The sequence below is a fragment of the Triticum urartu genome, chromosome 1, assembly GCF_003073215.2.
Source record: "Triticum urartu cultivar G1812 chromosome 1, Tu2.1, whole genome shotgun sequence".
In the NCBI taxonomy this organism is placed as follows: Eukaryota; Viridiplantae; Streptophyta; class Magnoliopsida; order Poales; family Poaceae; genus Triticum; species Triticum urartu.
In genome coordinates this window covers 263,352,249-263,424,077 of record NC_053022.1, presented here as the reverse complement: position 1 = coordinate 263,424,077, position 71,829 = coordinate 263,352,249, and the positions used below count along the sequence as shown (strand labels likewise).

At 46.8% G+C, this 71,829-nt stretch overlaps 3 protein-coding genes across 3 annotated transcripts; 1 reads left to right on the top strand and 2 right to left on the bottom strand.

Moving 5' to 3' along the window:
- Window positions 1-38,441: 38,441 nt before the first annotated feature.
- LOC125506919 (CDT1-like protein a, chloroplastic) lies at window positions 38,442-42,998 on the bottom strand. Its single transcript, XM_048671628.1, has 8 exons — window positions 42,824-42,998; window positions 41,389-41,741; window positions 41,178-41,297; window positions 40,868-41,096; window positions 39,813-40,478; window positions 39,114-39,291; window positions 38,923-39,010; window positions 38,442-38,813 (listed from the first exon to the last, which is right to left on the bottom strand). The coding sequence occupies exons 2-8, from the start codon at window positions 41,724-41,726 to the stop codon at window positions 38,756-38,758; spliced, it is 1,677 nt and encodes a 558-aa protein (XP_048527585.1). The 5' UTR covers window positions 41,727-41,741; window positions 42,824-42,998; the 3' UTR covers window positions 38,442-38,755.
- On the top strand, window positions 42,980-46,167 carry LOC125506930 (UPF0415 protein C7orf25 homolog). Its single transcript, XM_048671637.1, has 3 exons — window positions 42,980-44,107; window positions 44,429-44,595; window positions 45,719-46,167. The coding sequence occupies exons 1-3, from the start codon at window positions 42,980-42,982 to the stop codon at window positions 45,924-45,926; spliced, it is 1,503 nt and encodes a 500-aa protein (XP_048527594.1). The 3' UTR covers window positions 45,927-46,167.
- Window positions 46,168-47,104: 937 nt separating this feature from the next.
- On the bottom strand, window positions 47,105-49,185 carry LOC125506911 (reactive oxygen species modulator 1). Its single transcript, XM_048671617.1, has 3 exons — window positions 48,972-49,185; window positions 48,015-48,052; window positions 47,105-47,495 (listed from the first exon to the last, which is right to left on the bottom strand). The coding sequence occupies exons 1-3, from the start codon at window positions 49,045-49,047 to the stop codon at window positions 47,382-47,384; spliced, it is 228 nt and encodes a 75-aa protein (XP_048527574.1). The 5' UTR covers window positions 49,048-49,185; the 3' UTR covers window positions 47,105-47,381.
- Window positions 49,186-71,829: the final 22,644 nt, after the last annotated feature.

Below are 71,829 nucleotides of genomic sequence, written 5' to 3'. Positions count from 1 at the left end.
GATGGTAACATGGACTTTGTGGCTAATACCAACGCACAGGACAATGGCCAGCGACGCAAGGGTAGGCCGAAAAATCGTAATGGAGCGCCCAACCCTAACCCAAACCGCCTAAACTATCTGCTAAGCCAGCCCTGTCCAAGACATGGGACGAAGGAGGCGCCGGCAAACCACCTTTGGAAAGATTGCTTTATTATGCAGGAGTTCAAGAATTCTAATAATTTTCGGTATGATCATGAATCTGGCGGTGGCTCGGGATCCGGGCCGGGTTACGGAGGAGGAAGTTCCGGTGCAGGATTCAATGGTAATCCGGGCGGACATAATGGTCAAAATAGTCAGAACAACCAGGGTGGTTACAACCAACAGCAGCAACAGTCAGGTTACCAGAGCACCCCAAAGCAGTTGAGTAATGGGCAGTACCATGTCTTCACCACTAGCTTGGACAAGCGAGACCGGAAAGTTCAGAGGCGGGCGGTCAACTCTGTTGAACCGGCCATACCCCGTTATCTACGTTGGTCTGAACAGCCAATAATATGGAGCAGAGAAGATCACCCTCCCCAGGTCGATAATCCGGGTCAGTTGGCTCTGGTGGTGGCGCCTCAGGTGGGAGGTTACAAGTTCACCAAGGTGCTCATGGATGGAGGGAGCAGCATTAACATCCTGTACTATGAGACCTTCCGTCGTATGGGACTAACAGATAAGAATCTCAAACCGTCTAATACAGTATTCCATGGTGTAGTGCCTGGCAGATCAGCATATCCCGTTGGTAAGATAGCTCTGGAAGTGGCCTTTGGGGATGATCATGATTCCAGGTCGGAGATATTGACGTTTGAAGTGGTGAAAATCCAAAGTCCATATCATGCCCTGTTTGGGCGACCGGCCTACGCCAAGTTTATGGCTCGGCCCTGTTATGTGTATCTGCAGCTCAAGATGCCGGGTCACAAGGGGACAATAATGGTTCACGGAAGCCGCAAAATCGCTTTGGAATGCGAGGAAGGAGATGCGGCTTATGTAGAGTCGGTTTGTGCCACCGAGGAGTTGAAGTACTATAAAGACAATGTTGATCCGGCGGACATGACTCCGTTGAAGAAGCCAACTACGGAGCATGATCCGGCCCTGAAGTTCAAATCGGCAGCAGAAACTAAGCTTGTTGACTTCGTGCCTGGTGATTCATCCAAGCAGTTTAGCATCAGTGCCAACTTGGATACGAAGTAGGAAAGCGCGCTCATCGAGTTCATCCGTGAGAATCGGGACATTTTTGCATGGAAGCCCTCTGACATGCCAGGTGTACCGAGGCAACTCGCTGAGCACATACTTAATGTGGATCCCAAATATAAACCGGGGAAACAATTACTCCGCCGGTTTAACGAAGAAAGACGCAAGGCAATTGGAGAAGAGGTAGCCAGGCTCTTAGCAGCTGGCTTTATTGTTGAAGTTTTTCACCCTGAGTGGCTTGCCAATCCGGTGCTAGTCCTCAAGAAAAACGGCACCTGGCGCATGTGTGTGGATTACACAGATCTTAATAAGGCTTGTCCAGCAGATCCTTTTGCTCTCCCCCGTATTGATCAAATTATTGATGCTACGGTGGGCTGTGAGCGTTTAAGTTTTTTGGATGCGTATTCTGGCTATCATCAGATCAAAATGGCAGTTAAGGACCAGGAGAAGACGGCATTTATAACTCCCTTTGGAGCCTTCTGCTATGTGTCTATGCCCTTCGGGCTCAAGAGTGCCCAAGCGACTTACCAACGGTGTGTACAAAATTGTCTTCACAAGCACATTGGCCGTAATGTACATGCTTACGTGGATGATATCGTGGTTAAGTCCAGGGAGAAGGAGACTCTGATTGATGATTTGAAGGAAACCTTTGATAACCTGAGGACATACAAGATGATGCTTAATCCGGACAAGTGTGTCTTTGGTGTACCGGCGGGCAAGTTATTAGGCTTCTTGGTGTCCAATAGGGGAATTGAGGCTAATCCGGAGAAGATCACAGCCATCACCTCCCTTGCTAAACCGAAGTGTATCAATGATGTTCAGCGCCTGGCAGGCCGGATTGCTGCGTTAAGCCGGTTTATCAGCCGCCTCGGTGAGAAGGCAGTCCCTTTGTATTAGATGTTGAAAAAGACGGATCAGTTTGTCTGGAGTTCTGCTGCTGATGAAGCATTTGAGGACTTAAAACGGCAATTGGCCAATCCGCCTGTGCTCGCTGCTCCCATTGACAAGGAGCCGTTGCTGCTATATGTTGCTGCTAATGCTCGGGCGGTCAGCGTGGCTATTGTGGTAGAGCGAAAGGAGGCAGGTAAGGAGCATCCGGTTCAACGTCTGGTCTATTATATCAGTGAGGTGCTCATTGAGTCCAAGCAAAGGTATCCGCATTGGCAGAAGCTGGTGTATGGAGTTTTTATGGCAAGCCGGAAGCTTAAACAATACTTCCAAGGGCATCCAATTACAGTGGTCAGTTCTGCTCCTTTGGGAGATATCATCCAGAACCGGGAAGCAACTTCCCGGATTGCAAAGTGGGCTATAGAGCTGGGGCCGTACGGTTTGAAGTATGTGCCTCGGACAGCGGTTAAGTCTCAAGCACTTGTTGATTTCATCAATGATTGGACGGAAATGCAAGCACCTGAAGAAAAGCCGGATCATACGTATTGGACCATCCATTTTGACGGATCCAAGCAATTGGAAGGCTCAGGGGCTGGAGTTGTATTAACCTCCCCACGAGGTGATAAGTTTTGTTATGTTCTCCGCTTAATGTTCCCTTGTACTAACAATTCAGCTGAGTATGAAGCCTTGCTCCATGGTCTCCGGATCGCTAAGGAGATGAATCTAAGTCGAGTTAAGTGCTTCGATGACTCGGACCTTGTGGCTCAGCAGGTGTCTGGCACTTGGGACTCCAAGGACCCACTCATGGCAGCATATCATCGTGAGGTGGATTTTGTTGTAGGTTATTTCAGAGGCTATCAGGTGGACCACGTGGACCGGCGGAAAAATGAAGCGGCGGACGCTTTAAGCCGGCTGGGCTCTCAGCGCAAACCGGTCCCACCCAATGTTTTTCTGGATGTGCTGCACAACCCGTCGGTGAAGATCCCTGGTGAAGAGGATTTGGCTATTCCTGATCCGGAGGCTCAATTGGTAGCAGCTCTTCATGTTATTCCAGGTTGGACGCTTCCTTACCTGGCGTACAAGAACCGGGGCGAGTTTCCAGAGGATGAGATTCTGGCCCGGTAGATAATCCGGCGATCCAAGTCCATGGCTATCATCAACGGCGAGTTGCATCATTGCAGCGTATCAGGAGCTTTTCAACGTTGCGTGTCTCCTGAAGAAGGCCGTGAAATTTTGTGTGAGATCCACGAAGGAGATTGTGGTCACCACGCCGGTTCAAAGTCTCTGGTGGCTAAAGCGTTTCGCCATGGCTTCTATTGGTTAACTGCTCATGCTGATGCAGAGGATCTGGTCAGACGATGTGATGGTTGCCAAAGGTTTTCAAGACGTGCTCATGTACCGGCTCAAGAATTGAGAATGATTCCAATTACTTGGCCGTTTGTGACTTGGGGGCTGGATATGGTTGGGCCTTTCAAAAGGTCCAAAGATAAGAAGACCCACCTCCTGGTGGCGTTTGACAAGTTTACAAAGTGGGTGGAGGCAGAACCTGTTAGCAAGTGTGATGCGGCCACGGCGGTTCAGTTCATCAAAAAGGTGATTTTCCGGTTTGGCTTTCCGCACAGTATTATCACAGATAATGGTACCAATTTGTCCAAAGGTGCTATGAAGGAGTTCTGTGAACGGGAGCACATACGGCTCGACATTTCATCAGTGGCACATCCACAGTCCAATGGTCAAGCAGAAAGAGCTAATCAAGAGATCCTGAGAGGCATCAAGCCCCGGCTCATGGTTCCTTTGCAGAGAACGCCGGGTTGTTGGGTAGAAGAATTACCATCTGTGCTATGGAGCATCAATACAACGCCCAACAGATCAACAGGATACACACCGTTCTTCATGGTTTATGGAGCGGAGGCGGTTCTCCCCAGTGATATCCGTCATGATTCACCTCGTGTAACGGCTTATATTGAAGCGGACAACAAGACAGGATGGCAAGATGCTTTGGACCGGTTGGATGAAGAGCGTGACATTGCAGCCGCCCGATCGGCGATTTACCAGCAGGATCTTCGTCGTTATCACAGTCGCCGGGTCAGAACCAGAACCTTTCAGGAGGGAGATTTGGTGCTTCGGCTCATCCAAGATCAGACTGGTATGCATAAGTTATCCCCACCTTGGGAGGGGCCTTTCATGGTCAGCAAGAATCTGCACAACGGGTCATACTATCTGATTGATATTCGAGAACATAAGGACTCACGTACATCAGAGGAGGAGACCAACAGGCCGTGGAACATAGCTCATCTTCGGCCTTATTATACCTGAGCCATTGGTTCTACTTATGTACATATTACAGCGATGTATATATTAACTATAATAAACCGGAACCTCAGCTAAAGCGGGGTATCTGTTCTTTTACATCATGTGTGGTTACACGGAGTTGTTTTAAAGCGGCTTCCGGTTTACCCCTTGAGTTCTCTTTGCTAAAAGCATCGTGTTATATCACTTGGAGGATTGGTCGTGTCCGAACCAATACCATGCCTCTTGATAGGCGAGAGCCACCAGATCACTTGGGGACTTGGTCATGTCTGAACCAGTCATGCCTCTTGATCGGCCTAAGGCCACAGAATCACTTGGGGGCTTGGTCGAACCCGAACCATGACCATGCCATTTGGTCGGCATAAATGCCAGGTTTCATTTGGGGACCTGGCTGACTATAACCATAGTTACACCTAACGGGAGCTTGGTCATGTTTGGCCATGGTAACGCCATTTGATCAGCTTAAATAAACCTTTTTTGGCAAACGGTTTTGTCATTGCTTTTGCTTCACACTTTTCTTTGAAGGGGGGTTTTTTGCTTTTTATTGCGTTTTTTAAACTGACAAAGTTTTTTAACCAATCAATTGACGGAACACAGTTCACGTCAATCCGGAGACTATTTGCCCGGTTTGATCCTTGTTGTTAACATCCTCTTATGGAGTAACACGGTGTTTATTATAACCCGGCACGGTTTACATGGTAAACCAGCGTCATATATATATACAGGAGCTGTTATCTCCTCCAACAGTGTGGGTTTGCAAAACTCCGCTTCAAGATTGGCCAAGCCAACTTCACACTCAACGATGGCAGGTATTATGTATCTCAAAATTTTGATCATATACTTAAAATTTTGTTTTGGATGTTTTGATTTCATATATACAGACATCATATTCCGCCTGACGGTACAACCGCGGTGGCACTTGACGAATTTCTCATTTTAGAAAGTGTTTTGGAAAGTTCATTACCACGGGAAGAACAAGTTATGCACGAAGGCATATCAACATCAAAGGTATCAGCTAGCCTATTACAAGGCAACATGGTGCCCATAATAATATAATTGTTTTTCACAAAGGAGAGGCAGTTTTAAAACCGGCTTCCGGTTCAAGCTTGGTCACCAGCCTGGCCTGATGGTTGTGGGTCATCCTGCGCCGCTTCAGCCTCCGTTTCTCTACCCAGTGGCTGGAAATCCACAGTTGTCCAGTCGATTCCCATTAATGCTTGAAAAACAGCTTCATCATGGATCAGCAATGACGGGTCAATATCGGGAGCGTAAGTATGCTTACGGATTGGAGGGATCAGATTTTCCGATTCATGGATTGGTGCAGCTATTCGCTTGTTCTGACTGTCATATTGCGCTTGATAATGAGACAAGTCTGCTTCCTCAGCCAACTGACAAGCTAGTGGACGTACCTCCCGGTTTATTGCTCGCAGATCCGCTTCACCAAATTCTGACCTGTCTTCCTTCAAGCTGGGATAGCCCTGAGCCACTTCAATAGGATCAAAATCCGGCACCCAGGCTTTTGCCCGGATTAAGGCATTGATTGCACCGGTTCAAGCAGCAGATTTCTTCAGCTCTTCAACCCGGGCAGGAAGCACTGACAGTTTCATCAGAGTATCTTGAATCAAAGTGGGCGTCGGTTTGTTATGAGACGCGGTACAGATGATCCGCTGGGCACCAGTATACAATTGTTCAACCAATGTATAGGCGGCTTTCAATTTCTTCCGCACATCTGACCCCAAGTGGCCAATGCGTGTCCCTGAAATACCATAAAGGGTTAATAAACCGGCGACTCTGTAAGAAGGCAGAGCCAATTCAGAAGGCAAGCTGGCTTACCAAAGATAGCAGTGGTCATGGCATGAACGTGCCGCTTTATGCTGGTCAGTTCATCCGTCACTGGTTTTAGTGCAGCCTCGGCATCCTCTGCTCGTTTGATCAAAGTGGACTTTTCAGTGGCCCAATCCGCCCGTTTCTTCTTGAAGTTCTCCTTAAGTTGTTCCATGGCGCTTAAAGCGCTGGCCAATTCCTCTTTTGCTTTGGAGGTTTCAGCCTGTTGGGTTTTCAGGTTTTCTTGAAGATCGATGACTTGGTTTTCTTTCGTCTTCAGCTCCGCCTACATGCATACAGATATATGCTTCAACAAATCGGTAGAAGGATTCAAGTACCAACCACATAACAAGTTATGCGCTTAGCACTTGGGGGCTAATGCATATTCGATCTTCATCTTTCAATTGTTTACAAAGTCCCAAGATCAATACAAGTATTCAACTTGGCACTTGGGGGCTAATGGCTATTTGATCATATATATTCTGATGCGGCAGTTTCAATTACTTAAAGTACCGGTTTAACTACGCTAAGTTGAACCGGCCCTTGGGGGCTACATCAGCGAATTTCAAAGCATCAAGATTTATATTATTAAGTCCCGGTTTGAAAGAATATTTCAAACCGGCCCTTGGGGGCTAGGAGAGTCAGCAAGAATGGAAGCATACAAGCAGGAAGGAGCATATGGAAGTTACCTCATATTTATCTTTCATCATATTAACTAGACCGGCTTCGTAGTCACGACTGGTATACAGCCGGTTCAGATAGCCGGAATGGATATCTTGGGCGTTCAGAGCAGCGTAAGTCGTCAGATCAGCGTTCCACTTGCCTTTGCCAAAGGCAGCAAATTCTTCCTTGGCAGAATATTTGGATAAAGTGACAGGATTGCTTGGCTCAGTATGGCCAGTGCCAGTAATGACAACCTCATCATCCTTGGTACTGCCGGTTTGCACTGGAGCTGTTGGCTTGTCAGTAGGTTTTGCTGGACCGGTGGAGCTTTCAATCCGGATGGAACCTGTGGGCTGATGGATAGGACCTGAGGTATCAGCAGGTCTCTCTTCAGCAATAAGATCATCATCTTGCTACAGTGGATCATTGGGAATATCCTCAGGAATAGCCGCTTCAGCATTGGGTGTCTTGTCTGCTTCAAGAACGACATCTTCTTCGGCCGCTTTGTCCAGGCGGGCCTTCTTGCTTGGCCTAGGTTTGGCCCTGAGAAGAATAATAAAATCAAATACAGCATATGTTCTAAGGCGATGTACTGCAAACATCACAATAAGTATAGCTTACCCAAGCACCGTTTTAAGCGGTGGGAGCTGAGTAGCCGATGACTCGCCAGAAGATGAGTGGGAAGTAACCTGGTAATCGGAGTCAGACGGATTAAGAGGTTGACGAAAGCAGCCCGCTTTAGGACAAGCACTGACAAGCAAATTAGAGACCTCTCAATGGCGTTTCCAAACCGGACTATTCGGTAAACCGGCGGAGGTAACTACCTGGCCGTTGTGCCGGGTTGTGCGACGAGCTTCGTGTTGTTGGGTCTTCATAAGAAATTTAGGATCCAAATAAGCAAGAGGATGAGAAATTTTAACTTTCCGGTTTGCCTGGCGGATTTTTTGTGAAGGCAAACTTTCTGAATCGGAAGAGAGAATAATTACCTCTGCAACATCCGCGTGGCTGGCTTCGGCATCATCCTGACAAATATCATCATCAATAAGACGCCTGAAAAATAAACCAAGTGAGTCAAGCTCTACCTCAAAGTCCGGATTATCCACATCATCATCAGGGGCCGGATTAGAAGATGCAGTGGTTCTTTTCCTGTGGGCAGTCTTCTTCACAGCTTTAGTCTTTTGCCAGGTTGCTCTTTCCGGTTTGTCTGGTTTTTCTGGTTTCTCCTGCGGCAGTTTTTTGCTCCAAAACGGATCATTGCCCTGATTATGCAGACACTGATATTAAAAAATGACCAGACATATCAATAACAGATTCAGCAAAGAGAAAAATCAAAGTCTTACAGCTGGCGGTTTGTTGGTGGCACAGAAGGGAAGCAGGCCGGTTCTAGCGCAGACGTGTTCCGGTTCATTCATCATCTTATTCATAGCCTCTGTGATTTCTTCATCGGAGAGCTGGATTTTTGAGTGTCGCAGTGGGTCATCAACACTGTCAGTATACTCGCACATCAAACCGGAGCGCTGACTAAGGGGTAGTATGCTCCATGATATCCAACAGCGAGCGAGATCAACCCCTGTTAAACCGTTGGCCATAAAGGCTCTGAGCTTTGACAGTTGGGGAGCATATTTGCTTCTCTCCTGGGCAGTCAATCTTTGAGGAAAAGGGTGTGTATTGCTGAGCCGCTCCGGACGAAAGCCAGGCAAGGGATTCTCACCAGCAGGGGAGGTGTCTTTGCAGTAGAACCATGTCTGATTCCACTCCTTGGGGTGACTGTGCAGCTTGGCGTGAGGGTATGTGACCTCTTTCCTTTTCTGAATCGCCACGCCACCCAACTCTGTATTAGAGCCATCAGTAAACTCAGTACGGCGCTTTAGATGGAAAAGGTCTCTGAACAATTCCACTATGGGCTCCTCTTGAAAGAACACCTCACAGAGCACTTGGAAGTGACACATATTTGTAACAGAGTTGGGGCCAATGTCTTGCGGATGGAGTTGGAAATCGGCTAAAACATCCTGGTAAAATTTAGAACCGGGCGGCTTAAAGCCCCGGGCTAAGTGATCTACGAAAACAACAACCTCTCCTTCTCGAGGTGTGGGAGGGAATTCTTTGCCAGGAGCCCTCCAATGGATGGTATCTTTGCTGCCTAAAGCGCCAATCAGGACTAAATCGTCTAGTTGATCCTCTGTGACGCGAGAAGGAACCCAATTGCACTCATATACTTGCTTGGCCATGATGGAATCTGCAAGGTAGAAGATCCCGGTTCAAAAATGCATTTGATCAAGGTACGTTGGTATGAAGCAACCAACATCTGGCGGTTCAACAAGGGGACTAATGGCATATACCAGTTTGGAAAATTTTCTATAAGGTTAAACCGCCTGATCTAAGAATTGAAAAGCTGAGATTGCGGATGGATCAGTACGCAGAAACAGGTTTCACAAGATTTCTTTACAGCATTGGATCAAAAGCAAGTTCAGAAAAGAGATAAATGCTTAGAGGTTCAAAGGAGCAGTACCGAACCAATGAGCAAAACGTTCATATAGATCTATGGTTTGAGATGCATAAGTGAAGGCGAAGGTCAAACAACTATCGTTGCACAGAGTAAAGATTTGCGGATTCATCTAAAGATCTATCGTATGAGCAAGATGCAGACGATGAACACTGAAGAACTGTGAAACCCTAGGCCAGATCTGCGGGGGAAAGGATAGAAGATTTACCGGAGCTGAGGAAGATGCGGAAGGTTGCCGCGATGTTCTGGTGCGCTCAGGTTGATGCAGCGGCCAAGGATGAGGCAGAGGTCGATGGCGGTGGTGGAGCTCCGAGGCTGGCGACGCGAGGAAGACGAAGAAGGCACGAAAGGAGAAAAGAAATGACCCTTCGGTCCTATTTATAAGGCGAAAGAACATGAGTCAGGCGCAACAATCAAGGGGCCACAAAACGGAGCTGTCGCCTCGATTTCCGCTGATCTATTAAACAAAGAAGCATAATGGATAGCTTCGTTATGACAGGTGACGTCACTCCGGTTTACAGCAATCAGAGAAGATGACATCATGGCGGTTTACCAATTTATAAAAAGATGTTGAAGATGAAGCTTTTATTAAAGGATTGACATGAACCCGTTCAAATCAATCTGGGGCCTAATGTTGGGGATATTACTACTGGGCGTAAACCGGCCTATCTGGGCCGGGTTAACTTCGTGAGTAGTTAAGTATGTTAAAGCCCAAGAAGACAGAGGAGAGCTCAAGGCCCATGGTCGGTTCAAGGCCTGTAGCCATAAACCAGCGTTAGTAGTTAACCTGTATTGTAAGTTAGGAATAAGTAGAGACCAAACCGGACACATCTATGAGCCGGTATTGGGACTCCGTAAGCCGACGGGAGTCACCCGTGTATATAAGGGGACGACCCAGCGGCGGTTCAGGGAGAACAGACAACAACTCGAGACATAGGCGAAGCTTGTTTGCTCCCTAGTCATCGAAACCCCATCAATTCCATAACAACTAGACATAGGCTTTTACCTTCATCGAAGGGGCCGAACTAGTATAAACTCTCTTGCGTCCTTGTGTCCGCTTTAACCCCTTCAAGCTAACCCGTCGCGATGGCTCCACGACTAAGTCCTTTCTCTAAGACATCTACCGTGACAAAACCACGACAGCCGGCCCTCTATGGCACGCCCAACGGAATCCTACTCCCACCGGGAGTAGGATTCCCCCCCCCCTTCCCTAGTTGGATTAGGAGAGGAAAGAAGGGGGAAGGAAAGGGGGGCCGGCCACCCACCCAATTTGGATTGGGCTTGGGGGGCACGCCCCCTCCTAGGCTCCCTTCTCCTCTCTCCCACTATGGCCCAATAAGGCCCATATACTTCCCGGGGGGGTTTCGGTAACCTCCCGATACTCCAGTATATGCTCAAACTCACCCGGAACCATTCCGATGTCCAAACATAGTCATCCAATATATCGATCTTTATGTCTCAACCATTTCGAGACTCCTCGGCATATCTGTGATTATATATGGGACTCCGAACAACCTTCGGTACATCAAAACACATAAACTCATAATACCGATCGTCACTGAACGTTAAGCGTGCGGACCCTACGAGTTCGAGAACTATGTAGACATGACCGAGACTCATCACCGGTCAATAACCAATAGCGGAACCTGGATGCTCATATTGGTTCCTACATATTCTACGAAGATCTTTATCGGTCAAACCGCATAACAACATATGTTGTTCCCTTTGTCATCGGTATGTTACTTGCCCAAGATTCTATCGTCGGTATCATCATACCTAGTTCAATCTCGTTGCCGGCAAGTCTCTTTACTCGTTCCGTAATGCTACATCCCGTAACTAACTCATTAGTCACATTGCTTGCAAGGCTTTATAGTGATGTGCATTACCGAGAGGGCCCAGAGATACCTCTCCGATACGCGGAGTGACAAATCCTAATCTTGATCTATGCCAACTCAACAAACACAATCGGTGACACCTGTAGAGCATCTTTATAGTCACCTAGTTATGTTGTGAAGTTTGATAGCACACTAAGTGTTCCTCCGGTATTAGGGAGTTGCATAATCTCATAGTCATAGGAACATGTATAAGTTATGGAGAAAGCAATAGCAATAAACTAAATGATCATAGTGCTAAGCTAACGGATGGGTCAAGTCAATCACATCATTCTCTAATGATGTGATCCCGTTTATCAAATGACAACTCTTTGTCCATGGCTAGGAAACTTAACCATCTTTGATCAACGAGCTAATCAAGTAGAGGCATACTAGTGACACTCTGTTTGTCTATGTATTCACACATGTACTAAGTTTCTGGTTAATACAATTCTAGCATGAATAATAAACATTTATCATGATATAAGGAAATATAAATAACAACTTTGTTATTGCCTCTAGGGCATATTTCCTTCACTCCAGTCTATTTTCCTACAACTGAGAACATGAGGGTGCTTCAGTTACAGGGCAAGTAGTAGGAATGTAGAACATTAACTGTTGTGACTGCTGAAATCCTTCACAAATAATTTGCCACATAGGAGATTGCAAAAACATCTTTGTCCAATCAAACTTCTCTGGAGTCAATAAAGCAATACACATGAAATCCACCCAGTCAAATGGTACCTTAACTGCTATGGTGTCCTTTATGCTAAGAGAAAAATGCCGCTCCCAGGAAGAGTGGCTTGCAAAACCCCACCCTACCGAATCTGCATTAGGGTCAGTATGTGCAGGATTAGAAAAATATTTTCCTTTGAAATTAAAACCTGGTGGTGTTGAGATATCTGAAGATGAGTTACATGTAACATTAATAATTTTTGAGCCAGAAGAGGGCTTGGAGGTAGCATCTGAAGTGTAGTCCAGTGTCTCTAATTCCTAATCCACAGTGGTTCTATGAGCATCCTCTCTGTTAATAGCATTCAAATACTCATAAGGTAATGCTAACTGAATAACAGGGTCCACTCCCTCAGCAAGATTTAAGTCAAAGAGAGATCCATCTTCCTCAACATTTTCCTCTTCTAAAATCAGATCATTTGCCAGCAAGGGAGAGTGTTGTTGAGCTTGGTTGCTAAGAAAAATACTTGGAGGTGGTGATTCGGGAAAATCCTGATTGAGATCAATTCTTGTCAGATTTACTTGCTGAGCTGGTGGCATGAGGTTGAAGAAGTCAATTGGAGCAACATAAGTAGGTGGAGCAGGCACATGGATGATCTCCTGTTGATGGGCTTGCATGGGCCCCAAAGCTAAGTTGAGGGCAGGAATGGCATCTTGGGCCTAGCCCAAGTGGTTTAAAAGAACATTTCTCTCCTTAATCTGATGTGCATCTTCCACTTGCATTGCAACTTCAACTCCATTTGATCCCACAGAGAGTGTGAGATCACTGTGTGGGTCCATCTCAAGAAGATTTGCTGGCATATGTTGCTCATCTAGGGGTTGTAACAGATCTGCCAGTTCCATGAATTCCCCATCTTCCAGTTCCTGGTCAATGAATTCATCATCCTCTGCTGGCATTGCCCAGTGTTCCCATCCTGGAAGATCATCCTCTTCCTCTTGCTCTGCTTCTTTCTTAGCTTGCTGGTGAAAGTTCTGTTGCTCCCCTGCCATGATATCTTGAGCTTGATGCTGTTGAATAGGCACAATGAAGTGATTTAGCTGATTGCGGTGGTGAAAGTAATTTGCTGGCTACGGATGAGGATTTTCATCCACTGGCACTGGGTCTTCATCTGGTGGCCCCCCTCCTAGAGTTTCTTGTTGAACGATTACTACTGGCACGGTCCATGATTCAGCATTAGGATCATCAGAATTCCCAACCAAAATGTTGATAGGTACATCTCTCATATCTTCTACTCTAATTTTGACCATAAGGGCTGCCTGTATGCTCCTTGCTCTGTCCCAAAGCAGCATCTTACCAAAGCTTCTGGCAGCATTTGCCAACTCCTGAATTTCTCTCTTATCAAAGGGAAACCCTATCAACAGAGCCCAAATATCTCCACTAAGAGCTAGATTTCTCCAATTTAAACCTTGATTGTGATATGGAAGATGATATGAACATCACCATATGTATGAGGGCTTTGGAGCACAAGAGCATCTCTATCAAAAGGTGATCTTAATCTGACGTAAGCTTGACCGAACGGGCAGTGCCAAATCTCTTGAAACCCTGGATGCTTGACTTGTGTGAGAAACTCACCAATGATCTGCCTCACATTAGGAAAATGAACCTGCTGATTCGGCACGGGGACAATGGTGGCGATTGCCCAGTCCTCATGCCACGGCGTGGAAGGATCAGCGATGGCCCGCACCCTTGCCGGCCTCCCTTCTACCTAGATTGCTTGATGATGAGGTAGGAGAAACGGCGTCGGATCGAAAGGAAAGTTAGCCATTGCTCGCAGAACAAGCTCTCCCCTCAACTCCGAAGATTGCAGGAGCCTACTGGCTGTCAATGGAGGTGGAGGTGGAAGAGAGGTCAAACGAGCAGAATGGGGCGTTGCGGCTTCAGGATTGTTAGGTAGGGGAGTAATACGGGGCACTTTATTGCTGGAGGACTCGATAGCATTCCTCGATTGAGGCATCACAATCGCACCATTATCGGGGGCTGCTGCTGCAGGAGCAGATACCGAGGCAGTCAATTGATTTGACAAGGTGGGAGAGAGGAAGCCCGAGCGGCAGCCACTGGCAATGTGCCCCCACTCCTTGCAATTACGACAACGGATTTTATTTTTGCAAGTCGGTGTCTCATGGCCCGTTAACAGACAGCGAACGCAGAAGGCTTTGGACTGGGGCGAGATGGGCCTTGGGTCAGAAAAGGGACCTGGCATTACTCCTGGGCCATTTTGAATTTGCTAATTTGCCGCTTCATTATTGCCCTCTACCGGATATTGAAGTTTGTCAAAAACCATAGTAACTGACACCGTGGATTGAGCTTGGCGAGATCTTTGATTCTGGGAGAATTTTGAAGCTTGATTGTAAAATCTCGAGGCATGCACAACATCTACATAAGAATTTGCATTTCTCGAACGAGTAACCACTGTCCATCCATCTTCCTGATTAGGGTCCGTAAGAGATCGAAATTTTAGCCCATTTCCTCCATTGTAAATAGCAAAACCAACATTGATAGAAGAAACCGAGGACTTGAAAAGAGAATCACGCAGTTTATGAACTTTGAACAAAGAAGCTCGACATCTAAAGCAGGAGAGATGGACTATACCTATTGGTTCCTCCGTAAGTCGGATCTTTGATCTTGTAAAGTCAGCCACCAAAAAGAATTCTCTTTGCCCCGGCTCCGCCGTGAAATAGATCGGCAGATACGGGGAGTGCCAGATGTGATCTTCAAATGCATGGCCTCTCTCAAAGCGGAGATCTCCTAAACACATGCCTCGGACAGGAGTGGCCGCCGTGGCCGGAGTGGCGAACGACGTGAGCTGCGGTGGCCATCATGGCCGGAGCGGCCAGCGACGGGTGGGGACTAGGCGGTGGCCACCATGGCTGGAGTGGCCAGCGGCGGGGCTAGGCTAGGAGCAGAGCGGAGCGCTAGGAGCGGAGCGGTCCTTGGGTGGCAGAATGTTGCTATCAAAGTCGACCCTGCAGCTCTCTAACCATGCAATCAGTCAAGAGGCAAACAAACTAGTGTAGCGGCAAGAGCTATAGTTCAAGAGTTTTCAATAGCTAAGAGTGAGGGAGTCCTGGACTAAGGGGTCCTCGGGTGTCCGGCCTGTTATCTATGGGCCGGACTGATGGGTTGTGAAGATATGAAGACCGAAGACTGTACCCGTGTCCGGATAAGACTCTCCTTGGCGTGGAAAGCAAGCTTGGCGAACAACAATGAATATTCCATCTTATGTAACCGACTCTATGTAAACCTAGATCCCCCGGTATCTACATAAACCGGAGGGTGAGGTCCGAAAAGGATATACTCAATACCTTAGTCATACAGGCTAGACTTCTAGGGTTTAGCCATTACGATCTCGTGGTAGATCAACTGTTGTAATACTCATATTCATCAATATCAATCAAGCAGGACATAGGATATTACCTCCATCAAGAGGGCCCGAACCTGGGTAAAACATCGTGTGCCCTGTCTCCTATTACCATCAACCTTAGACGCACAGTTCGGGACCCCCTACCCGAGATCCACCGGTTTTGACACCGACATTAGTGCTTTAATTGAGAGTTCCTCTGTGATGTCGCTGAAAGGTTTGATGGCCCCTTTAACCATCAATGATGATGCTGTCTGCCGAGAAACTTTCCTCCCCGGGTAGATCTTCGTATTCGGCAGCTTCGCACTATGGGCCAACTCGTTTGGCCATCTGGAGCAGATCAAAAGCTACGCCCCTGGCCATCAAGTCAGATTCGGGAGCTCGAACTACGTCACGGACATCCGTGGAGACTTGATCTTCGCCGGATTCGATACCGCGGTGGCCTCTCCCGGTCACCCCGATGATCGTGACCTAAACCTGTCATTGGGCCGCATCCAGGAGATCACTCTTGTAACCGCACTGGCCCTAGAGCCAGAGCAGATCGCGCCATCCAAAAACGGGAGGATGAACCCCACCTCGGAGGCCGCAGATTCCACGGCATTGGAGCCGCACATGGACCTGGTCTCACACGATGCCTATGTCGCCGGAATGCCTGACTTGTCTCCGGCCATAGGTTCCAAACCGCGCGAGCCCGCGGACGCCGAGCTTGATCGTTTATCGATCTTCAAATTCAGCACCGCAGACATCTTCCAGCACTCGCCTTTGGGCGATGTGCTAAACTCATTAAAAAACCTATCCTTGGCGGAGGACTCTCAGCCGAACTATATCCGGCTCGAACTAGGGGCTGGCGGTGGAGAATTGTGCTCCCCACCCACCACCCACTTCATAGCCACAATCGAGGATTCAACCGATACACTGGATTATGACTCCGAAAATATAGATGGCATGGACAATGATGCCGATGACAACGAAGACCCCGTGGATACAACTAATGAACAAGATGCACGGGAAGATAGGCAAGTTAGCCCTGCTAAACAGGACACACACGAAGATTCGGAGGACGACAATTACCTTCCGCTCTCTGAGGATGAGGTGGGCCTCGGCACTGAGGATTTCATCGTGCGTGAGGAACCTTGTGAGCAGGAGCGCTTCAAGCGCCAACTAATAGCCACGGCAAGGAGCCTGAAAAAGAAGCAGCAGAAGCTTCAAGCTGACCAAGATCTGCTCAATGATAAATGGACCGAAGTCCTAGCCGCCGAAGAATACGGCCTTAGTGGACCAGCCGAAAGCTACCCGAAGCATAGATTGCTATCCCAGGGCGACGATGAGGCGCTGGAGCCCGTTCCATCATCGCACAATACGGCAGGTCGACCACAACTGGGCCCAGGTAAAGCGGCAACTCAAGCCGAACACCAAACCACCCCACCTTGCAGTAAAAGCAGGAACAAAACAGCTCGGGGTTATACATACGACCGTCAACAAGACTTGAATAGCAAAGATGGACACTCAAGAGCGGTCTACTGATCACAAGGACATACCTCAACACATGACGATGGCCACCTATTCGGACGTGACAAACCTAGCCACACTCGGGCTGAAAACCGCAAATGGACTCTATCAGAGACACGCCGCAGTGTGGCCCAACATAGAGGCGCCGCACACCCTCTTTGCTTCACAAATGAAGTAATGGAGCATGAATTCCCAGACGGGTTCAAACCCATGAATATCGAATCATGCGATGGAATAACGAATCCCGTGGTATGGATCGAGGACTTCCTCCTCCATATCCACATGGCCCGCGGAGACGACCTTCATGCCATCAAATACCTATCACTAAAACTCAAAGGACCAGCTCGGTACTAGTTAAACAGTCTACCAGAAAATTCTATCGGCAGCTGGGAGGATTTGGAGGACGCCTTTCGCAACAACTTCCAAGGAACATATGTCCGGCCACCAGACACCGATGACTTAAGTAACATTGTCCAGCAGCCCAAAGAGTCAGCCAGGAAGCTCTGGACCAGGTTCCTAGTTAAAAAGAACCAAATCGTCGACTGTCCAGACGCGGAGGCCCTTGCAGCCTTTAAATATAGCGTCCGGGATGAATGGCTTGCACGCCACCTCGGTCAAGAAGGACCTAGATCCATGACAGCCCTTACCGCTCTAATGACCCACTTTTGCACGGGAGAAGACAGCTAGCTCGCTCATAGAAGCAATAGCGCCAGCGACTCGGGCACTTCCGAAATACGAGACGGCGATGGCAAGCCACGACGAAGCATACACAACAGTCGCAGTGACAATGAAAGATCACGCGACACAACGGTCAACGCCGGATTTAGCAATCCCAAGCCCGGCCAACAGAAAAAGGCATTCAAAGCAAACAGAGATGGACCATCCAAACTAGACAGGATATTGGACCGGCCCTGCCAGATTCATGGCCACCCTAATAAACCAGCTAATCACACCAACAGAAGCTGTTGGGTCCTCAAGCAAGCCGGCAGGCTCAACGGCGGATACAATGGAAATGGGCCACCAGGCAATAGGGACAACGGAGCGGCTCACCAACTAAATGACGAAGGGCAGAAGCAATTTCCCCCTAAAGATCGATCAAATCCAGAACAAAAATAGCAGTTCGGCTTCCGCTGGCCGTCTCGTATACCTGTTAAAACTATACCGCGCATACGTAATTATGCACTCAAGATACCATGGGCATTGACGGAAGCACAATACGGACAAGTCTGCAGGCACTCCGGTAACATTCTTTAACCGCTCTTGTCGGTGTCAAATGTCGGTGTCAAAACCGGCGGATCTCGGGTAGGGGGTCCCGAACTGTGCGTCTAGGCCGGATGGTAATAGGAGGCAGGGAACACGATGTTTTACCCAGGTTCGGGCCCTCTTGATGGAGGTAAAACCCTACGTCCTGCTTGATTAATATTGATCATATGGGTAGTACAAGAGTAGATCTACCACGAGATCAGAGAGGCTAAACCCTAGAAGCTAGCCTATGGTATGATTGTATGTTATTGTTCTCTCCTACGGACTAAAACCCTCCGGTTTATATAGACACCGGAGAGGGTTAGGGTTACACAAGGTCGGTTACAAAGGAGGAGATATCCATATCCGTACTGCCTAGCTTGCCTTCCACGCCAAGTAGAGTCCCATCCGGACACGAGACGAAGTCTTTAATCTTGTATCTTCATAGTCTAACAGTCCAACCAAAGGATATAGTCCGGCTGTCCGGAGACCCCCTAATCCAGGACTCCCTCAGTAGCCCCTGAACCAGGCTTCAATGACGATGAGTCCGGCGCGCAGTATTGTCTTCGGCATTGCAAGGCGGGTTCCTTCTCCGAATACATCACAGAAGATTTGAACGGGATAGTGTCCGACCCTGCAAAATAAGTTCCACATTCACCGTAGAGAGAATAATATTTTTCGATCTAATTTGCTGCTTGTTTTGGCAGCATGACGTTATGTCATGGCCCGGTGATTATTCGAACGTTTCTTTAACCAGCCCCGCACATAACGCGAGGCAGTTTTTCGACACGTCTTGTCAAAGCAGAGATCGTGTCCCCTTATTACGGGATTCTCATCAATACGGGCGTGGGTAACCCAACCGCGCCATCAATTGCGGCGCTTGGGGGATAAGCGAGTTTTACCAGGCAAGTGGGGACGCTTAGTTTCGTCCGCCCATATAAAGGGATAAGGATTCACCTTTCTATCCACGCCTTCTTCCTCCCTTACCATCCGTTTTCGCACACTCGAGCTCTAGCGCCCAAGTCCGCACTTCCCACCTCGACCTTCTCCAATCATGTCCGGAGCGGGAGGCAGGTGGATGGTCTCCTCCGTCACGGAGGGAGACATCAAGAAACTGAGGAGAGCCGGATACCTGCCCGACGACATCGCGCACCGGCTCCCAGATGAGGGGAGCTCATCCCCACCCCCGAGCCCCATGAGAGGGTGGTATTCCTCACCCATTTCCTCCGCGGACTAGGATTCCCTCTCCACATTCCCTCTCCATCCCTTCGTCCGGGGGCTCATGTTTTATTACGGCCTGGATTTCCATGATCTGGCCCCAAACTTCATCCTCAACATCTCGGCATTTATCATCGTGTGTGAGGCCTTCCTCCGCATCAAGCCCCACTTCGGCTTATGGCTGAAGACCTTCAACGTCAAGTCGAAGGTGGTGGGCGGCCGCCAGGCGGAGTGCGGAGGCGCCATGGTGAGCAAGATGCCCAACGTAACATGGCTCGAGGGCTCCTTTGTGGAAACCATAAAGGGGTGGCAATCGGGGTGGTTCTATATCACCGAGCCGCGCGACCCTGCATGGGCAGCGGCCCCCGAGTTCCGATCTGGCATCCCCACGCGGCTCACCTCCTGGAAAGAGAAGGGCCTGTCCTGGGGTAGTTCGAAAGAGCTGACCGGACTCCAAACATGTATTCAAAACATGGTGGACAAGAAGCTCAAGCTTGTCAACATAGTCCAAGTTATGCTCATCCGCCGGATACTCCCATGCCAACAACGGGAGTTCAACTTGTGGGAGTTCAATCTGGCGCAGCACCGAACTCTGAACAGGCTCTTCGACACGACTCATGAAGACGCCTGGAGGGTGTTGTTCAAAAGTGCCGAGGTCCCCCCCCCCCTATTACTAAGGATCACGGATTCAGCGCGAAGCGCCAAGCCAGTGCGGTAAGCTGCTTTACCTTTCACAGGATACTTATTATTTTTATATAGATTGACTCTATGTGGGATCTAAACTCCCGTACCTTTGACAAGACTAGCAGAAGATGGACGGACAGATCGACTGTCCGGCTCCTTTGCCTAAAGGCCCCGCAGACGCTCTTCTGGCGAAGATGTTGACTCCCGCCCCTTATACAGTGCCGGAAAAGACCAAGAAGGCCAAGGGAACCCGAAAGAGTTCCCGACGCCAGGCGTCGTCAGACTCACCGTCCGATGACTCTGCGGTGCACTCTTCCCCCGAAGACGAGGAAGAAGAAGAAGATGCTCCCCCACCGACTGGGGGAAACAAGAAAAGGAAGGCCGGACCAACCGGGGAGGCCGGAGGGTCCAAGAAGGGAAGGACTCTCCTTCCGGACGGTTCCACCGCCGCCGACGAAGGCGAAGACGAGTGGTTTCCCAGGGTCAAGCCCCCGGGGAGATCGTAAGTATTCGGATACCAGAGTAACTCATAGGATTCCTTTGTCACACTGCTTTCCCTAACGCCGAACGCAATTATGCAGGCCAACACGAGCCAGTATCGATGTATCATCGGACGGCTCCTTGGGCTTCTCGGACATGGATAGCGATCCAGTCCCGACCGCCACCTCCCCTTATCATGCCGACGACACCGAGGTGTTGTCTCAAGAGGCACCGGATCGAGGGGAGACAGTCCCGGAGGCGCCTCAAGGCGACCTTCCAGACTCCGGGAGCCGAGGGGACGGGGCCCCTGAGATCTCCGAGTTCGGCCCTCAGCCGAACACTGCGCCAGAATCTCCAGCGGTTCCAGGCTCGGGCAGGCGGCCTCCTTCTAAGAGGGGCAAGACGCCTGTGCCGGTGACCTCTGTCCATCCAGAGGTGCCGGACAATCTGCTGGAAGCGCTTCGCAGCGCTTCCATCGACGAGGAGCACCGCACTATCATGAGTGCGGTGATCCAGAAGGTTCAGTCCGCCAAGAGCAGATTGACTGAAGCCTGTGCCAGCCTTCTAACAGGCTTCGAGGTAAGTGTTTTAAAATGTAGTAGAAATATTACCGCATAGACAGTAGCCCCTGATGCTTTGTTCGGTGTTCACAAAGAAAAGCCGAACAGAGGATCAAATAATATCGCAGGAGTCTAATATAAGTATGTCAATATGCATATGCAGGCTTCGCTGCTGGCGTCCACCGCACTAACTACGGAGGTCGCCGTACTGAAGCAGGACCTCGAGGGGTCCAGGAAAGAGCTCGGCCTTGCCAAGAGGCAGCTCGAGGAGTACAAGGGTAAGTAATACCCCGTCTATAGATATGTATATATAAAAAAGGACGTGATTGCAAAATGACAGGATCGTTGTATGTTTGCCAGGGGCCACGACCGAGGTGGCGACCCTGAAGCAAGAGCTAACCAAGGCCGAGGATAGAGCGGCCAAGGAGCGCATCGAGCGAGAGAAGCACGAGGCTCGGGTGGGCGAGGTGCAGCAAGAGCTCCAGGCTCTTGTGGCGAAGCACGAGGTGTTGGAGCTTGACTCCAAGACACGGGAATCTCAGCTTGCCGCGGCTCTCGAGAGTGTAAAAAGTGCCAAGGCCGAAGCCCAAAAGGTCCTCTAAGAGATCGACGCGATGAAGAAGATAGCGGCGGGTAAGGCTTTCTATATGCAAAGCAAGCATGTAAAAGTAAATTACCGATTACTTACCCGGATCCGGAGCTCTTCAGGAGCATTCACAGATTTGCCCTGTAGTGTGTCCGATGCCGCACAATTTTACCAGGCCGAGGACGGAATCTCGACGGAGAAGCTGTTCTGGTCTCAGTATGCTGAGGCCGAACATCCGGTGCCAATGAGTGACCAGCTGAAGCAGATGGTCGAGCTACATAAGGCGGCCGATCAGGCCATGAAGAGCTTTATAGTCCAGCTGTGGCCTGGCGCCGCCCTTCCGAACAACTTCTTCGGCCTGGTGAGGCGGCTTGTGGATGCCTGCCCGCGGCTGGAGGTCGTCAAGCGATCTGTCTGCATTGAAGGTGCACGACGGGCTTTCGTCCATGTGAAATTGCAGTGGGTCAAGCTAGACGCCGTGAAGCTGATCAAGGAGGGGCCGCCAGAGGGCAAGGAGCACCGCCACCCCAAGATGTACTACGAGGGTGTTCTGCCGGGTGCCCGTCTCATCGCGGACGAGTGTTCAAAAGATGTAATATATGAATGAGACTTGCTCATTTTATCCTGTATGTATGAAAACTTGTTTCATATGCGCTATGCAACGCTTGTTGGAATTTAAAATATTACCTTCTGTTTGGCTGTTTATCCAATCTGAGAGATGGCTAGTCCTCGGCTTCTGCCCCCATGCCACGAGTGCTGGGGTGTTCGGGATAAACCTGAGCACTCTTGTTCCCATGTTTGGGTCCTTCGAGGGAGGTGCTCAGCACAACGAACAAGGCAACCGGACTAATGATGCTTTATCACTCTCACTTAGCCATAGAATTCTATAATTTTAAATTTCAGCGAAGCCCCTGGTATTCGGAAGGCCGAATTCGGGGCGCGATACACGCCTTTAAGCCAGACAGGGCTGGCCCCTCGCTCTAAGCGGCATAAGTCTTTAGGAACTTGAAAACCTCGCCGAACAGCGACCAGTCTCTCGCCTTATCATGACAGTCAGTTTTAGCTTTCTCTACTGAGGTGTTGAACCCAGCAGAACCGGGGCACAATCGTAGTAGTTCTCCTAGTGCTACCTTAGCCGATAGAGCGGAACGTAAGGTACCAAAACATAGGAGCTGGGCAAACCCAACATTTGACCAAAGACATGATTCGGAGCTGATGCATATAATGCTATAAGTTCGGGGTGCCGCACTTGTGAAAGTGTTCAGACTTTTCACACCGCATTGTGGGGTACGTAAGCCCCTGGTGTATTGGTCGTACCATAGTGTACGGTTGCAAGGCGTCATTAATGAACACATAGATATATATATATATATATATAACAAGAATGCAATAATAGTCGTAATGTCATGCATTATTTATTAAAAATTTGCGTTAAAGCAGAGTGATACAGATAGTGCGATAAGCAAAGAGTAGGACTATGTCCCTTCCAAGGGCAAGCTGAGGAATAATATTAAATTGAATATTTCACTCGTTACTGTAATCAACCTGGGAATTCCGTGATATAACGTAGTTGTCTGCCTCCTTGGTTGCTGCATCATGTGTTCGGCAATAGTGCTGCCGGACAGTGTTTCCAGAGATTAAGGTCCTGAAAGAAAAAGAAAAATAACCGAACGGGAAGCCCCTAGTGCGGTTTAGGCCGCGTCTTGGGGCGTGCCGTAGTTGTGCCCCCCTCCCCACCTGTGCCCGTGATATTTTTAATGCGTAATTATGTACGCGCGGCACGAGTTTCGCCGTTGGGCTGGGATTGGGGTGGCCGCCGTATTGCTACGCGAGCTCAGATCACGCCAGGCGGTCTATTTGTCGATTTCCCCGAGCGCGCTTGAAGGTGTCCGGGCTGTGAAGCGCCGAACTGGTTGATTGCCTTGAGAGGCTGCTTTGTGTTTCTGCTGCGAGGGCTGCGGTGTGCTCCTCTGTTCAGAGAGAGCGCTCTATGTTTCCATTGACTGTGATAACTCCGCGAGGTCCTGGCATCTTGAGCTTGAGGTATGCATAATGCGGTACCGCATTGAATCTAGCAAATGCGGTTCGCCCGAGCAGCGAGTGATAACCACTACGAAACGGGACTATATCGAAGATTAACTCTTCGCTTCGGAAGTTATCCGGGGATCCGAAGACCACTTCCGGTGTAATTGAGCCTGTGCAATGGGCCTCTACACCTGGAATGACGCCCTTAAAGGTCGTTTTTGTGGGTTTGATCCTTGAGGGGTCTATACCCATTTTGCGCACTGTGTCCTGATAAAGCAGGTTCAGGCTGCTGCCGCCGTCCATAAGGACTCGAGTGAGGTGAAATCCGTCGATGATTGGGTCTAGGAACAGTGTGGCGAATCCACCATGACGGATACTAGTGGGGTGGTCCCTGCGATCGAAAGTGATCGGACAGGAGGACCGAGGGTTGAACTTTGGGGCGATTGGCTCCAACGCATATACGTCCCTGAGCGCATGCTTCCGCTCCCTCTTGGGGATGTGGGTTGCGTATATCATGTTCACCATCCGCACTTGCAAGGGAAACATCTTCTGTCCTCCAGTGTGCGGCTGCCGGGGCTCCTCCTCGTCATCGCTATGCGGCCCCTTGTCCTTGTTTTCGGCAATTAACTTGCCAGCCTGCTTGAACACCCAACAATCCCTGTCGGTGTGATTGGCTGGCATGTCTGGGGTGCCGTGTATTTGACACGAGCGATCGAGTATACGGTCCAAGCTGGACGGCCCCGGCGTACTTTGTTTGAATGGCTTTTTCCGCTGACCGGGTTTAGAGCCTTTAATCCGGCATTGACTGTCGTATCCTCAGTATTTTCGCTGTTAATGCGGTGCTTATGCTTGTTGCGACGTGACCTACTATTGCCGTCCTTGGTATCTAAGGTACCATGGTTCTTTGATATGTTATTACTGCAAGCCAGCCAGCTGTCTTCTCCCGCACAAAAGCGGGTCATGAGCGTCGTGAGAGCTGCCATAGATTTCGGCTTTTCCTGACCAAGGTGCCGGGCTAGCCACTCGTCTCGGATGTTGTGCTTTAAAGCCGCTAAGGCCTCCGCATCCGGACAGTCGGTGATTTGATTTTTCTTTGTAAGGAACCGAGTCCAGAATTGCCTGGCCGACTCTTCTGGCTGCTGAATTATGTGGCTTAAATCATCGGCGTCTGGTGGTCGGACATAAGTGCCCTGAAAGTTGGCGAGGAATGCGGCTTCCAGATCTTCCCAACAGCTAATGGAGTCCGCTGGCAAGCTGTTAAGCAAATGACGCGCTGGTCCTTTGAGCTTTAGTGGGAGGTATTTGATGGCGTGTAAGTCATCGCCGCGGGCCATGTGGATGTGGAGGAGGAAATCCTCAATCCATACTGCGGGATCTGTTGTGCCGTCGTATGATTCAATATTTACAGGTTTGAAACCTTTTGGGAATTGATGTCCCATTACTTCGTCTGTGAAGCATAAGGGGTGTGCGGCGCCTCTGTATTGGGCTATATCACGATGCAGCTCGAATGGGTCTTGCCCGCTGTGTTCGTCCCGGCCAGATTTGCTTTTACTGTATCCGGCGTGACGTTTGTCGTCTCACAGAGTGGTGCGCCCTCGTGATCCGTAGATCGATCTTGAATGCTTTGCCTTGTCCTCCAATATGTCTCACAGGTCTGACGTATCTCCCCATACCTTTTTATTTGAATGGCGTTGGGGTGGAGGCTGAGCTTTTGGCTGGAATGCCTCTCTATCGCGGCCACGAGGTGGCCGATCGGCCGTATCATACGCTTCTTCTTCCAGTCGGGGTAGTAACCTGCGCCTTGGGTAACTCTTAGAGGGGCGCTCGAGTTTATATTCCTCGGCCGCGAGGACTTCAGTCCATTTGTCAGCTAGCAGATCTTGATCAGCTTGAAGCTGTTGCTGCTTTTTCTTCAGGCTATTTGCCGTGGCCATAAGCCGGCGCTTGAAGCTCTCTTGTTTGACGGGATCCTCTGGTATGGCGAATTCATCGTCGACGAGGCTTGCCTCATCTTCGGAGGGGGGGCATGTGATTTTCATCCTCCTCCTCTCCGTCTACCGCTCTCTCAGGAGAGCTGGCTCCTCCATCCTCCTGCTCTAAATCTTGCTAGAGGGGTTTGTTGTTTTCTTCGGCACTATCCGGAGTGTTATTATCTCCTGTGCCGGTATCACCACTTTTGCTTTGGCGGGACTTAGAGCGGCGCCGCTAACGTCGGCGTTTGGGTTGCTTCTTGGAGGGGTCATCCTCCGCTATCCCATCGCCATTGCCTTCTTTGGGTGTATCCACCATGTATATGTCATATGATGAGGTGGCTTTCCAGTGCCCTATAGGTGCTGGTTCATGTTCGTCTCCTACATCGTCGTCCATACCGTCGATATCTTCGGAGTCGAAGTCGAGCATGTCGGTTAAATCATTGACAGTGGCTACGAAGTGGGTGGTGGGTGGGTGTCGAATTTCTTCGTCATTCGCATCCCAATCCTGTTGGCCATAATCCGGGCAGGGCTTTCCTGACAAAGAGAGAGACCTTACTGAATTCAGAATGTTGCCGAAGGGCGAGTGCTGAAAGATATCCACGGCGGTGAATTCCATGATCGGCGCCTAATCGGATTCGATTGGCAGGGGCGCGGATGGTTCGGAGTCCGGAAAAGAGTTCGGCACCTTGGAGTCACAGGCTACGCAGAGGTTTAGGCTGGTGTTCGGCTCGATCGCCGTTGAGACTGCAGCCCCTGAGGCGGTGTCTAACCACCCATCCTCGACTGGCGCAGTTGGCCCCGAGCTAAGGGTCGGAGCTGATGCGGGCATAGCCTCTGGGGTACTGTTCGGCGGCAGAGCTAGGTCATACCCATCGCAACAGTGTGGCGTGCCCGGCTGTGGCTCGAATCGATCGAAGATCAAGTCTCCGCGGATGTCGGCCATGTAGTTCAAACTTCCAAATCTGACCTGATGGCCAGGGGCGTAGCTTTCAATCTGCTCCAGATGGCCAAGCGAATTAGCCCGCAGTGCAAAGCCGCCGAATACGAGATCTGTCCGGGGAGAAAAGTCTCACCCTGGACCGCATCGCTATCGATGATAGTAGGAGCCATCAAGCCTAATGGCGACGACACAGAGGAACTCTCAATGAAAGCACCAATGTCGGTGTCAAAACCGGCGGATCTCGGGTAGGGGGTCCCAAACTGTGCGTCTAGGCCGGATGGTAACAGGAGGCAGGGGACACGATGTTTTACCCAGGTTCAGGCCCTCTTGATGGAGGTAAAACCCTACGTCCTGCTTGATTAATATTGATGATATGGGTAGTGCAAGAGTAGATCTGCCACGAGATCAGAGAGGCTAAACCCAAGAAGCTAGCCTATGGTATGATTGTATGTTATGGTTGTTGTCCTATGGACTAAAACCCTTCGGTTTATATAGACACCGGAGAGGGTTAGGGTTACACAAGGTCGGTTACAAAGGAGGAGATATCCATATCCGTATTGCCTAGCTTGCCTTCCACGCCAAGTAGAGTCCCATCCGGACACGAGACGAAGTCTTCAATCTTGTATCTTCATAGTCTAACAGTCCGGCCAATGGAGATAGTCCGGCTGTCCGGAGACCCCCTAATCCAGGACTCCCTCAGCTCTCTGATTTTCTTTTGTTTCATTATCTCTTAAAAGCAGGTGGCGCAAAGGGGAAACACCTACAACCGACCCCATAGGAGTTCGGATCCGTACACTCACCTACGGGGTTACCCCCTTCAAGGATTCCCCTCGCTGAGGACAGACGGCGCAAACATGCGACAGGAGGTCCAAAATAACTTTTTGTAGACCGCACTCTTTTTTCGAGCCTGTAACATGCCTTTTTCCTCTGCCTTCGACCCAGGACATATCAAATTGCCGGGGTCATGGCCCTTATGTATATCAAGTAACCATTGGCATATCACTCAGGTCCCAGTTCAAATTATCCAAATTAATCACTCGCGTCTTTTCGCAAAATGAATACGCCTCCTATGGTCGTTTCATAGATATACCCCGGCTTAACTTGCCAGGGGCTCGGTACGGGAACAAATGGGTTGCCAACAAAGTCCGAACAGCTTTTACAGCGTACTTCGGCGTCGCGAGTTTGGCCTTATATGCATCAGCTCCGAATCATGTCTTGGGTCAATAGTTGGGTTGCCCGGCTCCTATGCTTGGTACCCTACGTTCCGCTCTATCGGCTAGGGTAGTAAAGGGAGAACTACTGCTATTGTGCTACTGGCTCACCCGGTGACGCACCTCAGTAGAGAAAGCCGAAAACTGACTGTCATGATGCGGCGAGAGCTGGTCAACCACTCGATGACTTATCGAAATCTCTAGCGATTCCTCCGTGTCACACGAAGGACCTATTTTCGGGTCAATTATGTAAACGCGTCGTATGAGTAAGCCGCATACATACTAGGGGCTATGTCGTAGACCCACGGTAAAACTCCTATGGCTAAGTGAAAGTGTTAACGCCCTATAGTCTGGTTGCCTGGTTCGCCGCATTGACACCTCCTTCATGGACCAAGACGTTGGGTCAAGAGTGATCAGATACTTTTTCGAACACCCCTGTACTTCCTACAAGGGGGCTGAAGCTGACGACTGGAAAACTTTCAGATTATATTAAAATGGCCGCACATGAGGAACACAAGCTTTCGAGCAAAATACATAAATAGATTTACTATAAAATTGTCTCGTACAATTCTCATACACTTCACTCGAACATTATGTCTTTCGAGCATTGACCCTCTATCAAGCGAGCGGCTACAAGGACGTCTTCAAAATAATGTTCTGGTTTGTGGCGGTCCTTGCCCTTGGGTGGACTCTTCACCGCAACGTCGATGGCCTTCATATTCCCCCAGAACGTCTTGACTCAGGCAAAAGCCATCCGTGCACCTTCGATACACACCGATCGCTTCACAGTGTCGATACGAGGCACTGCGTCAACAAGCCGCTGCACCAAGCCGAAGTAACTGTTCGGAACAGGCTCAGTTGGCCATAACCAGATTATGACGTTCTTCATGGTAGCATCGGATATCCTATGAAGCTCGGCCCACTGGGACATCTGCTCATTCAGCAACAGGGGGCGCTTCGAGGCGCCGAATTGTGACCAGAAAAGCTTCTCCATTGCGTACCCGTCTCACGCATGATAATACTGCGCCGCATCGGAAGAACTCTTCGGCAAGTCTAAGAACTCGTCCGGAGAACTCCACAATTGGTTAACCTGAGCATAGTTCGGATCACCGAACTTAGCCTGTAGCAAAAATGGCTTACCAGCTGCAATCTCCCCAGCTTGCCGGATTTCCTCGCGGGCTGCTCTGGATTCAGACCGCGCTTCTCTCACCTCTCGTAGGGCCTTGTCAATTTCATCCGTTTTGGCTTCATTCTCCTTCTCAAGGAGTTCACACCGGCTAGTAGCACTTTTTAGCTCGAGCGCCATTGTGGGTATCTTCTCCTCGTCTTGACGCCGAGCAGCTCGTTCGGCTTTTAACTCAGCCAATGCCTTCTCGGTAGCCGCATTACTACACCGGGCCTGCTCCATGGCCCGGGCTAGCTCCGCCCGAAGAATTTCAACGGCGGCAGCCCCATCTGCAGCCAGGCACAACTTTCAGCATCATGCTTATATCACAAAAATGTATGCGCAGGGACTGCTCCGAATACATACCTTGCGCCTCGTTAAGACGCATATTGATTAACGTGATGTCATCCCCGGCTACATCAAGCTTCCGTTGCAGTTCGGCAATATCCGCAGTCTGGGAAGTAGCCAGGGGGAAGCAGCCTGTGTTCAAAGTTAATCAGATTAGTCCTCGAATATTTCTTTTGATCCTCCATTCGCTTCCTATGGGAAGCCAACCTGAGTCTCAGGGGCTACTGTCTATACACAGGTGTATTTTCTGAATAAAACACAATTGCACATATTACAGTACAAACCACAAAGCCTCTCAGCAGACTTGCAAAGGCCTCATTCAATCCGCTCTTTGCGGATAGGACCTTTTTTACCACCGTACCCATCAAGGTACGATGTTCCTCTGAAATGGACGCTTGTCGCAGCATGTTCGTCAAGATATCCGGCGCCTCTGGGTCTCCGGAGGCAGCCGCAGGAGTACAGTCACCCTTTGAAGGGATCCGTTTATTTGTATCCAGCTGCATTCCGGATTGTTCGGGGTCTTCATTGTTGTTTCTCGGACCCTGGGCCGCCGAAGTATCACCTTCGTGTAGCGTCTTCGTCATCCCTGGCACCACTTGTTGGTCGGAGGAGACCCTCCGCGACGACACCTCAAGATCGTCTGTCCTATTGGACAAAGAAGCCGGTGGGGGCGTCTCGCTTTCCATCATCTCCGGGAGAAGGTCCCCCGAGGAAGAGGATTGTTTAAGGGGGTTGCGCGCTGAGCTACAAAAAATATATATTCCGGGCATCATAAGAAAAGAACGGGATAGGTTTAAAACAGCCTTGTTCGCTTACGATTTGGCCGGAGGCTTGTCCTCATCATGAGACTGCACTTCGACGTCCTCCAGGCCCGGGCCGCCCCCCAAAGGCATCTTGCCACGCTTAGGAGCTTGCTTCTCCCAATCTTCAGAGGCGGCCCTCTTCTTCCTGGTGGGGAAGGAGATAGTGGGCCCCTCTTCACTTTTGTCTTCAGATGAGGGGATTTTTATTCCTCCGGACGCAAAGTCCGAGGTTCCCTGGGAATAGAGGCCATCCTTGGTCCTCTTGCCCTCTGCCTCATCCTCCTTCTCCGGCATCTGGTATGGTGTTGGGGCCAGCATCCTTGTTAAGACAGGATTCGCTGGACCCTCGGCAGAGGGGCCGAACACATAATCAGTCCCGCCTTCTTTATCCAGCCCTAGAAAAAGATAGCTTGCTTAGTACCATATTACTGTATGCATGACCACAAAGTATTCGAAAGCCAAGTGCTTACCGGGGTATCCGAACGATTACAGTTAAGGCCGACGTCCTCAGCAGTATCCGGCCAATGTTTCCGCTTCCCAAAAAATAACTTCCACATCCCTTTGTGTGTGGCGCCGAAGAAGTGTTGGAGGGTTTGTGGTCCTTTTGGATTAAACTCCCACATGCGGCGAGGCCTGTGCTGGCAGGGTAGGATTCGACGAACTAACATCACTTGGATCACACTAACGAGATCGATATCCCTCTCGAGGAGGGTTCGGATGCGGCTTTGTAAGGTCCGCACTTCATCCACTAATCCCCAGTCTAGCCCCTTGTTGACCCATGACGCTAGTCATAACGGTGGGTCGGGACGGAAGGTGGGGGCAGCTACCCATTTAGTACTATGGGGCTCTGTGATATAAAACCACTCCCGCTGCCAGTAATTGGAAGCCTCGGAAAAAGAACCTTTTGGCCAGGGAGTGTTGGCGAGTTGGCTGATTATAGCACCGCCGCACTCGCCTGTTCCCCGTCGACTACCTTCGGCTTTACACTGAAGGTTTTGAGCCATAAGCCGAAGTGTGGGGGGATTCGAAGGAAGGCCTCGCATGTAATGATAAACGCCGAGACATGGAGGATAGAGGTTCGGGGCAAGATCGTCAAAATCTAGTCCGTAATAAAACATTAGCCCTCGGACAAATGGGTGAAGAGCAAACCCTAACCCCCGGAGGAAGTGGGAGACGAATACCACCCTTTCGCCGGATCTGGGGGTCGGGATAACTTGTCCTTGAGCAGGAAGCCGGTGGTGGATCTCTGCAGTCAGTTATCTGGCCGCCCGAAGCTTTGTGATATTCTCCTCTGTAACAGAGGAAGCCACCCATCAGCCTTGGGAGCTGGATCCGGACATGATGGGAAGGCTGAAAGCAATGGAGTCGAACCTTGGGTGCTGGAACTCAGGGCTGGGGAGGCTTACGAGAGGTTTGGCATAAAAAAACGGCCCTTGGTTCCTTTATATACACCTCCGGTATTGAACGTCTCCTCCTAAGCCTAAGAACCTGCCTATTTCTAAGGAATCTTTCTCGCAGGATGGTTGGGTTACCCACGCTCGTATTGATGAGAATCCCGTAATAAGGGGACACGATCTCTGCTTTGACAAGACGTGCCAATGACAACCGCGTCTCGAAACGTGGGGTGAAAAACGGTTCAAAATTATGACCGGACAGGTGTGACGTCGCATTACTAAAGTTGTCAGCAGATTGGACTTGTGTGTTATTATATTCTCTCTGCGGTTGTGTGCGGTGTGTGTTACAGGTCCGGACATGATCAATTCGTCTGGAGACTATTCGGGAGTTCGGAAGGAGGAACCCGCCTTGCAATGCCGAAGACAGCACTACGCGCCGGATACCTTGTCATTGAAGTCAGGTTCAGGGGCTACTAAGGGAGTCCTGGACTAAGGGGTCCTCGGGCGTCCGGCCTGTTATCTATGGGACCGACTGATGGGCTGTGAAGATATGAAGACCGAAGACTGTACCCGTGTCCGGATAAGACTCTCCTTGGCGTGGAAGGCAAGCTTGGCGAACAACAATGAAGATTCCATCTGATGTAACCGACTCTATGTAACCCTAGATCCCCCCGGTGTCTATATAAACCAGAGGGTGAGGTCTGGAAAGGATATACTCAATACCTTAGTCATATAGGCTAGACTTCTAGGGTTTAGCCATTACGATCTCGTGGTAGATCAACTCTTGTAATACTCATATTCATCAATATCAATCAAGCAGGACGTAGGGTATTACCTCCATCAAGAGGGCCCGAACCTGGGTAAAACATCGTGTCCCTTGTCTTCTGTTACCATCAACCTTAGACGCACAGTTCGGGACCCCCTACCCAAGATCCGCCGGTTTTGACACCGACAAAGAGCAACTCCAACGCGGCGACCCAAATGAACGCGCGCTTTGTCCTTTTTCGTCCGTTTGGGTCGGCCAGGCGGACGGGCGTGTCTATTTTTCAATTTGGGTCAGCTGGTGCGCCCAACAGGAGGCTGGCCCAAACTGCCTGTGTCAAAAGAAAAATATAAATGATAAACACATGGCCGGAATAAAAATTTAATAAAACATAACTAAACATAAATGGTCGGTCAACCGCCGGTCAAAGTCTACTTAAAACATTAATTAAACACTAAAAAAACTCCGGGTGCATGATACCCTAGGTGTCCTCCTTGCCGTTGCCCTTGCCCCGCTGCACGCTTTCATTAAAAAGGATGGGCACGCAGCCCTTCCACACACCGCCAGGCGGGCCTGAGGTAGGTGCTGGCGTTTAATACAATCGCGCGCGGTGGTTGGCCGGCCGACATGTGGGGCTGTCACGGACAACGAGGGGACGCACGGCGCGGCCGCTTCGTGTCCGCACCCGATGCATTTCAGGCGCCTGAAATGCGTTGGCGCGGACACGAAGCGAACACATTTTGGGTTTGGTTCGACGCGTTGGGCTGGCGTTTTCGGCGACCCAAACAAACATGGGCGGGCGAAATGGGTCGCCCGGTTGGAGTTGCTCTAAGATGGCTACTGCACGAGCTCTAGCCACCATGGCAATCTTCCTGCTGGTGGCGCTCTCAACCTCCCACATCGCATCCTCACTCCGTCCGAGTCAAGGTGTCTGCCATGCAAGTGGCTATCTTCTAGAAAAGTCGGGCAACTGTGAGAAGAGCAACGACCCGAATTGTTGTGAGGACAGCAAGAGATACACGTAGTACTAGTGCTTGCCCCCGATCACCACGACCACGAAGGTCATCTTGACCGCGGCGACCCAAACGAACATGGGCAGATGAAATGGGTCGCCCGGTTGGAGTTGCTGTAAGATGGCTACTGCACGAGCTCGAGCCACCATGGCAATCTTCCTGCTGTGGCGCTCTCCACCTCCCACATCGCATCCTCACTCCATCCAAGTCAAGGTGTCTGCCATGCAAGTGGCTGTCTTCTAGAAAAGTCGCGCAACTGTGAGAAGAGCAACGGCCTGAATTGTTGTGAGGACGGCAGGAGATACCCGTAGTACCAATGCTCACCCCCGATCACCATGACCACGAAGGCCATCTTGACTCTCAACTGCTTTGAGAAGGGCAAGGACAGCGGTGGCTCATCGGAGTGTGACAATGCCTACCATAGCGATAAGGAGATGGTTGTCGCGCTGTCCACCGGCTGGTTCAAGAACATGGCCCGTTGCGGGCACTGTATTAAGATCACTACCAATGGCGACTTCGTGTACGCCAAGGTGGTGGACAAGTGCGACTCTGTGTATGGCTGTGATGAAGATCACAACTACGAACCGCCATGTGCCAACAACATAGTCGGCGCCTGTCCAGCAGTGTGGAACACGTTAGGGCTCGACCAGAACGTTGGCATGGAGGGCATCACCTGGTCTGATGTAACGCCCTCGATGCGGCTATAGCTCCCATGTGTCGAGGCACGACTTAGAGGCATAACCGCATTGAAAGCAATGTCGCAACTTAGGCAATCTTCACAACATCCCATGTAATATAGATAATAAAAGGGGAGATACATAGTTGGCTTACACTCGCCACGTCAATCAAAGTACATAAATAGCATTACAACATTCAAGCACTCATGGCCCGACTACGGCGCCAAAATAAAAGATAAACCCAACATGCGACACGGTCCCGATCACCCCAACTGGGCACCACTACTGATCATCAGGGAAAGACACATAGTATCGGCGTGAGTCCTCGTCGAACTCCCACTTGAGCTCAAGTGCGTCATCTGGAACGGAATCATCAGGCCCTGCATCTGGTTTGGAAGTAATTTGTGAGCCACAGGGACTCAGCAATCTCGCACCCTCGCGATCAAGACTATTTAAGCTCATAGGTAAGGCAAGGTAAAAATGTGGAGCTGCAGCAAGCGACTAGCATATATGGTGGCTAACCTATTCGCAAAAGAGAGCGAGAAGAGAGGGCAAAGAGCGTACGAGTAACTAAAGGACAACCTACGCAAGCATTACTCCAACACCGTGTTCACTTCCTGGACTCCGCCGAGAAGAGACCATCACGGTAACTCACACGGTTGATTCATTTTAATTAAGTTAAGGTTCAAGTTATCTACAACCGGACATTAACAAATTCCCATCTGCCCATAACCGCGGGCACGGCTTTCGAAAGTTCAAATCCCTGCAGGGGAGTCCCAACTTAGCCCATGACAAGCTCTCATGGTCAACGAAGGAATAGACCTCCTCCCGAGACATTCCGATCAGACTCGGTATCCCGGTTCTACAAGACAACTCCAACAATGGTAAAACAAGTCCAGCAACACCACCCGCTCTGCCGACAAATCCCGATAGGAGCTGCACATATCTCGTTCTCAGGGCACACCGGATAAGCTAAGCGTACGGGAGCCAACGTAACCCAAGTTGCCAAGGGACGGCCCCGCACGGTGCTTTAGGTTGGACCAACGCTCAGAGGAGCACTGGCCCGGGGGTTTAAAATAAGATGACCCTTGAGTCCGCGAAACCCAAGGGAAAAGGCTAGGTGGCAAATGGTAAAACCAAGGTTGGGCATTGCTGGAGGAGTTTTATTCAAGGCGGACTGTCAAGGGGTTCCCATTATCACCCAACCGCGTAAGGAACGCAAAATCCGGGAACATAACACCGATATGACGGAAACTAGGGCGGCAAGAGTGGAACAAAACACTAGGCGAGAGGCCGAGCCTTCCATCCTTTACCAAGTATATAGATGCATTAAGATAACAAGATAATATAATGATATCCCAACAAGTAAATAATGTTCCGAATAGGAACAAGCCTCCAATCTTCACCTGCAACTAGCAACGCTATAAGAGGGGCTGAGCAAAGCGGTAACATAGCCAATCAATGGTTTGCTAGGACATGGTGGGTTAGAGGTTTGACATGGCAATTTGGGAGGCATGATAAGCAAGTGGTAGGCATCGTAGCATAGGCATAGCAAAAGAGCGAGCATCTAGCAAAGCAAAGATAGTAGTGATTTCGAGGGTATGATCATCTTGCCTGCAAAGTTGTCAGAGTTGACTGGATCCTCGAAAGCAAACTCAACGGGCTCCTCGTTAGCGAACTCGTCTCCCGGCTCTACCCAAACAAGACAAACAAGCAAAAGGAACGCAATCAACCACGTGAAAACTCAAACAACATGATGCAAAGATGGTATGCTATGCGGGATGCGATGCGGGATGCATATGCAAGATTTGTCAAGAGATGCATGAACCTGGCCTCAACATGGAAATCCAAGTGTGCCACTGGAAAGATGAGATGAAAACGCTTGAAAGCGATATAAAGAACGCCGGAATTGGAGTTACGGTTTGGAAATGGCAAGCGATTCAAAAATGACACCGATCTGCGATTTACAGCAAGTAGCCATCTAAATGCAACAAGATGAACATGCTACAGCACTCAAACATGGCATCAAAATACATGGCAGGGATCCATTCATGATGATTAACAAAAGATGAACACTGAGCTACGGCTAATTCATCCATTAACAGGTTCAAACAAGCATGGCAAAAAATGCATTTGATAAACAGATTTCAGACTTAGTGAAATTAACACTTGTCTGGAATTTCAGATCAGATAGCATACTTTGGAGCATGAAAACTATATGCTACAGGACCTGAACATGGCAAAGTAAAGCATGGCATGGAGCTACTCAAAGAGCTTAACAAAAGTCCCTTGGTGACCTTGAGCCGAAAGGGATCAGAAAATACATTTGCAAGCATGTGAACATGGCAAAAACATAATCAGATCACAGACTTGGTGAAAAACTGGAGCATGCAAATCAGAAAACAAGTAGGCATGTTAACGAGCTCGATACACTCACTACAGAGCAAGTCATGACAATCTAAGCATATACCCATCAATAATACACATTATACAAGCTAGACATGGTAAGAACATTAACATAGCATGCACAGATCAATTACAACATCCTCGGCAAAATCGCTAACAAGTAAACAATCTGCCCAGATTCACGAAATAGAAAAAGTAGAGCTCGATTGACTCAAGCTAGGCTGCTTCATAATTGCAAACAAAGACATGGATGGATAGAGCACTACAAGATTAACAAATCATCCTTACTGATCATCCTCAAAAGAGGCACGGATCACTAGGAAACAACATGAACATATGGCATATTGAGATAAACAGATCAAGGACTTAGTGGAAATGCTAAGTCCCTGAAATCAGCATTAACGAATGCTCCACTTTGCAAGCTTGTGCTAGTCACCACACACATCACAAAAATACATGGGTTGCACCTCTGGAAAGATGGCAAAACATATAATAAAACACGTGTAGAGCTCAGGGGCATATCATGCACACAATAATCATGGCAAAAATGACAAATATCTAATTGGAGCAGCAGATCTGACAATTATCTCAAATAGCACTTTTCCAACAGCATTTTGGACATCAAGATGAACTCAAATGAAAATGATGCAGTGAGATGAAATGATGTGCTCTTTGAGACGAACATTTTGATATGCTATATGACCAAAACGGAGCTACGGATGCAAAGTTACGATGCAATGAACATGACAAAATAATTAGGGTTTCGGGCAAAAAGTCAACCCGAGACAAATCCCAGATCTAGATCCGGCCGGGCGCGGTTTACGAGGATCGCCGGAAAGACTGTTCACCAGGGGCGGGGACGATGTCGGAGCTCGTTGGAGGCTGCCGGAGGAGGAGAAGACGCCCGGGGCGGCGGTGGCGATGGCGGTGGCCGGCGAGGCAGGTCCGGCCGCCGGAGGAGGAGCGGGCGGCGCCGGCTTCCAGCGAAGTGACGGCCGCCGGCGTGGAGGAGCGGACGAACGCCGGCAGGAAGGCGGCGGATGGCGGCGGGCGAGGCGAGCCGGGAGGCGGCGGGGCGCGCGGGCCTCGGGGGCCCCGTACGGGCCTCGCGGGCCGGCGGCGCGGGGCGGTGATGTGGTCACGGGGGCGCCACGTGGCGGCTGCTCGTTAGACGGCGGCGGCGGGCGGACGCGTCCGGCGCCGTCCGGACGTGTCCGGTGGCGGCGGAGACGAATTTTTAGGGTTTGAAGGAGGGGATCCGGGATTTCGAGAGGGTGGTCTTTATATAGAGGTAGAGGGAGCTAGGAGTGTCCAAATGAGGTGCGGTTTTCGGCCACGCGATCGTGATCGAACGCTCTAGATGATGGAGAGGGTTTTGGTGGGTTTTGGGCCAAATTGGAGGGGTGTTGGGCTGCAACACACACGAGGCCTTTTCGGTCCCTCGGTTAACCGTTGGAGCATCAAACGAAGTCCAAATGGTACGAAACTTGAAAGGCGGTCTACCGGTAGTAAACCAAGGCCGCTTGGCAAGTCTCGGTCCAATCCGGAAATGTTTAATCCCCACACACGAAATAAAGGTAGAAATGACCACCGGAGGAGAACGAAGTGCCGGAATGCAAAACGGACAACGGGGAAAATGCTCGGATGCATGAGATGAACACGTATGCAAATGCAATGCACATGATGACATGATATGAGATGCATGACAACGACAACAACATACGGAGACAAAAACCCAAACCCGAGAAAATAAAATAACTTAACGCCGGAAACGGCAAGAGTTGGATTACATATCGGGTAAATCATATCCGGGGTGTTACATCTGACGAGTGAGCACCTTCGTTTTCAAAACAAAAGTAGGCGCAGGTTGCTGGCTGTGCTCGTAGCACTTTGTCCGTTGAGTGTCATGTATATAATTTTCGTTGTCATGTCCTATAGGGAGGCCAGATTATGTATATGATTGCGTGATTTTATAAAATAAACAGTGCAGCCTATGGTTTAGCACCGACGATAAGTTCTTGTGTGTGATCTTCAAGCATATAATAGTGAGCAGTGTGGTGCATAAAGAATTTGGAGACACAAAACATACACATCATTCACATTTGCAGGAGTAACTTAAGTGGTCACAGAGCAGATACCAAAGACAGTTAACACCATAGAAAACATTTTGTCGAATTCTACAGAGCATGCAAGAGATTCTCTTGCACGGTTGCATCTAGGTTACAGCATTCAGCAAATGGTAAGCAACCAGAGTTCAGTGCTCCATTCAGCAAAAGCTAGTATTTCGGTAAAGCACTCGATGTGCAATCCAGATGATTCCATATGCTGGTCAAATCCCGAGAAATCAGCACATACAGCTTTTTTAGGTTCTTCGGCTTTGCACAGATTGTCTCATCTCAAATGACTTCTGTGAGTCTTTCCCGAACTGACTTCTGATCTGGTATTTGCTTAATGCTGACATGGGTAAAAAAACGGTGTCAATACTTAATGCCTTCAATAAAATATTTATAACTACAGAACACATAAAATTGTGCTAATAAACAAAACATCACATGGGGCTTGCCTGTAAAGAATTTCTCCACCACGTAGCTCCTTTGATATCCAATCAGGAGAGAGATCTTCTAAGATATGCAACTGTTCTTCTATCTCTCCTGTTAAGTGACAGGCCAGACATGGGAAAGAGAAAGGACAATAAGTACAGCTTTGAGAAAGATTGAGTACAGAAAGGTTGGAGCAGCTAGATCAACTATGTACCTGTCTCTTCTATCTCCAAGTTATTAGCAAGAATATTGTGAAAGAGTTCCTGTTTAGTGATTAGTGAATTCTTGGTTGATCCAGAGATACCACAGACTATGTCGAATGTGACACGTAAAGAATCTAGCTTTTCCTGGGAATTCATTGAGGATACTTGATTGGTTTTGTTATCATTTTCCTGCAAGTAAGGTGCTAGGTAAGTACATGAAATATGGAAAATGAAGACAATAACCAACGATGACTACGTAAGTACATTCTTTCTTATACAGTGCATTTTCACCCTGCAGTGTGCCTCAGCTCAGGTTATGATATCCACAAGATAATTGGCATTTTACTGCTAGTTACCAGTACTCTAATGCTGACTAATTTCGAAGCATAAATTTTTGAAGCAAATGAATATACCTTTTGGCATTACTTCAACAACAACAAAATTACTGCAGAATTGTTTAGTACACTGCCAACCTTCTTACTCGCTAAGAGGTTTATTCGATACAATTTATACTATAATCATGTTTATGAGAATAAAATGGCATATATGATGCATTGCACAGTCAAAAATTTAAATCAATGAGAATGCAGCAAACATATCTGTTATGTAGTTATGCAATTCCTGATGGCATTTAAGAAAATCATCTTCCAGTATGCATTAACCCATATGCGAAAACACATATATCCAGGCATAAGAATAAAGTCACATACCACGGTAAAAGTAAATGCTTCTTCTGGGAAAAGGCATTTTCCAGTTGTAACCTCAGGTTCTGTGATAGAAGTCACCCCATCCTTGTCAAGTTTTGAAGTGTCAGGACCATGATCAGAAGGGCTTTCATCAAACTTTGATGGTGAGAACATTATTAGTGATCTGCGGGCTGAATTGGTAGATCGTGGTTCAGAGCCAGGTCTACTTGAGGTTTCATGTTTCGCAACTAGAGTGGGCAATGGCCTTTTTGGTGTCTGCATTGCCGGTGTTTCAGCCATCGATGGTGAATTTGAGATGCCTTGCTTTGGTGTACTGTTTTCACAGAAAGAGATCGAACGGCGGCTTGGAGTATCAGAAATATTGGTACTGACTGGAACCGAGACATGCTTGTTAGAGCTTCTATCTGGACCTCCGGTATCATCAGCACCCAGGGAGGTCACTTCTACTGGATCAGAAAGTAGTCGAGTCTTTTCAGTAACTTTAGTAATACTCTTCTGGGACATAAGTTTTTGAAAAGATTGTGGGAAGTGAGAAGCATTTGAAAATCCATTTTCCGAGGAAAATTCAAGAACTCCTTCAGCAGAATGGCCATTATGCAGTGCATCAAGATATAGCCCCTCCCTTAAATTAAAGGGTTCTGGTAGTGTGGCCTCAGGAACATCGATATCCTGCATACATAAAAATTCCAACAAGAATGCTAAGAAAATGATCATGACCATAAAAAGGGTTATTAGAGAAGAAAAATAAGGAACTAGAGTTGAGAGGCTTGGGGGTGCTCCAAGCATGTTACAGGACATGTCATACAGCAAAAACTATTAAAGATGAAAAATAAGGAACTGCGGTTCAGAGGTCTTAAGGTGCTCCAAGCAAGTTACAGGACATGTCATACAGCGAAAACTATTAGAGATAAGAATAAGGAACCAAGTAAGTTTGAGGATGAAACAGACGATGAAGCTGTTGGGAACTGCGATTGAGAGGTCTTGAGGTGCTCCAAGCAAGTTACAGAGTGTGTCATACAAAAACAAAGGAAAACTAGCAGTTGAACTAAGTTTAGTACCTTATGATGAGATCCCAAGAAGCATAAAAGCTTTGAGCGAAAAGCCTCACAAATTGCAATGGCTGGAGACTCTTGAGGATTACTACATTCCACAGCGTCCTTCAGAAGTGTAATTTCCATGTCAGCATACATGCATAGGCTTTTCTGATCATGCAAGAGTATCCTATTTATCTGGATTGCTTCTGGGAATAAATGCTTCATCTGGGCCAAATGAGAGTACAAGAACTTTCTGCAATGAAGAACAAACGTATCAGACTCCAATATATGGATAATGATTTTACAGACAGACATTTCTCGTTGTCATTAATACCTCTTAGTGAGTACTTCCACCTGGGTTGCAATGTTGGTAAATGTAGTCATCTTCTTCCTCAGGCGCAGCAACCTTATAGAACTCTCCATCCGGTTGAAAAGAGTAAGCAAATTCTTGTGTCTGACATTGTTAGAAAAAGAACGATGGACAATCAAGGCTAGGCAGCAAAAGGATGCATCATATATGAGATGAAAATAGAAAAATGTCTCACTTCTCAAGAAGTTCATTTGAAACTGGAGATTGGCTGCCATCAGGCAAAGCAAATTCATTATCATCTTCATCGTCTGTTTCATCCTCATTTCCCAACAGCTTCTCAGCTAATCTGTCCTTGTACCTCTCTGAAAGTAAATTAGTTGCCAATGAGCTGACAACAATCTCCTCCCTTCCAGACTCAGGCTTCTCTGGAGTTGGTGATTCAGTTCTTCTCCCAGAATCATCCATATCAGGTTTCATCTTCTGCATAGTTGCAGGGCTAGTTGAATTGCTATCATTAGGCATTTGATTAAGTCCTTTCTCGACGTCAACTTGAACACTTTTCCCCTCGACCATTCTCAGCTCCAAGCGCTACAATAATGGACTAATGATGTATTAGACATCTTTCTTACAGTAATGTGTTCTAAAATCAAACAGAGCACAAATGGGGCTTGCATACAAGTACATTGGTAAGTTGCAATAAAAAGTACAGTATAGCACTAAGAAAACGTAGAGAAATAGCTATATCAACCTCTTTAGTCATAGTATCTCCTAGGTTTACTAAATTACTGATGACACACACACACCAATAAAATCTAGTCCTCATGGTTCCAACACAAACCATCTTTACAAACAAAAGTGCCGAATTTCTGATGCAAAGTCTCTACTTGTGTAAATATATCTAAAATGTAAACTAGCACCAAATTGTGCTAGCCCAACTGCAGCAAGGATGGGAGAGAGGAACATGGGGTTTGGTATATAAGTTCCAAAAAAACTAGGGGTTTGGTTTTGCTGTGAGCTTAACAGGGAACTCTGAAGCAGAGAGGAGAGGATAGAAGAGAGATGTGACTATGGAGTGACAGAGAACACAGGTAGCGGCTGTGCAAAGAAATAAAAGGAGGGGAACCCTAAACTTCCCCTTCTGTGGTCTGTGGCAAGTAGTTCTAGCCTAGGAGGTTCCAAACTCCTGGTTAACACCCACCAAATATGATAATTGCAAGTAGTGCCCAATATTGGTACCAAATTTTGCGATGGCTTGCGAGGCTAACCACGGGATAGAATATATCCACTAGACGAACAACCAGAACTGAACCAAGAGAGAGGGAAAATATCAACAACTACCTGTTGCTCCCCCAGAGTAAGATTCAAAAGTTAGACAGGGAAATTCAGCGTAGCATTCCAATTTTAAACGGAATCTGACAAATACCACAAACCCTAGGCGTTTCTCCACGGCTCGTGACAGCATAGCCTGAGCAGTGGCCGGACGAATCACCGCGCGACTCCGGCCACCACAAGGCATGGCGCCCGGATGCAAAACATAGCACGCCACAGAACGCACGAAACAGAAACGACGGGACACGCCGAATCGACGAGACGAAGCACACATCGATGGTGGCGGCACCAAATCGGGATGTGCGAAACCAAGGAGAGGGTGTAGATCTAGAGAAACGTACCGGCGAACCGAGATCCGGAAGCCCGTGCGGTCTCGGATCCAGCGAGGCACGGCGCTTCGGGCGAGCTAGCTCGCCGTGGGAGCGGCCGGCGGCGGCGGGAGTTCGTCGCTTGGGGGGTGGGAATTGGAGAAGGGGGAGGCGGCCGAAAGAGACCAAATGCCACGGTGCGGTTTCAAAATGACCCCAGCCCAACGGTTACATTTCTGGCCTTCTTATACGCCAGAACGGACGACTCGTTTGGGCCAGTCGGCAACTAGGTCCAAGGCCTCCGCCGCAACTGGGCCGGCCCGCCTCGACCCACGCCTGGTTCTTCCCCAACTCGACGCGAATCCGGCCGCCTCCTGGTTCCTGGAGCAGAGGAGCGCCGCAGCGAAAATGGCCGAGCCTCCCGCCGCCGCCTGCCCCACCGAGCTGGAGCTCGCGCGGGCGCGGTGCCGCGCGCTGCACGATCGCCTCGCCGCGTCGCCCTCCCTGCCGCGCCACCCCGCTCTGCGCTCCCTCCTCCGCCTCGTCGCGGCCGAGCTGCGGTTCCTTGCCTCGAGTAGCCACCCCGACCCCGCCAGGCCGCTCTCCTCCAACCTGCCCCACCTCGCGGCGCTCCACCTCCTCCTCACCCACCCCGCCGTGCGCTCGCCGTCCCGCCTCTCGCCCCTCCCGGGCGTGGACTTCGCCTGCGCCTTCCGCTCCCGACCCGCGTGGGTGCTCCTCTCCGCGCGCAACCCTTCGGGTTTCCAGTGGGTCCCGCGCAAGGGCCTCAGCTCCCGCGTCGCGGCCGTGTTGGATGCCGCGCGCTCCGCTCCGCCGGCAACCCGCCCCGAGAAGCTGCTACTCGCCTTCGCCCGTGGCGTCGGCGCGGACATCGTGTTCGGGCTCGCCGATGAGTTCAGGGCCGTGGAGGTCGACTTGCTAGCGGAATTCGTTGGCGAGGCCGAGGACGACAAGGAGGAAGACGGCTGGGTTAGCGTCAGCTTCCACCCCAATGAGGAGATAAGGCGCTTTAGGGCGTTCGAGATTGAAGTGGTGGATGGTGGTGGTGAAGTATTGTTACCGCCACCGCTCCGGGAGGTGGAGGAGGGGAGCGGTGACCAATTGGAGGGTTGTTTGTTTGCTGACTTCTTGGGGAAGATGAGGATGAACTCCATGGAGATGGTGAATCTAGACACAACAGCTCTTATTGCAATAGTATCAGGTATCAGCAATGGCGGGGTGGGGAAGCTGATGGGTGCACCGGAGGCGGAGACCAGGGCCAGGTTCAAGTGCAACTACAAGTTCGTCATGGATCAGGTGCTTTGGAAACATTTGATTTTCAACCTAGAAGAGTGTGTTCATAAATAATCTAGTTCATCTAGTTAATTGACTTCGAGTTTCTAATGCTGTTTGATAAATCCTGACTGTAAATATCGACAAAATTAAAGTGCATACTATACATCATATGTTTCTATAGTCCACTGAAGATGATAAGCAGAATTCAAAAGTACATAGGATGTATTCATATTGCTATGAGCGAAACCTGTTTATTCAAAAACACAAGTAGAGGAATATTTGCCAATAAGAGCTGTAAATCTTGTGTTGAACTTAATAGGATGTATTCATACTTTCTCGCAGGTGCAATCCGAGCTCCAGTCTCCAATATTTGTTGAGCTGGGGAAAGCAGTGGACGGAAAGAAGTGTATCATATGTGAAGCGGTTAACTCAGAGTTCAACGAAATTGTTTCAATGTGTGGTGGGCCAGAGGAGAAAACCAGAGCAAGTCAATTACTGAAACAACTTATGTGAGCCTTCTTATACAACTTTGTTTCTATGAGTTACGCAAGCATAAATTCTTTATATTTCGTAATTCTAATGGGCCTTTAATTCTCCAGTATCAACTCTAGTTTTCAATGTTTATTACATGACCTGCCTTTATCTGGTCAAGTTCATTTAACCACCTACATTTGCGATCAGAGGGAATATTAGATAACACTGATGCCCCTTTATCTGTCTAGTATAAAGTCTAGTTTTCAGTTGTGATTCCATAGCCTACCTTTGATTTCGCAGCAGATTTACTCGGTAGTTTCTTTCTGCTTCTGATTTTGCAGTCATTTTTCCTTCTTATTTTTGAAGGGAAAACTTGTAGTGCAGACTTGATCTAGACACTTTGTAAGTGTGACAGAACTAGAAGAAAAAAGTGAGAGAGAGATATTTGCCATCAGAAAATAAAGGGTGTTTCCATGTATACAGAAAGTTTGATCTGAACTCTAATTCACTAATTCATTATCAGCTTCCAGTTTCATGACCAATTCATTTTTAGCCTTCGGTCTGTTACATTTGCTTAGTGATGCTGGAAAAAGTGTTAACTTCATTACTTCACTTCACGTAAAGGGGACCTATTTTGGTGTCAACAAGCTAGCTTCTTACACAGTTTTCTTGGTTGATGACGATGCCCTTTTTTGTCCTACCTTTTTGTATTTCTGTGTCACTATATGTAAGCTAGAGAGGAATATATTGGGAGATAAATAGCATTGTGAGACCCTACGTTGTCAGCACGGTATACGTTCCATTCTCCATTTCAATCCCGTCATTGTACTCTCATACTCGAAGAAGGATATGTTCAGTGTGTTCGTCCTTTTATCACACTGATGGTCATTTCACTCTGTTTACCATTCAGTATTCATGTAGCCTTGGTTGGTATTCTTGTCTCTTTGTTGGCTTGTTAATTAGCTAAGCTTTCTCTTGATCACACAAATATGCAGCCATCCATATAATATTGCTAAACTAGGAAACTATAGTTGTCCGTTCTCTCTGTTTACCGTATATTGTCATGTACCGTAATTTTATGCATGTGAATGGTCTTCAATTCTGTTTGCCCCGGTCAGTCATCTACCGCATACTTAGCAAGTGCTTTTGGACCTGCAGAATTGTGCCAGACAGTCCTTCAGCACGTATGATGGATCTTCCAACAACAAGGAAGCTTGCCATGAAGAACAAGGTTGTTTTTGGTACAGGTGACCGCTGGCGTGCTCCCACTTTGACTGCTAACATGGGGTTCGTACGAGCTGTTTCACAGTCTGGTATGCCTTTGTTGACCATTGAGCACAGACCTCGTGCCCTGATCGGCTTGTGAAGGCAGATAACCCCATAGTTTAAGTATTCCAAACCGAATGTAAGAGTCCTGAAGTTGTAACCAGCAAGTGTGTTGTAGTCTTAGTTCAGTCGATCCCATATTTTTGAAATGGCAGATAATAAGGCATAATGGATATCTCATGTCTCTGTACATAAGATTGTACTATAGCTACTAGTAAAATTGATAGGCTGAAACAGTGATGTGTGTATATTAAGTACTTCAGTTTGTTGGTTTGTCAAAATGTCCTGTGACATAACTCTTGTAAGGCCTGGTTCGGTTTGGAGAGGTTTGAAGGGGTCAAAGGGGATTAAATTCCTTGCAATTCAAAATCCCCCTCAGTCCTACGTGCATTAAACCAAACAAGGCTTAAACAATCTTAACGCTAGCTTCCACGTGGATCCTGGATCCACGATACTCTTGCAGGGCGTTCGCTGCGGGCTCGAACTTCTATATGGAACATGCTATGGATGCCCCGGCCATGGCGGCATTTGCCTATTGAAGGGGGGCTCAGCTTGCGAATGATCTGAAAATTTTCTCCTTGTGATCGAATGTGAATCGTGCAAACAATCTTGAACCCCTCAGATTACTGTGAGACAGGAGGAGCTGTGGTTACCGACAATCAAGCATTGTGTCCCGGAAGTAAATGGAGTCACACATGAGCCTGATCCCATCCTGATTTCCTTTTCCCCTGTATTGTACTCCCTCCGTTCCCAAATATTTGTCTCTCTTCTCAAATATTTGTCTTTCTAGAGATTTCAACAAATGACTACATATGAAGCAAAATGAGTAAATCTACGCTTTAAAATATGTCTACATACATCTGTATGTTGTAGTCTATTTAAAATGCTAGAAAGACAAATATTTAGGAACGGAAGGAGTAGGTAACAAACAATTTGTTTAATTATAAGTAAACGCCAAAGTTGAAAAGAAGAACAAGGCGCGCGGCTAAGGATGAGTGAAATTTTACGTTCTGTAAAAACGCCACCTAGAGTCAGGCAAGAACTTGCACATTCAACTGGTCTCTTTCAAAAACTGTTGTCTGGATTTATAGACATGTTTTAGTGTTTTTTGGTATGTACTCCACATTGAAATATCCAGACCATCTTAGGAGTATTTGTAAACAGAGGGAGCATACACAACATCAACAAAACGTCACCTTCCCCTCACCCCGTTCAATGTCAGCAGAAAATGGTTTATTTCTTTTACTAAGAACGACAAAGTGACTTTAATACAACAATAAGTCTTTTTCTCATGAATCCTGCTTTCACCACTTAAATTCTCATACAGATGATGAAAGATTTTATTTTCACATCAACAGTAGCGCAAACATATCAAAAACCAGGACCGAGTAAATAGTAGCAGAACTCCACTGTTCCTTCAAGATCAAACAAATGTTTTACCTAAGACAAGACAATCCTTTAAAACCTAGTAAAACCAGAGGTAACTTGACGTGATCTAGTAATTTTTCCCACAGTGTATCAAGCTCCCAGCTCCCAGGAAAAGCCCGAATACCGCAGCGCTGCCAACAGTGGCCTGTCCGATGTGTCTGATCTTCAGCAGCCCAGGGACCTGAAACAAAATCAGATCACACCGGTGAGCACTCGCAAATTCAATGACGCGTTTGCTTGTAGATTAAATTAAATCAGCTAAAACAATGCAGGTGAAGTGATGTGATGTGTTTCATACAGCAAATTATAAACTGGTAGATTTAATGCTTACTTTGCCTTTTTTTCAGGATTATGATGTAAGTTTTGCTTTCAGTGTGTTGTGCGTTGAATAGTAGCATGTTTAATTAAAGAAAGCTTTGAAATTTCAAATACTAACTGTTGACTAGCGCAGGCTTTTTTTAGTTAATCATTTAAAAAAAGATATGAGGTGGCTGAGGTGGAAAAATGAGAGTTATGATTATAAAAGATAAAGAGCAGAACAGTGGCTGAACTTCTAATTTACTGATTTTGAGCACCATATAAACTAGTAATTTCTGAACTTTAACACATCAAGTGTGGCATGAAAATACAGACCCAAAAAAACAAGTGGTGGTGTTCTACCACAAAGTAGCTCATGTATTAAAAAGCAAAAAAAGATTACCCTCAATCTGATAGCGGCATAAGTCCCATACACAGCACCTGCACAAAAAGGGGGGGAACATGCCCATTAATTCCATGATATTAATTTCATATCCTACGCCAGCACTTGAAGTTCTGAAAACTAAGAAGAAAACACAAACCAAAAAACAACAATAAGCAGCTCCCTCATAATTGCATCAAGAGATTGCTAGTAGGCGAGTAGCTCTAGAACTGTTAAGCTGAAGGAGCAAACTAAGAATACTGAGAGCATCCATAAGAGCGCTAATTATTCAGCAGAACAGCCAGTTGTGCCTCCAATGTCCAAAAACATGACTAAGCAGCATATCTAACCTTTTGTGTTTCCACGAGCATTGTTAAACAGAAGGAGTGGAGCTATTACTACTTGTCAACATCAGTTGCCAAGATACACCATCCAAACAACATAAAAAGTCTTTAACTTGTGTTATCACTTATCAAGCCCAGAACTGTGTAACTAGGGCCAGAAACTGAATATTCTGATCTGTCACGCATTTCACATTAGCATCAATGACCCTATAATATTACTCGTCAGAAAGTAACCAAGAAGATCTAGTCATCTTCTCTCACCAGTGGCCCGAATTCCTAACCACCACCACCAGTCGAACACCTACGACAGGGGTCAACAATAAAAGCCCAACACTTGAGCGAGCAGCCTCCAGATGCTCAGCAGCAAGTCGTCACAGACGTCTGCTTCCACCGCGAGGAAATCTCCTACTTTATGATACAACAAGATTTCCTACCGGACGCAACAGCTCATGGGCCCACATCACAGCCTGAACCTACTACGCGGATGTCGCAGATCAGCAACTAACCCCACGAATCAGTCCTGGCCCTGAACGAATTTTGACCAAAGCCTAGAAGCGAAATCGGACCAGCGCCGGGCGGATTGGCACAGGGCCAGCTAGGGTTTAGGGTTTTAGGTAGGGAGGGAGGAGCTTACCGACGGCTCCGCCGACCGCGCCGCCGATGGCGACTCCGGCGCCGATGCGCGCCAAGCAGCTATCGCTCCTCGCCATCGCTTCTCCTCCCTTGACGCCGCCGCCGCTCTCCTCCTTTCCCCACGGCACCTTCTATTTCTTGCTTGGTTATTAATCTGACTCAACGCAGCGTCTGCTTATGGGCTGCTTGCCTTGCGCGTCTGTTCGGGGCTTCGGGCTGCATCTGGCCTTGGTTTTATTTCTGTAGGATTGGGCCCGTGTTTAGATACGGACCGTCCGATTTTTTGTGTAACGTACGGGCGGTATGAAGTTTTCTTGGAGCGAAACTAAACCAAAATGTTTTCTTGGAGGAGATAAAATATATTTTTTCTTGGAGTATAAGTTTTCTTGGAATCGAAGTATTCACTAGTAATGTGTAGCACTTTACGCAAAAAAAAATAGTAATGTGTAGCACAATGAATTGAAACTTTTCTAAAAAAAATCCCAATCATTATGGGTTTGGATTTATGTTTTTTGAGATATCAAGGAAAAAGTATTTTTCTTATTAGAAACGAAAGAAAGTCCTGCAACTACTTATAGGATTTCATATGACAGACGACATTTTAGTATCATTTTTATCGTTAAGAAAATGATGGATGTCAATACACATATGACGTTTCCTGGGGGTAAACCAAGCGAACGGTTGTTCCCCCAGCCAGGTAGGAACGAACAAATTGTTTTAGTTTGCTAAAAAAATCACTCTCTGCGAAATGCTACAGAATTGTCATGCGAAAATAGGCTAATTTTTTGTGTTGTTGTATAAGGATTTATCATGTTCTAAGTATAAAAAAATACATGATGTATAAAAAGTTTGTCACAAAACTGCCATACATTTTCAGAGATTTGTCATAATTACAACATGGAGAATTGCCAGCCTAAAAATATAAAATGATAAAATTGTCATGATCAGGATATGCCATACTTGCTGAAGGAAATTGTTATGCTACATCAACAGGAAAAAAAGTGAAAAATTAGCAAGCTCTAAAAACAGAAATTGTCATTCTGAAATGTGTTCGCTGAGATTGCCAGATTGCAATCCTGAGCAAAGCATTCTTATTTCGGAGACCTTCCTCGCTCTCCTGCCCCCCCCCCCCCCCCCCCTGGCGGCCCCCGCTTGTCCGCTTTGGGCGACTCGGGCGGCGACTAGGGTTTCCCCGTCGCGCCGCCGCTCCCTCACCCTCCCTCCCTCGCCGCCACCTGAGAAAGCCGGCGGATCCGCTCGCGCGGCCGGCCGTGATGGTGGCGGCGAGGCCTCGGTCGCTCTTTTCCTCGAGGAGGACCTCGGATCTAGGGCGGCGGCCCTTCTTGGCGAGGCGGCGGCGTCTTCTCGGCCGGCGTCGTTTGTGGGGTGCTCTGGCCGGCGGCCTCGACCACGCGGGTGGTGAGACGACGGCGGGTGGCGGCGGCGGCGCGAAGGTCTTCCCCTCCCCGTCAGATCTGAGGATGGCTCCTTTCCCCTGTCTCCCTCGTCCCCGCCGCTTCTCGTCGCCTCCCTCCGAGCGCCGGTATGATGTGGGTGGGTGTTCAGTGGTCTGGTTTTGGGCCGCGGGAAACCGTTGGCCGGCTTGGCCGGCCTGGCAGCATCGACGTCCCCGACGCCGTCTCCTCCTTGGAGGTGCTGCAGAGGTCTTTCCCCTTTCCACCCCTGTTCCTCCTCCCGGGTGAAAGCCCAAAATCCGGCTTGGATTGGGCGGCGACGGCGCGATGTGCGTCGTGTCTTCCTTGGGGGCGCCGCCTGGGGAGGGTTGCGTTCAGGTGAGGGGTTCATAGGTCGGAGCTTGGGTGGCTTGGGTGGTCCGGTGACGGCGGTGTCACATTCTCCTCGTTGGCTTGTCGGTTTACTTGATGCCTCTGCTGCCTTTCTTCAGTAGCTGCACCTGGTGGTTTTCCTGCAGCTCTCCGGCGTTCTAGGTTGTGGCGATGCGGCAGTCGCGGAGTGCTCGAATGTTCAAGTGGTGATGTGCTGCGGCTGATCCAGGTCCCGAAGCTGGCACGTCCCCTGCTCTAGGGTGAGCGTCTCTCAAGTCCGCCGGGTACGGCGCCTTGCGAGCCATGGCGAGAGGGAAGGGTCCCTCTGCGGCGAGAGAGACAGCGGATGTGTGTTGTCTTTCTATTTGGGCGTTGGTCGAGCTCACTTGCCACACTCTGTTGCAAGCAGATCCTCGTCGTGCTCGTGTGTGCCTCACCCCTAGATGGCTGTTTGGCTGTAGTCTTCGGCTAGGACAAGCTTCGAGCTCTGTTTTCATGTATTCTTTTTGAGCTTGTGCGACCCGTTGAGTTGTAAGCCTCCTAGAGTGTCCCCTTGTATCGTTTGGTCGTGGGGTCTGTGTGTTTGTATTTCTTGGCCGGTTGATGGTTTTGTTAATTCAAAGTCGGGCTCTTCGCGAGCCTTCGTTCTAAAAAAAGCATTCTTATTTCGTCGACTCGTAGTTCACTCGGAGGGGTGTGAGGGCCGAACGCTCTAGGATTCACGTGCGGGACCCGACGTGCCTGAGGGTCTTTGCTCTGGAATCATTAAAAATCTGATGTGAAATTTTTAACATTACCAAAAATATTTTTTTAACACAGCACAGAAGCAAGCGCTCATAAATACCTGCATACACTCACCCCTATGAGCACCTCCGAGAGACTGAGCCGACATATTATCTTGAGATTTACGAAGTTACCGTAGGCGCCTCGTCATCGACGGGAACGTCTCCCACCACTGAATGCGCATCGTCGGAAATCCTAAAATAAATCCAGAAATAATGCGAGCATCAGGACTTGAACCCTGGTGAGCTGGGGATACCACTTCCCTCTAACCATCCAATCACAAGTTGGTTCGCAAATGTTTTTTTTTATAATGCACTATTTTTCCCATTCTTGCCCAATGGTATCTTTGTATTGCCACATGTTGATCGACACTATCATTTACTATTATTAAAGGGGGTTTGATGGTGGTATGTGTTGGATAACGCGGTAATTTCAAAAAAAATTCCTAGGCACATGCAAGATCATGGTGATGCATAGCAACGAGAGAGGAGAGTATCGTCTACGTACCCTCATAGACCGTAAGCGGAAGCGTTATGACAACGCGGTTGATATAGTCGTACGTCTTCACGATCGACCGATCTAGCACCGAAGATGCGGCACCTCCGCGATCTGCACACGTTCGGCTCGGTGACATCCCGCGAACTCACGATCCAGTAGAGCTTTGAGGGAGAGCTTCGTCAGCACGACGGCGTGATGACGATGATGATGTTGCTACCGGAACAGGGCTTTGCCTAAGCACCTCTACGATATTACCGAGGTGGATTATGATGGAGGGGGCACCGCACACGGCTAAAGATCAATGATCAGCTTGTGTGTCTATGGGGTGCCCCCTCCCCTGTATATAAAGGAGTGGAGGAGGGGGAGGGGCCGGCCTCCTAGGCGCGCCCCAAGGGGAGTCCTACTCCCACCGGGAGTAGGATTCCCCTTGCCTTGTTGGATTTGGGAGAGAAGGAAGGAGGAGGGATGAGGAAGGAAAGGGGGCCAGCCCCCCTCCCAATTCGGATTGGGCTTGGGGGGGCTCCTTTGCTCCTTTCCCCTCTCCCCCACTAAGGCCTAATAAGGCCCATATACCTCCGGGGGGGTTTCGGTAACCTCCCGGTGCTCTGGTATACTCCCGTTTTCACCCGAAACTATTCCGATGTCCAAACATAGGCTTCCAATATATTGATCTTTACGTCTCGACCATTTCGAGACTCCTCGTTATGTCCGTGATCAAATCCGGGACTCCGAACTACCTTCGGTACATCAAAACACATAAACTCGTAATACCGATCGTCACCGAACGTTAAGCGTGCGGACCCTACGGGTTTGAGAACTATGTAGACATGACCGAGACATGTCTCCGGTCAATAACCAATAGCGGAACCTGGATGCTCATATTGGTTCCTAAATATTCTACGAAGATCTTTATCGGTCAAACCGCATAACGGTATACGTTGTTCCCGTTGTCATCGGTATGTTACTTGCCCGAGATTCGATCGTCGGTATCTCAATACCTAGTTCAATCTTGTCACCGGCAAGTCTCTTTACTCGTTCCGTAATGATACATCCCATAACTAACTCATTAGCTACATTGTTTGCAAGGCTTATTGTGATATACATTAGTGAGAGGGCCCAGAGATACCTCTCCGACAATCGGAGTGACAAATCCTAATCTTGATCCATGCCAACTCAACAAACACCATCGAAGACACATGTAGAGCACTTTTATAATCACCCAGTTACGTGGTGACATTGGGTAGCACACAAAGTGTTCCTTCGGTATTCGGGAGTTGCATGATCTCATAGTCATAGGAACATGTATAGTTATGGAGAAAGTAATAGCAACAAACTAAACGATCATCGTGCTAAGCTAACGGATGGGTCAAGTCAATCACATCATTCTCTAATGATGTGATCCCGTTAATCAAATGACAACTCATGTCTATGGTTAGGAAACATAACCAGCATTGATTCAACGAGCTAGTCAAGTAGAGGCAAACTAGTGACACTCTGTTTGTCTATGTATTCACACATGTACTAAGTTTCCGATTAATACAATTCTAGCATGAATAATAAACATTTATCATGATATAAGGAAATATAAATAAAAACTTTATTATTGCCTCTAGGGCATATTTCCTTCAGTCTCCCACTTGCACTAGAGTCAATAATCTATTTTACATTGTAATGATTCTAACACCCATGGAGTCTTGGTGTTGATCATGTTTTTCTCGTGAGAGAGGCTAAGTCAACGGGTCTGTAACATTCAGATCCGTATGTATTTTGCAAATCTCTATGTCTCCCTCCTTGACTTGATCGCGGATGGAATTGAAGCGTCTCTTGATGTGCTTGGTTCTCTTGTGAAATTGGGATTCCTTTGCCAAGGCAATTTCTCCAGTATTGTCACAAAAGATTTTGATTGGACCTGATGCACTAGGTATGACACCTAGATTGGATATGAACTCCTTCATCCAGACTCCTTCATTTGCTGCTTCCGAAGCAGCTATGTATTCCGCTTCACACGTAGATCCCGCCAGGACGCTCTGCTTGGAACTGCACCAACTAACAGCTCCACCACTTAATAAAAACACGTATCCCGTTTGTGACTTAGAGTCATCCGGATCAGTGTCAAAGCTTGCATCGACATAACCGTTTACGATGAGCTCTTTGTCACCTCCATATACGAGAAACATATCCTTAGTCCTTTTCAGGTATTTTAGGATGTTCTTGACCGTTGTCTAGTGATCCACTCCTGGATTACTTTGGTACCTCCCTTCTAAACTTATAGCAAGGCACACATCAGGTCTGGTACACAGCATTGCATACATGATAGAGCCTATGGCTGAAGCATAGGGAACACCTTTCATTTTCTCTTTATCTTCTGCAGTGGTCGGGCATTGAGTCTGACTCAACTTCACACCTTGTAATACATGCAAGAACCCTTTCTTTGCCTAGTCCATTTTGAACTTCTTCAAAACTTTATCAAGGTATGTGCTTTGTGAAAGTCCAATCAAGCGTCTTGATCTATCTCTATAGATCTTGATGCCCAATATATAAGCAGCTTCATCGAGGTCTTTCATTGAAAAATTCTTATTCAAGTATCCCTTTATGCTATTCAGAAATTCCGTATCATTTCCGATCAACAATCTACATATAATATCAGAAATGCTACGGAGCTCCCACTCAATTTCTTGTAAATACAGGCTTCTCCAAAAGTATGTGCAAAACCATATGCTTTGATCACACTATCAAAGCGTATATTCCAACTCCGAGAGTCTTGCACCAATCCATAAATGGATCGCTGGAGCTTGCACACTTTGTTAGCACCTTTTGGATCGACAAAACCTTCTGGTTGCATCATATACAACTCTTCTTTAAGGTATCCATTAAGGAATACAGTTTTGACATGCATTTGCCAAATTTCATAATCATAAAATGCGATAATTACTAACATGATTCGGACGGACTTTAGCATCGCTACGGGTGAGAAGGTCTCATCGTAGTCAACTCCTTGAACTTGTCGAAAACCTTTTGCAACAAGTCGAGCTTTATAGACAGTAACATTACCGTCGACGTCAGTCTTCTTCTTGAAGATCCATTTATTCTCTATGGCCTGCCGATCATCGGGCAAGTCAACCAAAGTCCATACTTTGTTCTCATACATGGATCCCATCTCAGATTTCATGGCCTCAAGCCATTTTGCGGAATCTGGGCTCATCATCGCTTCCTCATAGTTCATAAGTTCATCATGGTCAAGTAACATGACTTCCAGAATAGGATTGTCGTACCACTCTGGTGCGGATCTTACTCTGCTTGACCTACGAGGTTCGGTAGTAACTTGATCAGAAGTTTCATGATCATCATTATTAGCTTCCTCACTTACTGGTGTAGGAATCAATGGAACTGATTTCAGTGATGAACTACTTTCCAATAAGGGAGAAGGTACAATTACCTCGTCAAGTTCTACTTTCCTCCCACTCACTTCTTTCGAGAGAAACTCCTTCTCTAGAAAGGATCCATTCTTAGCAACGAATATCTTGCCTTCGGATCTGTGATAGAATGTGTACCCAACAGTCTCCTTTGGGTATCCTATGAAGACACATTTCTCTGATTTGGGTTCAAGCTTATCAGGTTGAAGCTTTTTCACATAAGCATCGCATCCCCAAACTTTAAGAAGCGACAACTTGGGTTTCTTGCCAAACCACAGTTCATAAGGTGTCGTCTCGACAGATTTAGATGGTGCCCTATTTAATGTGAATGCAGCTATCTCTAAAGCGTAACCCCAAAATGATAGCGGTAAATCAGTGAGAGACATCATAGATCGCACCATATCTAATAAAGTGCGTACGACATTCAGACACACCATTACGTTGTGGTGTTCCAGGTGGCGTGAGTTGCGAAACTATTCCACATTGTTTCAAATGAAGTACAAACTCATAACTCAAATACTCACCTCCACGATCAGATCGTAGAAACTTGATTTTCTTGTTACGATGATTTTCCACTTCACTCTGAAATTCTTTGAACTTTTCAAATGTTTCAGACTTATGTTTCATCAAGTAGATATACCCATATCTGCTCAAATCATCTGTGAAGGTGAGAAAATAACGATATCTGCCTTGAGCTTCAATGTTCATTAGACCACATACATCAATATGTATGATTTCCAATAACTATGTTGCTCGCTCCATTGTTCCGGAGAATGAAGTTTTAGTCATCTTGCCCATGAGGCATGGTTCACAAGTACCAAGTGATTCATAATCAAGTGATTCTAGAAGTCCATCGGAATGTAGTTTCTTCATGCACTTTACACCAATATGACCTAAATGGCAGTGCCACAAATAAGTTGCACTATCATTATCAACTCTACATCTTTTGGCTTCAATACTATGAACATGTGTATCACTACTATCAAGAGTTAGTAAAAATAGACCACTCATCAGGGGTGCATGACCATAAAAGATATTACTCATATAAATAGAACAACCATTATTGTCCGATTTAAATGAATAACCGTCTCGCATCAAACAAGATCCAGATATAATGTTCATGCTCAATGCTGGCACCAAATAACAATTATTTAGGTCTAAAACTAATCCCGAAGGTAGATGTAGAGGTAGCGTGCCAACGGCGATCACATCGACTTTGGAACCATTTCCCACGTGCATTGTCACCTCGTCCTTAGCCAATCTTCGCTTAATCCGTAGCCCCTGTTTCGAGTTGCAAATGTTAGCAACTCAACCAGTATCAAATACCCAAGCACTACTGCGAGCATTAGTAAGGTACACATCAATAACATGTATATCAAATATACCTTTCACTTTGCCATCCTTCTTCTCTGCCAAATACTTGGGGAAGTTCCGCTTCCAGTGACCACTTCCTTTGCAGTAGCAGCACTCAGTCTCAGGCTTAGGTCCAGACTTGGGTTTCTTCACTTGAGCAGCAACTGGCTCGTTGTTCTTCTTGAAGTTCCCCTTCTTCCCCTTACCTTTTTTCTTGAAACTGGTCGTCTTGCTGACCATCAACACTTGATGCTCCTTCTTGATTTCTACCTCCGTAGCCTTTAGCATTGCGAAGAGCTCAGGAATCGTCTTATCCATCCCTTGCATATTATAGTTCATCACGAAGCTCTTGTAGCTTGGTGGCAGTGATTGAAGAACACTGTCAATGGCACTATCATCAGGAATATTAACTCCCAGTTGAGTCAAGTGGTTGTGGTACCCAGACATTCTGAGTATATGTTCACTGACAGAACTATTCTCCTCCATCTTGCAGCTGTAGAACTTATTGGAGACTTCATATCTCTCAATCCGGGCATTTGATTGAAATATTAACTTCAACTCCTGGAACATCTCATATGCTCCATGACGTTCAAAACGTCATTGAATTCCCGGTTCTAAGCCGTAAAGCATGGCACACTGAACTATCGAGTAGTCATCAGCTTTGCTCTGCCAGGTGTTCATAACATCTGGAGTTGCTCCTACAGCGGGTTTGTCACCTAGCGGTGCTTCCAGGACATAATTCTTCTGTGCAGCAATGAGGATAATCCTCAAGTTACGGACCCAGTCCGTGTAGTTGCTACCATCATCTTTCAACTTAGCGTTCTCTAGGAGCGCATTAAAATTCAACGGAACAACAACACGGGCCATCTATCTACAACAACATAGACATGCAAAATACTATCGGGTACTAAGTTCATGATAAATTAAAGTTTAATTAATCAAATTACTTAAGAACTCCCACTTAGATAGACATCTCTCTAATCATCTAAGTGATCACGTGATCCGTATCAACTAAACCATGTCCGATCATCACGTGAGATGGAGTAGTTTTCAATGGTGAACATCACTATGTTGAGCATATCTATTATATGATTCATGCTCGACCTTTCGGTCTGAAGTGTTCCGAGGCCATATCTGCATATGCTTGGCTCGTCGAGTTTAACCTGAGTATTCTGCGTGTGCAACACTGGCTTGTACTCGTTGTATGTGAACGTAGAGCTTATCACACCCGATCATCACGTACGATGAACTGTAGCAACGGTGCATACTCAGGGAGAACACTTAGAGCATCTCCAGCCGTTGCCCCCCCCCGGGACGCATAAAAATCGCCCCCTGGGGGCGAGCCGACGATACAATCGGCGCTGGGGGCGGTTTTGCGCCCAGTCGTCGCCCCCAGCTCGCCCCCAGGCGCCGAAATTGGCCCATTTGCAGCCCCATTTCGGCGAATAAAGGGCCCATATGGGCAAGAATAGGCCCATATTCGGTGTGGTGCGCCGTGTCTCGGCGTTCAATTATCAACACAATTTTTTCTTACCACATATTTCATCACAGAAAAATCAAATACTTCAACAAAATAGTACAAAAACAAATAGTTCAATACAAATTATATAGTTCAACAAATAAAAACTCAAATTTCATCACATGGCGTCCCCCTTGAGCCTCCATAGGTGCTCAATCAGATCTTTCTGCAGTTGATGATGCACCTGTGGGTCACGGATCTCCTGACGCATACTGAGATAGGCAGTCTAAGTTGCTGGTAGCTGGTGATCAACTTCGGCTAGAGGACCCTTCCTGTAGTATGGTTCAGTGTCAAACACTGGGTCTTCTTGCTCGCTCTCGATGATCATGTTGTGCAAGATGACACAGCAAGTCATAATCTCCCACATTTGATCTTTGGACCACGTCTGAGCGGGGTACCGGACAACAGCAAATCGAGATTGGAGCACACCAAATGCCCACTCGACATCCTTCCTGCATGCCTCCTGAATCTTCACAAACCAGGCGTTCTTGCCTCCTGGCACAGGGTTTGAGATGGTCTTCACAAATGTCGACCATCTCGGATAGATGCCATCAGCTAGATAGTACCCCTTATTATAGTGTTGCCCATTTATCTCGAAGTTCACCGGAGGAGAATGACCTTCAACAAGCTTGGCAAAGACAGGAGAGCACTACAGCATGTTGATGTCATTGTGAGTTCCGGGCATACCAAAGAAGGAGTGCCAAATCCAGAGGTCCTGTGTGGCCACTGCCTCAAGCACCACACTGCAACCGCCTTTGGTGCCTTTGTACATCCCCTACCAAGCAAATGGGAAATTCTTCCATTTCCAATCCATGCAGTTGATGCTTCCAAGCATCCCAGGAAATCCTCTTGCTGCATTCTGTGCTAGGATCCGAGCAGTGTCTTCCGCATTGGGTGTTCTCAAGTATTGTGGTCCAAACACTGCCACCACTGCCCGACAGAACTTGTAGAAACACTCTATGCTGGTGGACTCGGCCATGCGCCCATAGTCGTCGAGTGAATCACCGGGAGCTCCATATGCAAGCATCCTCATCGCTGTCGTGCACTTCTGGATGGAGGTGAATCCAAGAGCGCTGGTGCAATCCATCTTGCACTTGAAGTAGTTGTCGAACTCCCGGATGGAATTCACAATCCTGAGGAAGAGCTTTCGGCTCATCCGATAACGGCGCCGAAATGTTTTCTCGCCGTGAAGTGGAGCATCGGCGAAGTAGTCGGAGTAGAGCATGCAGTAGCCTTCGAGACGATGCCCGTTCTTTGCTTTCACCCGCCCAGGCGCCGAGCCACCTCGCCGCGGCTTTTCATTGCTCGCCAGCAGCTGGGCGAGGGCGGCGAGCACCATGAGATGCTCTTCTTCCTGGACATCGGCCTCGGCTTCCTCCTCCAGCAGCGCGGCGAGCGCTTCCTCGTCATTCGAGTCCATCGCCGAGGCAGGCAAATCGCCGAACACCTTGCGCCCAGTAGGTGTGTACCCGCCGCTAAACTGCTCCTCCGCGGCCGAAAATGGCGGCCGGAAATGCCCAGCTGCTGTTGGAGGGGCTGCCATGGCGAAGCACTGCTATTTTTCCGGCGGGGATTGGCTATCTAGCGTTGAAGGGCAGCGGGCGGTGCCGGGATATAGCTAGTGGTGGCCAAGGGCGCGCGGGGGGGGGAGGCGAGTCATGGAAGAAAGCCTTGACTTTTCCCCTGACGGTGTGGGCCAGCCACGCTTTTTCCTTGCGCCGAAGCCCCCAACTGCTCCCCAGTGCGCCGGGTTCGGCCTGTGACCGCCGGGCGGAAAAAAGGGCCGAACCGGCGATTTTCGGCGTCTTGGGGGCGCGACTGGGGCGTTTTTTCGCGTCGGTGCCAAAAAAGTGGCCTGGGGGGCTGTTGGGGGCGCGGCTGGAGATGCTCTTATACCTTGAAATTTAGTGAGATATCATCTTATAATGCTACTGCCGAACTAAGCAAAATAAGATGCATAAAGGATAAACATCACATGCAATCAATATAAGTGATATGATATGGCCATCATCATCTTGTGCCTTTGATCTCCATCTCCAAAGCACCGTCATGATCACCATCGTCACCGGCTTGACACCTTGATCTCCATCGAAGCATCGTTGTCGTCTCATCAACTATTGCTTCTACGACTATCGCTACCGCTTAGTGATAAAGTAAAGCAATTACATGGCTATTGCATTTCATACAATAAAGTGACAACTATATGGCTCCTGCCAGTTGCCGATAACTGTGTTACAAAACATGATCATCTCATACAATAAAATTTAGCATCATGTCTTGACCATATCACATCACAACATTCCCTGCAAAAACAAGTTAAACGTCCTCTACTTTGTTGTTGCAAGTTTTACGTGGTTGCTACGGGCAGAGCAAGAACATTTCTTACCTACGCATCAAAAACCACAACGCGATATAGTGATTGCTTTTTGATCTTCAGAAAGAACCATGTTCATTGAATCCGATTCAACTAAAGCTGGACAAACAGACACCCACTAGCCACCTGCGTGCGAAGCACGTCGGTAGAACCAGTCTCGCGTAAGCTTACGCGTAATGTCGGTCTGGGCCGCTTCATCCAACAATGCCGCTGAATCAAGAATCAACTAGTGACGGCAAGCAATATGTATATACCCACGCCCACAACTCCTTTGTGTTCTACTCGTGCATATAACATGTACGCATAAACCTGGCTCTGATGCCACTGTTTGGGTAACACAGTAATTTCAAAAAAATTCGTACGCACACGCAAGATCATGGTGATGCATAGCAACGAGAGGGGAGAGTATCGTCTACATACCCTTGTAGACTGTAAGCGGAAGCGTTATGACAACGTGGTTGATGTAGTCGTATGTCTTCACGATCGACCGATCTAGCACCGAAGATACAACACCTCCACGATCTGCACACGTTCGGCTTGGTAACGTACCGCGAACTCACGATCCAGTAGATCTTCGAGGGAGAGCTTCGTCAGCACGACGGCGTGATGACGGTGATGATGTTGCTACCGGAACAGGGCGTCGCCTAAGCACCGCTACGATATTACCGAGGTGGATTATGGTGGAGGGGGGCACCGCACACGGCTAAAGATCAATGATCAGCTTGTGTGTCTATGGGGTGCCCCCTCCCCCGTATATAAAGGAGTGGAGGAGGGGGAGGGGCCCGACCTCCTAGGCGCGCCCCAAGGGGAGTCCTACTCCCACCGGGAGTAGGATTCCCCCCTTGCCTTGTTGGATTTAGGAGAGAAGGAAGGAGGAGGGAGGAGGAAGGAAAGGGGGGGTCGCCCCCCCTCCCAATTCGGATTGGGCTTGGGGGGCGCGCCCCCTCCTTTGCTTCTTTCCCCTCTCTCCCACTAAGGCCCAATAAGGCCCATATACCTCCCGGGGGGTTCCGGTAACCTCCCGGTGCTCCGGTATACTCCTGTTTTCATGCGGAACCATTCCGATGTCCAAACATAGGCTTCCAATATATCGATCTTTACGTCTCGACCATTTCGAGACTCCTTGTTATGTCTGTGATCAAATCCGGGACACCAAACTACCTTCGGTACATCAAAACACATAAACTCATAATACCGATCGTCACCGAACGTTAAGCGTGTGGACCCTACGGGTTCGAGAACTATGTAGACATGACCGAGACATGTCTCCGGTCAATAACCAATAGAGGAACCTAGATTCTCATATTGGTTCCTACATATTCTATGAAGATCTTTATCGGTCAAACCGCATAACGGTATACGTTGTTCCCTTTGTCATCGGTATATTACTTGCCCGAGATTCGATCGTCGGTATCTCAATACCTAGTTCAATCTTGTCACCGGCAAGTCTCTTTACTCGTTCCGTAATGATACATCCCGTAACTAACTCATTAGCTACATTGTTTGCAAGGCTTATTGTGATATACATTACTGAGAGGGCCCAGAGATACCTCTCCGAAAATCGGAGTGACAAATCCTAATCTTGATCCATGCCAACTCAACAAACACCATCGAAGACACATGTAGAGCACTTTTATAATCACCCAGTTACGTGGTGACATTGGGTAGCACACAAAGTGTTCCTTCAGTATTCGGGAGTTGCATGATCTCATAGTCATATGAACATGTATAGTTATGGAGAAAGCAATAGCAACAAACTAAATGATCATCGTGCTAAGCTAACGGATGGGTCAAGTCAATCACATCATTCTCTAATGATGTGATCTTGTTAATCAAATGACAACTCATGTCTATGGTTAGGAAACATAACCATCATTGATTCAACGAGCTAGTCAAGTGGAGGCAAACTAGTGATACTCTGTTTGTCTATGTATTCACACATGTACTAAGTTTCCGATTAATACAATTCTAGCATGAATAATAAACATTTATCATGATATAAGGAAATATAAGTAACAACTTTATTATTGCCTCTAGGGCATATTTCCTTCAGTATGTTTATGTCATTGATACGTCTCCGTTGTATCTACTTTTCCGAACACTTTTGCCCTTGTTTTAGACTCTAACTTGCATGATTTGAATGGAACTAACCCGGACTAACGTTGTTTTCAGCAGAATTGCCATGGTGTTATTTTTGTGCAGAAATAAAAGTTCTCGGAATGACCTAAAAATCAATGGAGAATTATTTTGGAATATATAAAAAATACTGGAAGAAAGATCCACGTCAGGGGGGCCACCACCTGTCCACGAGGGTGGGGGCGCGCCCTACCCCCGTGGGCGCGCCCCCTGCCTCGTGAGAAGACATCTTGCTCTAATCTACAGCAGCAACAGCTCGAAAACAAAAACAGAGGATATTTACGTGATACGGGAGTCAAAACCTTCGGGAGAATATATAATGAATTTTTATCGACCAAAATACGTAACGTGCAAGAAAACGGAGTCCGGAAGGCACACGAGGTGCTCACGAGGTAGGGGGCGCGCCCAGGGGGGTAGGGCACGCCCACCACCCTCGTGGGGCCCTCGTGTCCTTCCCGGAATGCTACTTAATTTTCTATTTTTCTAAATATTCCAAAACAGAGAAATATTGCCTTAAAAATTGTTTTGGAGTCGGTTTACTTACCGTACCACATACCTATTCCTTTTCGGAGTCTGAAACGTTCCGGAAAGTGTCCCTTATGTATTCCTCCGGGGTTATGGTTTCAATAATATTGGTTTCAACATTTATGGGATTACCTGAGATATAATGTTTAATTCTTTGACCATTTACCACCTTCGGATTTGTGCCCTCGAAGTTGTTGATTTTTATGGCACCGGAACGATAGATCTCTTCGATAACATAAGGGCCTTCCCATTTAGAGAGAAGTTTTCCTGCAAAAAATCTTAAACGAGAGTCGTATAGCAATACATAATCACCTACATTAAACTCACGCTTTTGTATCCTTTTGTCATGCATCTTTTAACTTTTTCTTTAAACAACTTAGCATTTTCATAAGCTTGGGTTCTCCATTCATCAAGTGAGCTAATATCAAATAACCTCTTCTCACCGGCAAGTTTAAAATCATAGTTGAGCTCTTTAATAGCCCAATATGCCTTATGTTCTAGTTCGAGAGGTAAGTGACATGCTTTTACATAAACCATTTTATACGGAGACATACCCATAGGATTTTTATATGCAGTTCTATAAGCCCATAATGCATCATCAAGTTTCTTGGACCAATTCTTTCTAGACCTATTAACAGTCTTTTGCAAAATTAATTTGAGCTCTCTATTGCTCAACTCTACTTGACCACTAGACTGAGGGTGATAAGTAGATGCAATTCTATGGTTAACATCATATTTAGCAAGCATTTTACGGAAGGCACCATGAATAAAGTGTGAACCACCATCAGTCATTAAATATCTAGGGACTCCAAACCTCGGAAAAATAACTTCTTTAAGCATTTTAATAGAAGTGTTATGATCAGAACTACTAGTTGGAATAGCTTCTACCCACTTAGTAACGTAATCAACAACAACTAAAATATGTGTGTATCCATTAGAGGCAGGAAAAGGTCCCATATAATCAAAGCCCCAAACATCAAATGATTCAATAACAAGTGAATAATTCATAGGCATTTCTTGACGTCTACTAATATTACCAATTCTTTGACATTCATCACAAGACAAGACAAACTTACGGGCATCCTTGAAGAGAGTAGGCCAATAAAAACCAGATTGCAATACCTTATGCGCAGTTCTATCTCCAGCGTGGTGTCCTCCATAAGACTCGGAATGACACTTGCGTAGGATCTGTTCCTGTTCATGCTCAGGTACACAACGTCTAATAACACCATCTACTCCTTCTTTATAAAGATGTGGGTCATCCCAAAAGTAATGTCTCAAGTCATAGAAAAACTTTTTCTTTTGCTGGTATGTGAAGCTAGGTGGTATAAACTTAACAACAATATAATTAGCATAATCAGCATACCATGGAGTACTACGAGAAGTACTTATAACATTTAATTGTTCATCAGGAAAGTTATCATTAATAGGTAGTGGGTCATCAAGAACATTCTCTAAGCTAGAAAAGTTGTCTGCAACGGGGTTCTCAGCTCCCTTTCTATCAACAATATTCAAATCAAATTCTTGTAGCAAGAGAACCCATCTAATAAGTCTAGGTTTAGCATCTTTCTTTTCCATAAGATATTTAATAGCAGCATGATCAGTGTGAATAGTTACTTTAGAATCAACAATATAAGATCTGAACTTATCACAAGCAAATACAACTGCTAAAAGCTCTTTTTCAGTAGTAGCATAATTTCTTTGAGCATTGTCTAGAATCTTACTAGCATAATGAATAACATTTAATTTCTTATCAACTCTTTGCCCTAGAACTGCACCTACAACATAATCACTAGCATCACACATAATTTCAAAGGGTAAATTCCAATCAGGTGGTTGAACAACAGGTGCAGAGACTAATGCTTCCTTAAGTATTTCAAATGCTTCTACTCAATCATCATCAAAGACAAATGGTATATCTTTTTGCAATAAATTAGTTAGAGGCCGGGAAATTTTTGAGAAGTCCTTAATGAACCTCCTGTAAAATCCGGCGTGACCAAGGAAACTTCTTATACCTTTGATGTCCTTAGGACATGGCATCTTTTCAATAGCATCAACCTTGGCTTTATCAACTTCAATACCTCTTTCTGAAACTTTACGCCCCAAGACAATACCTTCATTAACCATAAAGTGGCACTTTTCCCAATTCAATACAAGATTAGTTTCTTCACATCTCTGCAAAACTCGATCAAGATTGCTCAAGCAATCATCAAAAGAGGAACCATAGACGGAAAAGTCGTCCATGAAAACCTCACAAATCTTTTCACAAAAGTCAGAGAATATAGCCATCATGCATCTTTGAAAGGTAGCAGGTGCATTACATAAACCAAAAGGCATACGTATATAAGCAAAAGTACCAAAAGGGCATGTAAAAGTAGTCTTTGATTGGTCTCTAGCCGACACAGGTATTTGAGAGAATCCAGAATAACCATCTAGAAAGCAATAGTGTGTATGTTTGCATAATCTTTCTAGCATTTGATCAAAAAAGGTAAGGGGTAATGATCTTTCTTAGTAGCTTTATTTAATTTGCAGAAATCAATTACCATCCTATAACCTGTGATAATTCTTTGTGGAATCAATTCATCTTTATCATTAGGAACAACAGTAATACCTCCCTTCTTAGGGACACAATGGACAGGACTTACCCACTCACTATCAGCAACGGGATAAATTATACATGCCTCCAAAAGCTTGAGTATTTCTTTTCTTACCACTTCTTTCATTTTAGGATTCAGACGTCGTTGAGGATCACAAACTGGTTTGGCATCTGCTTCCAAATTTATTTTATGTTGACATAGAGTGGGACTAATGCCCTTAAGATCATCCAGAGTATATCCAATAGCAGCACGATGCTTCTTCAGAGTTTTCAATAATCTTTCTTCTTCATGCTCTGAAAGGTTAGCACTAATGATAACATGATATATCTTCTTTTCATCAAGATAAACATATTTAAGATTATCAGGCAACGGTTTAAGCTCAAACACGGGATCACCCTTGGGTGGAGGAGGATCCCCTAAAATTTCAATAGGCAAATTGTGTTGCAGAATAGGTTGCTGTTTAAAGAATACTTCATTTATTTCCCTTCTTTCATTCATGAACATATCATTTTCATGGTCTAGCAAATAGTGTTCTAAAGGAGCACTAGGAGGTACGGCAATAGAAGCAAGACCAATAATTTCATCCTTACTAGGTAATTCTTCCTCACGATGTTGTTTACTAAATTTAGAGAAATTAAACTCATGAACCATATCATCCAAGCCAATAGTAACAACATTCTTTGTGCAATCTATGGTAGCATTGACAGTATTTAAGAAAGGTCTACCAAATATAATGGGACAAAAACTATCTTGTGGGGAACCAAGAACAAGAAAATCAGCAGGATATTTAGTTTTCCCACACAAGACTTCAACATCTCTAACAATTCCAATTGGTGAAATAGTATCTCTATTGGCAAGTTTAATTGTGACATCAATATCTTCTAACTCAGCAGGTGCAATTTCATTCTTAATTTCTTCATATAAGTCAATAGGTATTACACTAGCACTAGCACCCATATCACATAAGCCATGATAAAAATGATCTCCTATTTTAACAGAAATAACAGGCACGCCTACCACAGGTCTATGTTTATCTTTATCACAAGGTTTAGCAATTCTAGCAGTTTCACCTTCGAACTAGATAACATGCCCATCAATATTATCAGACAAGAGATCTTTAACAATATTAGGTTCTACTTTAACTTGCTCAGGAGGTGTATAAGTTCTAATATTGCTTTTACGAACAACAGTTGAAGCTTTAGCATGATCCTTTATTCTAACAGGGAAAGGTGGTTTCTCAACATAAGAAGTAGGAATAATAGGATCATTATAAGTGACAGTCTTTTCTTCAACTTTAATAGGTGCAGCTACTTTTACTTCTATGGGAGGATGATATTTAAACCACTTCTCCTTAGGGAGATCAACATAAGTAGCAAAAGATTCACAGAAAGTAGCTACTATCTCAGAGTCAAGTCCATATTTAGTGCTAAACTTACGGAAAATATCGGTATCCATAAAAGATTTAACACAATCAAACTTAGGTGTCATACCTGACTCCTTACCTTCGTCGAGGTCCCAATCTTCAGAGTTGCGTTTAATTCTATCCAATAAATTCCATCTGAATTCAATAGTCTTCATCATAAAAGATCCAGCACAAGAAGTATCGAGCATGGTGCGATTGTTTTCAGAAAGTCGAGCATAAAAACTTTGCATAATTATTTCTCTCGGGAGCTCATGATTGGGGCATGAATATAACATTGATTTAAGCCTCCCCCAAGCTTGAGCGATGCTTTCTCCTTCGCGAGGCCAGAAATTATATATATAATTGCGATCACGATGAACAAGATGCATAGGGTAATACTTTTGATGAAATTCCAACTTCAATCTTTTATAGTCCCATGATCTCATATCATCACATAGCCTATACCATAATAATGCGTCTTCCTTCAAAGATAAAGGGAAGACCTTCTTCTTAGAAACATCATCGGGTATACCTGCAAGCTTAAATAATCCACAAACTTCATCCACATATATTAAGTGCTCATCAGGATGCTTTGTTCCATCTCCTGTAAAAGGGTTAGCTAGCAGTTTTTCCATCATACCCGAAGGAAATTCGAAAGGAGTTTCATTTTCAATAGGTTCAGTAGGTTGAGGAGCAACTCTTTGCTCTACTAGACAGGGTGAAGATATCCCGAACAAGCCCCTCAGAGAATTACTTTCCATAGTAACAAGTGACAGTAAATTTCAGCACACTATATAAATTTTTCCTTACCAAATTCCACCTACCAAAGGCGCTACACTCCCCAGCAACGGCGCCAGAAAAGAGTCTTGATGACCCACAAGTATAGGGGATCTATCGTAGTCCTTTCGATAAGTAAGAGTGTCGAACCCAACGAGGAGCAGAAGGAAATGATAAGCGGTTTTCAGCAAGGTATTCTCTGCAAGTACTGAAATAAGTGGTAACAGATAGTTTTGTGATAAGGTAAATTGTAACAAGCAACAAGTAACAAAAGTAAATAAAGTGCAGCAAGGTGGCCCAATCATTTTTGTAGCAAAGGACAAGCCGGAACAAACTCTTATAATAGGAAAAGTGCTTCCGAGGACACATGGGAATATCGTCAAGCTAGTTTTCATCACGTTCATATGATTCGCGTTCGATACTTTGATAGTTTGATATGTGGGTGGACCGGTGCTTGGGTATTGTTCTTACTTGAACAAGCATCCCACTTATGATTAACCTCTATTGCAAGCATCCGCAACTACAACAAAAGTATTAAGGTAAACCTAACCATAGCATGAAACATATGGATCCAAATCAGCCCCTTACGAAGCAACGCATAAACTAGGGTTTAAGCTTCTGTCACTCTAGCAACCCATCATCTACTTATTACTTCCCAATGCCTTCCTCTAGGCCCAAATAATGGTGAAGTGTTATGTATCCGACGTTCACATAACACCACTAGAGGCTAGACAACATACATCTTATCAAAATATCAAACGAATACCAAATTCACATGACTACTCATAGCAAGACTACTCATACCAAATTCACATGTCCCGAAAAGTTCCTTCTTATTTTTTCTCATCGAAAGACTTCATATAGGAGAATATGGACGTCAGAGAGCCACCAGGGGGCCCATGAGGTAGGGGGCGCGCCCTAGGGGGGCACCCTCGTGAGAAGGGTGTGGGCCCCTGGCCTTCATCTTTGACGAGGATTTTTCTTTATTTATTTTAGGATGTTTCGTGGAGTTTTAGGACTTTTGGAGTTGCGCAGAATAGGTCTCTAATATTTTCTCCTTTTCCAGCCCAGAATTCCAGCTGCCGGCATTCTCCCTCCTTATGTAAACCTTGTAAAATAAGAGAGAATAGTCATAAGTATTGTGACATAAAGTGAAATAACAGTCCATAATGCAATAAATATCGATATAAAAGCATGATGCAAAATGGATGTATCACTCACCGCCGTGCGTGAGTAATTCCATCGTAGGCTTGCTGGATGGTGATGGGTTGGATGAGATTTATCATGTAATCGAGTTAGTTTTGATAGGGTTTTATCCCTAGTATCCACTATGTTCTAAGATTGATGTTGCTATGACTTTGCTATGATTAATGCTTATCACTAGGGCCCGAGTTCCATGATTTCAGATCTGAACCTGATCCTATCTTGCAAGTCAATAGTCACCTACTATGTGTTATGATCCGGCAACCCCGAAGTGACAATAATCGGGACCACTCCCAGTGATGACCGTAGTTTGAGGAGTTCATCTATTCACTATGTGTTAATGCTTTGGTCTGATACTCTATTAAAAGGAGGCCTTAATATCCCTTAGTTTCCAATAGGACCCCGCTACCACGGGAGGGTAGGACAAAAGATGTCATGCAAGTTCTTTTCCATAAGCACGTATGACTATATTCAGAATACATGCCTACATTACATTGATGAATTGGAGCTAGTTTTGTGTCACCCTATGTTATGACTGTTACATGATGAACCGCATCCGGCATAATTCTCCATCACCGATCCAATGCCTACGAGCTTTCCATATATTGTTCTTCACTTATTTACTTTTCCGCTGCTATTGTTACAATCACTACAAAACCCCAAAATATTACTTTTGCTACCGTTACCACTACTATCATATTACTTTGCTACTAAATACTTTGCTGCAGATATTAAGTTTCCAGGTGTGGTTGAATTGACAACTCGGCTGCTAATACTTGAGAATATTCTTTGGCTTCCCTTGTGTCGAATCAATAAATTTGGGTTGAATACTCTACCCTCGAAAACTGTTGTGATCCCCTATACTTATGGGTTATCAAGACTATTTTCTGGCGCCGTTGCCGGGAGCATAGCTCTATTCTTTGAGTCACTTGGGATTTATATCTGCTGGTCACTATGAAGAACTTGAAAGACGCGAAAACAAAAATTTATTCCTCAACTACGAGGGGAGGTAAGGAACTGCCATCTAGCTCTGCACTTGATTCACCTTCTATTTGGAGTAAGCTTGCGACACCTAAACCTCCTTCTGCTATTAATTTGGATATGTTGCATGTTATTGATGATGCCACTTCTGCTATGCATGATACTTATGATGAAACTACTTCTATGCTTGATACTACTGTGCCACTTGGTGAATTTCTTGATGAACAACTTGCTAGGGCTAGAGAGAATGAAATTATTGAAACTGATAATATTGATGAAAGTGATGATGAAGATTTCCCCCTAGAAATGAATTGTCTGTTGTTCCTGAGGGTTATGTTATGGATGAAGAAACTGCTAGAGACTTTCTTGCTTGCAATGATAGAAGTGATCTTAAGAAACTATTAGCTAAGCTGAAACAAAAAACTCTGAATGATAGAATGAAATATGATCCTGCTTATGCTACTTCACCTATCTTTGTTACCGATAAGGATTATGAATTCTCTGTCGACCCTGATATAATTACTTTGGTTGAATCTGATCCTTTCTATGGCTATGAATCTGAAACTGTTGTGGTACATCTTACTAAATTAAATGATATAGCCACCCTGTTCACTAATGATGAGAAAACTCGCTACTATTATATCCTTAAGATATTTCTGTTCTCATTAAAGGGTGATGCTAAGATATGGTTTAATTCTCTTGATCCTGGTTGTGTGCGTAGTCCCCAGGATATGATTTATTACTTCTCTGCTAAATATTTCCTTGCTCATAAGAAACAAGCTTCCTTAAGGGAAATATATAATTTCATGCAAATTGAAGAAGAGAGTCTCCCACAAGCTTAGGGGAGGCTTCTCCAATTACTTAATGCTTTGCCTGATCATCCTCTTAAGAAAAATGAAATACTTGATATCTTTTATAATGGACTAACCGATGCTTCCACAGACCACCTGGATAGTTGTGTTGTTTGTGTTTTCAGGGAAAGAACACCAGATTAAGCTAAAATTTTATTGAATAATATGTTGACCAATGAAAATAATTGGACACTTCCTGAGCCAACCCCTAAGCCAACTCCGAAGACAAGGGGTGTTCTATTTCTCAATCCTGAAGATATGCAAGAGGCAAAGAAATCTATGAAGGAAAAAGGTATAAAAGCTGAAGAAGTTAAGAATTTACCTCTTGTTGAAGAAATACATGGTCTTAATTTACCGCCTCTTGGAGAAATACATGGTTTTAATACATCACCTATTGAAGAAACACATGGTCTTGATAACCCGACACGGTAGTAAAGGTAAATTCTCTCTATAGATATGATAAAGCTGAAATCCCTCCTACTAAGTTTGCTAGCCAATGTTTGGATGAGTTTGATAACTTTATGGTTAAGCAAGAAGACTTCAATGCTTATTTTGGTAGAGAACTAAAACGCAATGCTTATATGATTGAACACTTGAGTGATTATATGGCTAACGCCAAAGGTGAACTTAAACTTATTAGTAAACATGCTTCTATGGTTA

Excerpts from the sequence above, each read along its gene's own strand:
- LOC125506919 (XM_048671628.1), bottom strand. The coding sequence starts at position 41,726 with ATGGTCGAGGGGAAAAGTGTTCAAGTTGACGTCGAGAAAGGACTTAAT. Across the intron at positions 41,298-41,388 it reads TCAAATGAACTTCTTGAGAA|ACACAAGAATTTGCTTACTC; the intron begins GTGAGACATTTT and ends TAACAATGTCAG. Across the intron at positions 39,011-39,113 it reads CTTGGAGATAGAAGAGACAG|GAGAGATAGAAGAACAGTTG; the intron begins GTACATAGTTGA and ends GTCACTTAACAG.
- LOC125506930 (XM_048671637.1), top strand. The coding sequence starts at position 42,980 with ATGCCACGGTGCGGTTTCAAAATGACCCCAGCCCAACGGTTACATTTC. Across the intron at positions 44,108-44,428 it reads ACAAGTTCGTCATGGATCAG|GTGCAATCCGAGCTCCAGTC; the intron begins GTGCTTTGGAAA and ends ACTTTCTCGCAG. Across the intron at positions 44,596-45,718 it reads CAATTACTGAAACAACTTAT|AATTGTGCCAGACAGTCCTT; the intron begins GTGAGCCTTCTT and ends TTGGACCTGCAG.
- LOC125506911 (XM_048671617.1), bottom strand. The coding sequence starts at position 49,047 with ATGGCGAGGAGCGATAGCTGCTTGGCGCGCATCGGCGCCGGAGTCGCC. Across the intron at positions 48,053-48,971 it reads CGCGGTCGGCGGAGCCGTCG|GTGCTGTGTATGGGACTTAT; the intron begins GTAAGCTCCTCC and ends CTTTTTGTGCAG. Across the intron at positions 47,496-48,014 it reads ATGCCGCTATCAGATTGAGG|GTCCCTGGGCTGCTGAAGAT; the intron begins GTAATCTTTTTT and ends ATTTTGTTTCAG.